Genomic DNA, 72,089 nt, shown 5'->3' on the forward strand with positions numbered 1-72,089 from the left:
AGGCTATCACTTTGCAGCATTTACATGCATGCATGTATGCAGTATGCATGAGATACATGTTTACATCATTTATGACTTTAGATGTAGGAACCTTGCAGCGCTGGTCACGTGACCCACACAGTACTCTGCTCGAGAGTGACAAGCTGGAGTTTTAAATATATTGTTTTCAACGAGAGCGGCGCAAATGTCAGCTATTTTAGGCATGTGTGACAAAGGATTGTACAGTGACAACTAAAGTCTCCGTAATGTTTATTTTATACTATTAGTACTAAACAACAATCTAAAATAAAGTTATCTCGGCAAGCACGGTCAGGACCTGGATGAATTAGCGACGTCTCTATTGGGGCCAGATCAAGTCAAACCAAGAAGACTAGTCAGATCTGGCCCAAAAATATCACCTGATTTCAACCAACATAAATTATGCCCAATGAGACGGATGTCCCTGGATGAATCAGAGAGAGTCCGATCGAGGCCCGATCAACCTAAGTCATATCATAACTAGTCAGATCTGGCCCAGAATAAGCTATATTATTTCAACTGGTGAAGACGTCCTGGAAATGACATAAAGATCATCCCCATATGGGCTGTGAGCCTAGTCCTGAGTGTCCTGAACGTCACCGGAGGACGTTGTCATAACGTCATCATGACGTCTTTTGGCTTGCTGGGATCATTAAAGCTGGGCTGTTGCGGCTCGGACCGGCTTAGTGGTCCGGGCATCTAGGCTGCTAATCCAGCCTGACAGGCAGCGCGTCGCGGGTTCGACTCCCGATCCCGACAACCTTTGCTGCGTGTCACTCCCAGGGGGGCAGTCAGACAGATATTTTGTGAAGCCACTAAGGAAATCGGGACTTCCTGAAAGTTCATTTAATGGCCTGTTGTGGCGCTGTCATTGGGCCCAAAAAAACCCATAGCTCCATAGAAGTCCATGTATTAAGGCCCAACTTCACCTAGACTGTATTACCTTAATAAACATGGTCATGAATACTTTTTGCTTCCAGTCACTAGTTTAAAGTCTCATTTCTCATGTCATAATATTCTTTTTGGAAAATTATAGTCCCATTTATATATATTTTTACCATAAAGTCGCGTATGTTCTGAGGGGCGTGGCTACCGTTACAGTTTATGATCGGGAGCCACCCCCCGTTCAGTCAAAATAAAAACCAACGAAGAAGAAGGGGGGAAGTCCTGCCTCGTTGTCTGGGCCAGCCAATGGCCAGCTGGGCCCAAACGGAGCCAGCCAATGGCCAGCTTACAGTTCAAGGACTTACAGGCTTAATCTTCCGTCCATATCAGACCCGGAAAACGCTATGTCCATATTTTTTTACAGTCTATGGTCACTCCCCATCTCTCCCCCCATTTCCTGTCAGCTTTACTGTACACTATCAAGCGTCTTAGCGTCGCGTCTCCATCACTGTCAGGGAATGTTCCCTTTTTAATCAATGATGGGTGGCTCCACTGCCCGCTTTGTGTTGCGTGACTGCATTAAAATTGCCCCGGTTCGTTTTTTTGACGCACACGACGGAGACACAACGCGCCTGGTGGAGCCCCGGTGTTATTGTGCTCTTTCGAGACGTCGTCAATATAATTAGATCATTTGCAAATCAGAAAACAAGGTTATTGTCTGAACTTAGCTGAGATAAGATCCAAAATGGAAACACGCACATCTCAAAAAGTTGATGGGTGCTGAACAAACAAATATACAGAAAACGAAGGTATTGAGCTAAAAGTATTGGTTATGCTATCCATTTTCCCTCTACTACGACATCATCAAGTTCAATGACGATATAGTTTACAATCGCAAGTGTGGATGGATTCATTTATTTTGTCACTGAACACAAGCGTAAAAGAACATTTCCAATCTGCTACTGCTTTAAAGGTTTCATGACATTCATTTTCATTCCTTTTAGGTTTTATTATTACCTCAATTACACCCACACACAACCTGAACTTTGAACATTCAGTGGATTTCCTGTGGTCTGGGGTTTACTCTCTGTGTTCTGACCTCCAGACCACGGAAAAATCAACTGAATGTTAAAAGTTTAGGTTTGTTGGGTGTAATTGAGCTCAGAATACCTAAAAAGAAAAAAACTTTTATGTCACGATCCCTTTAACCCTGTAAGACCCGGATATATTTCTATTTGCTAAAAAGAGATTTCAACCTTAATACTACTTCGTACTACTAGGACTTATGTTAAAAAAATATGTAAAAAAAAAAAAAAAAGGTTTGATGAAAATTGTATGCACATTTATAATAATTATATAATAATATAATACATTAATAATTTACATTTGGGGGATATCTTTCACAATAATGAATAAAACATGTTCTAGAAATTCTAATGATAACAAAAAAACATATATTACAATTATTTTACTTACTTTTATTGATGGTTAAAGGTCAACAAATTGTTCAAAACTTTTAATTTGTGTGAATTTCAGCCTCTGTGGGGGGTATTTATATGCAAATATCATGACCAATGGCATTGCAATGAACATCAATGATGACGTTTAGGTGAAAAAAGATCAGAAAAAAAAGTAATTAATTCATTAATTAAAATTAAAATGTTACTGAAAAGCAACGCTGGGTCGTACAGGGTTAATCATTTAGAATTTCACTTCAGCACACTTTCACCATAGCGTGTTTCCCCTTAGCTTGGAGTTTCACCGTGGTCCAATTGATGACGTTGCCCCTTTCGACGGCCCCGCTATCGGCGAGGGCGCTGACCCTGCGCTGGCTGACCACGTGGTCCCACATGTTGACGTCGGTGATCTCTCCGGCGAAGCTCTGGTGCCAGTCGAAGTCCCCCAGGAGTTTGTCCGCGTCCTGCCCGAGAATAACCCTGCCTCTGGCCTCCAGCGTGTAGCCCTCTTGGAGTTTGGTCATCATGGACCTAGTGTGGCAGTCGTGTAAAGTGACTAGTTACATTTATTTTAAAAGACCACTTCACCACTTTTCAACCTATCTTCATATAATTGGTCCTCACTAATGATCATGATGAAATACCACCCTTTTTTGTACTCAGTCTGTGTCTCATGGGAGGGCTGTGGGCAGTTCAGAAACCCGTCCACCAGTGACATCATCGATGGAGAATCCAAAGCTAATAGAAACTGCAGGCTTTCAATTTCTGAAAAGTTGCAATGCGGAAATGGAAGCCATCTTTCTTCACAATAATAAAAATCTAAATATCTTTTCCAAAAACTTTTGTTTAAAAAAAATCTGTCTAACGATATTATGATGTCACTGGTGGACAGATTTTTGAACTGTCCACAGCCCTCCTATGAGACACAGGCCAGGTAGAAAGGAAATTGGTGAGGACCAATTATATGAAGATGGTTGAAAAGTGGTGAAGTGTCCTATAGGCCTAGTACAATTATGAGGTATTTGCACTTTAGTTGAAGTATTTCAAATTTCCAGTATGTTTACTTCCACTCGGCTATACATGTCATAGGCATTTCATAGGTACTTTTACTCCACTACATTTATTTGAAAACTTTAGTTACTTTGTAGATTTTGATTCTTATTAGATTACAAAACTTACATTAACCACTTCAGCCCTATATACATTTCGACCATTTGAAAATAGCTGATCTACAAGCTCACAATGTGTCACAATTAAATGAACTGTGAGCTTGTAGATCTGCTCATTTCAAAAGATTTTTATACATTTGAAAACTTGAAATGAGACATTCTGCACAATGAGTAGCCTACTTTTACGTTTGCTGCTTTAAGTACATTTTTATACCAATACTTTTGTACTTTTAGTCAAGTACGTTTTGAATTCCGGATTTGACTTGTAACAGAGTATTTCTACATTGCAGTATTGATAGTTTTACTTAAAAGTAAAACATGCGAGTACTTTTCCCACCGTGCACTGACCTGTGTCCGTTCCAGTAGGTGTAAGTCAGGCCTGTGAGCGAGTCCCAGACGAAACACATGTGAGATAAGAGCGAAGTAATCTCAGGGAGTCTGAAGTAAGCAGCCTTGCCGCCGATATAAACTCCATATCTAGATTTGAAAAAGAGAAAATATAACGCTCGTTCAATATTTGCATTGGTTTTTGACAAAATTATATACATGCACATTACAAAGACAAAAAACAGGACACAATCAACAACAAGCCAGTAAATGGTGTAAAGTACATTTACTCAAGTACATATAGGCCTATACAGTTGAGGTATTTTGTTCCTTCTTTACTGGAGTATTTCCAATTTTCAGTAAATCTACTCTCTCTCTCTCTCTCCTCTACTTTTCCTACTCTACTATGTCTCAGAGTTAATTGTAAATTGTTTCGGAGGGAAATATTGTACTTTTACTCCACTGCAATCATTTTAAAACTTTAGTTACTACTTTGGGCTACCTCCATGAGGCGGTTTAGAGTCCCTAAATATAAGAAAAACAGACTAAAGAACACTTACTGTATGTACATCGATCAGTCTGTGCATGCTGCTTTTAAACCAAAATCGTTAAACCAGAGCATATGTTCTTGTTCCTGTCTGTTTCGGTGATCTTTGTCCAGTAATATCTATCGTTTTGTAATGTATTGTGTCTATTTGTTAATTGTTCGCCCCTAAAACATACCTAATTAAAGTGTACAGAACATGTTCCAAGTGTTCCATGTGTACACTCTCAAGAGTTTAAGGGGTCCTTAATTTGCAAATAAAACATTTGAGAACCACTGGACTCATAATGTGCCATACAGTGTCATAGTAAATCATTGTCATACATATTCTGAAGAAAACCTGGAGACTTGACATTCAGTAATTGGAAAAATAAGAACATTATAATGGTGTGTAAACGGACAGAATAAACTGATTTAAGGATGCTTTAAGGCCTATTCATATAGTCCAGATTTCGGTGAAGAGGTGACCACTGTTTCGGTTAGTAAAAACACAGGTAGAGATGTGTTGTGTGAGCGGTGACCACTGCGGTGTGCCGTGACGTCATGTTGTAGTTTTCGGTGGTCACCTCACCTATACAGTATATATATATATATATATATATATATATATATATAACCAGTACAACCACAGTCTTATACTGTTGGCCACTGCTTATGGCTGTCCATCGATTTCGATGATGACATTGCTCCAAGCATGGGTTATTGAGGGGGGTTGTGACGGTGCCATTGCATGCAGCTATGCAGGCCAATGTGTGTGGGGGGGTGCACCAGTCTCTTGGTGGCTGCCTAATGCCGGTCTTCGACACAGAATTTTCATTAGGGGTTTTCTCCTGTAGCCTATAACCAGAGGTTAACCGGTTAACTGGTCAATCGGATGGTGGTAGCCAGACTGAGCTATCCACCTCCGGGGGGGGGGGGGGGGGGGGGATCCCATGCTGTTTAGCCTGAGGTTGCAAAGCCACAGTTACCATGGACGGGGGTGCAGTACTTAGTTTATACAGTTTTTGGTTTAGACTAGTCATTGGTTCGACCAGTCATTAGTCCTACAACTACAACCTATGTCAAACGCTCACCCTAAACCTAACCACCCACGGGCAGCACACCTAAACCTAACCTTAACCCATGTCTAACCAATGACTAGTCTAAACTAAGTAGCCTATGCACCCCGGGGACTGCCACGAGGAGGCACAGCATGTACGGATCTTGGTGATGGATTACGTACTGGCGAGGAAAGACTGACGCATTCTGCTTTCCATCGCTTGGTTCTTAGATAGCCAGCGGCAGTTCCTGGAAGCGAGAGGCAGCAACCTTTTAAAAACTACACCGGGGGATAAGCGATCACCAAAAACTGGAGTTTGTATGAGCCTTAAGGCCACCGCTGCCCTTACCTCCCACTCTTCATACGCCAGATGGCGAGCTCATCGCGTTTCTTGGTGCGGTACTCAAAGAGGATGGTGTCCTTGAGGGGCAGCGCTGAGCCCAGCCGCATGCACAGAGTGAAGGCCTTCAGGGCCATTGTCTGCTGCGGGAACACTTCCACATAGCTGTAGTAATTCTGCTTGGGGATGATCACCGACCTGTCCCCTGCGTGGAAATGATTCAGCATAAAGTAGACATTTTAGCAGAAATTATAGCCCAAAACGTCCGGAGCGTGGATTCATAGAAAAAACGGTTTTAACATGACGCTTAATCAAGAAAGTGAATGACACGCACATACGAAAGAGGCCGGGCGGGGCTAAGCGAGGCGTTGCCTATAGCAACCGGGATTAGGTGTATGGTGATGCTCGTTTGAAGCATGGGTGGAGAGCTATTTCAACCAATCAGATTGCTTCCTTGGAACTACTGTTGTATAATATGGCTTCAGCTAGGGATTCATAACTTCTTGCTTTAGCTGTCAATGAATGAACGGGGGTGCGCGCACGCACACACACACACACACACACACACTCACACACACATGAACATGATGGAACATAATGGAATACTGTACCTGAGACGGAGTGAAGAGAGAGGCTGCTGAGGAACAGAACGGTCAGAAGAAGTTTCATTTTGTCTTGACAAACCTATAGGAGAGAACAAACACTCGTAGCGTGGGCAAAGTGTTTCCGGGTTTCTCCTCATAATGGGAGTGGGGTGTATTGAACTTGAAGCTGCTTGGCGCAAATGTCTGTTTATACACCTGACGTCTGTCCAGGCAAAAACAGGCTTCCATGCAAAGAGCAGTGGTGGAAAAAGTACTCACATTTTTCACTGAAGTAAAATCAATCAATACTGTGGTGTGGAAATACTCTGTTAAAGTAAAAGTCTAGCATTCAAAATGTACTCGAGTAAAAGTACCAGAGTATTGGCTTCAAAATGCCAATACTTTTGAAATAGCAGATCTACAAGCTCCCAATGCAACGTGCTGTGACACATTGTGTCACAGCTCACATTGTGAGCTTGTAGACCGGCTATTTTCAAATGGCCAAAATGTATAGGCTATAGGCCTGAAGTGGCCGGGTAATGTATGTTTTCTAATCATATTCCAAATCTACAGCTGTTAGTAACTAACGTTTTCAGATAATTATTTGCCACTAAGATGTTGTAGGAAAAGTGTTGGAATTACTCAAGTTAAATTACAAATAACTCAAAATTGTACTTAAGTACAGTACTTACATTTTTCCCCTTCATTGTATTGTATTGTTTTCCCTGGTGCTTACATTGTGCTTACAATATAATGGGCAACAGCTTCAATAAAACATTTCCCCACTATTTTAGCATGTTTAAACACACTCTTTGGCCACTCAGAATAGCCAAATGGCATTGATGACGCCTCCAGGTCTTAAGTTAAGTAATAAGACCTGGTACTTAAGACACGCAGAATACAGCCCATAGTCTCTGTGGTAAATGCACAGTACTGAACACTCATGTGATGAAATAAAGCTGTATACCAACCTTACCACGGCTCAATGTCTATGGAGCTGGAAAAGCAGTCAGTCTTGTGTGCAGATCGAGACCAAAAAGCCACCTTCTTTTTAATACCATCAAAACTCGCCTTCTGCTTTACGTCGAGGCTTCTTGATCAAATAAGCTCAAAACAAGCATAGTCAGAATGCAAATGCACAAACTAGATGACTAAACAAACACTCAGTAATGGGCGAAAAGTACTACATATTTTTAACCTATTGTAAAAGTATCAAATACTGCGTGTACTAGAAATACTCTGTTACAAGTAATAGTCCGGAATTCGGAGTGACCATGTATTGGCATCAAAATGTACATAACCCATTCTAGGCAGGAACCCCTTTTGGTGTTTTAAGCATTATGTTATGCTTTAGCTGTTGAAAAATAGCAGATCTACAAGCTCATAGCGCCGCACTATGAACTTGTAGGTCTGCTATTTTTGAAAAACCTGTGAAAATGTGGCGCAAATCATTGAATATATATTCAAACGTTTTTAACTCAAATCTTTGCTTCTGGGCGGGTCCCTAGCTGGAACAACATATTTTCAGATGGTGGTCCTCGGCCAAATACAGATAATTCTGGGGGTCCTTGACATGAAAAGGGTTGAATACCACTGACATAGAAACATAGGTTTTTCAGAAAACTTTTAGGATTTACAAGACATTTTTTAAGAATCGTCCTCAGGTCAAAATGTACTTAAAGTACAACAGTAAAATTACTCATTATGCAGAATAACGTCCCATGTCAAGTTTACTTGAGGTCTTGGAAATGCAACACGTTGCTGACAGCTAGGGGTCCCTCAGGACCGCAAGAATAAACAACATACTGATGGGGCCTCAAGCATAAACAACATCGTGAACAAGCAACCATCATGGCAAAGTTGCAATTAGTTTCCTCACAAAATGGATTTTTTTTTTTTTTATTATTATTATTCAGTCGTACAATTTGTCACACGTGACAGTGAAATTTGTTCTCCGCATTTGACCCATCTCCTGGAGCAGTGAGCCGCAGCCGTGCCGCGCTCGGGAATCATTTGATTAGTTGATTTGACCCCCCAATCCAACCCAATGAATTAACCCATTGATGCTGAGTGCCAAGCAGGGAGGCATTGGGTCCCATTTTTACAGTCTTTGGTATGACCCGGCTGGGCATCGAACCCCGACCTCCCAGTTTCAGGGTGGACACTCTAACCACAAGGCCACTGTCTGGTATTGGTTAGTATTGCTTTGTTTAATTTTTTAATAGTATTGGTTATGCCATTAATGTATGTGTACAAAGAAACCCGATTATTATTTTAGGAAAGGTACCGGCAAACATGCTTTTATGCAAAGTACAGAGCACACTACTAGAAAAGCTTATTTTGTTTTCAGTGGATTTAAGTAAACATTATTTGTATCACACCAACCAAGCGTTGAGGATAACTAGCGAACATCATCAATTTTAGATATTTTTAAATGTAGACAAGAAGTCTACACAATTAGATAATGTAGACGAATTGTTATTTTGATCACATTTTGATGTTTGCCAGTTAACTCTCCTATGATACCAACATCAATACAGCATGGACAAAAACGATAAAGTTTAGGATCTGAGAGGCTAAATGTCATCAAAATGGTGGTCCGTGGCTGACATGCAGAATAATTAATGGACCTTGATATGAAAAGAGTTAAAAACCACTGTTATAGATGGGTATTGGGTAAGCAAAATATCATGGGTGGCAGGTGCCAACATTGGCACAGGGAGGGTGATCACTGGCACACTGACTGGCATAAGTGTGACAGAGAGGTTTTTTCTTAAAAGGGGAGTCTGGGAGTCTATACTGATCATTACATCCTGGTGTGAAAGAAAATATGCTATGTATAGCCTATGGACAATCAAAATCAGTTGGACATTACATTTTGATGTGGTGCCATAATTAAACTTAGTTGATATGGCACACTGACTATCAGGAAAATGAAGGTTGCCGACCCTTGGGGGCCCACGGGCCACACTTTGAGGAAAAACTGGTCTAGCAATGTTTTATTTATGTATTTATTGATGTATTTATAGCCTGGCACTCAGTCTGAATTTTCATTTCGTTTTACTTTTCACTTTCACTAGCAATTCAGGGCTGGAGCCAGGCTATTTATGCATTCATGCATGCATGCATTTAACTTTTTGTAGCCAATAAGGCACACCATGACCATAGAGCAAGTCAAATACTGTAGCTCAAGACATTCAAAATATTCCCTTTCAAAGTGGGTTCCGGGGACCCCCAGGGTCCCTTGAGGAGGTTTCAGGGGGTCCCCAGCTAAATCAATATAGCCTCAAAATCTGTCTAACAGCTGTAGACCTATTAGCCTGGTTAATAAACCAGACCGAATCAGCCGTTGGCAAAAAATAATTTGCCTGCCGGCGGATTACGGTCTGGAGAGGCTCAATTGTACGCCCATTTCCTACACCAGAGAAATGGGGCAGCCAATCGGGACACGGTATGCATGGGCGGGCTTTGGTACAGTGACTTTCAATGCTTGAGACCTTTGACTGACAGTAGCTCTGACCAATTGCGTCGAAGAGAAAATGTTTCAACCCGCCCCCCCTGGAAATGAAATCCAAGCTGAGCCTCCCCAGACTAATATCCCGCGGTCCGTGCGATATTAGTCTGGTTCATTAACCAGGCTATAGACCTATATATAGCCTATACTTTAAAAATAGCTCCACAAGCTCAATGTGACATATCCTGAGCTTGTAGATCTGCTATATTCATAAACTCTTAAAGATATGAGACATTGTGAATGTATATATATATATATATACATACATACACATACATTATTTATTTATTAATCTTGTGGGGGGGTCACTCCGTTGTCAGCATTTTCAGATGAGGGTCCGTGGCCAAATACACATAGTGACCTAGCCTATAGTGAAATGAAGAATATGTTTGAGAAATTAAGCATGGCTTAAACTTAAACACACCCATCCCACCCCCCCCCCCTGTAAGGTTGGAGATGGTTCTTCGTCACAAGAGCGGGGGTGCTGACCTGGGTCACCTGGGTCTTGGCTATATCTTTACCTTAACGGACAAGTTAATAGAACTTAGACTGAAAGGCTTAGTTGAGGTTCTCAAGCAGACTAGATATAAAATGATAATCGGACAGAGAACTCAGCCCTGACACCCCCCCCCCCCCCTTCCCCACCACCACCACAGTCACAAACACACACACACACACACACCTACTGGTCTGTACCTGCAGCAGTGTGTAGTAGTGTCTCCAAACTCTCCATCTCTCTCTGGAAAAGGCCACACATGAACTGTGCGGCACTGAGGCGCTCCAACACAAACACTCTATATAATCATAGTAGCTGATGATTTTTCCCCTTTTTTGGGGGGGGGGGGGGAGGGGGGGTCATGGCACTCTTTGTATGCCAACTACGAGATAGATTTATATCAATTATGAAAGTTTCACCAAAAATCTACTTTTATCACTGGCCCGGTTGCTAGGAAACGCCTTGCATACCCCCAGCACCAGGATATGTCTGCGCACACCCCATAGGGTCCCATTGATTAAAAATAGGATCTTCTTTGGCTGTTATCTCAGAAAAATGTGGCGCTGTCTGCGGTGATGATGATCCATCTGAGGTTCAGATGTGATTTTATCACAAATTGCACCCGACATGTTAGCGAAAATAATCCGTTCCATACAATGGCGGTCTCCGAGCCGGGAAACCGGAAATGAAGGTTCCCTGGCAAGGCTTACCTATCCTTTATTATGCCACCGTGGATAGGTAAGCCCTGGCAGACAAAGAATGAATGAATATAATATAATTTTCACAAATATGGACAAGCTCATATTATTCTACCAGTAACCTAAGAGTTGCAGGTAAAAAAAGGATAAAAAACAAGCGATATTCCATCATATTTAGATTCAACTTTATTGTCAAAGTGTACATTTGTACTTGTACAAGTTCCATCATCTACAGTTTACATAAAGGATTAAAGAATAGATAAATTAACAGGTAAACCAAGTCAGTCAAAACATCAGCACGTTTAATTGTATAAATTCACATCGATTGACTTAAGAAATACTTTCCAAGAGTTATTCCTCTGCTTTAGTATAGATGACTTGTCATTGTCATCCTGGATTAGAGTGAATGAGCATATATTTTTCATGTCTCCACTCAGATGGCTTCTCAAACTGAAACCAAGGGCTCTATCGTTTGCCATGCCTTCCCCGCCAGCATTAACCACAATCCGTGAATTACGCATTTAGGCGCTTCCACTATCCGTAAAACGTATCTTGCCGACACCTTTATTTGTGGGTGGAGGTGTCTGTAGGACAATGGAAAGCGCCTCCTCAAACCACCCGCAATGCAAATTCTGTTTCATAAAAGAATGCGCTCCTGACCTGAGTTTGAACTGCCTCGAGAGGTCTCGTTTGGGTCCCCACAATTCTCCACAAATCTCTGATTGTAATTGAACTATAATCAACAAGTGTCAATTCCTTGTGTCCCATTGTGTTTATATAATTGTCTATTCAAAGAAGTTATTTGATTTATGCCGTTCATTGTGAGCGATTCCATTCGCTCATTCAGTTTCATCCATCCATTGTGCAGCAACTATTTAATGGATTACAATATAAAATTCCCCACAATCAGTAACAGGTAGATGATACTTGTGTCAAACAAATGTGGTTCCATTTAAAGGCAATTAAAGGCTAGATCTTAAGGAAGCAACAGGTGTCACATTTCCAATGTTATTTCACCTCAGTTCAGTGCAAGTCTCTTTAATTAATCAGATTTTCCAAACTTTCCTTTTCGCTCGATACCGTTTCAGAGACAATACAATCACAATCTATATACGAAACGAAAACTGGAACTTTATAGATTACGCTATTATAGAGTTATGGCTTAATGAAATGAGGAGTGTTCCTCCTGTTATTTATCCATATTGTTCTGTGTGCGGTGGGAAAAAGAAAAATCTAAACGGCACAGGTGGTGGCAGCACAAGTCCCTGCATTATTGCACGTGAGACATTGTTGGTCAAGGAGTGGATGATAGCTAGAGGAGCTACTCTGACACACAAAACTGTATCAAATATACATTTAATTCAAGACAGTGACGTGTCGCTCTTCCATGGGCCATAGTGTAAGGCAAGATATCACTGGGCATAATGAGCAATGGATTGCACAGTGTTCTCTTAAAGGCAATGGCATGTGGCACCGGTGATTGGTTTCATTGGAACACCCAAACCACATCAATGGATAGATAATGTAACGGGTAGCGGAGGTGTTTTATGGATTTAGACTGTGGCACAAGCAGGGGGGCAGTCAGCCAGATATTTCGTGAAGCCTCATTTGAAATCGGTAGTTCATATAATGGCCTGTTGTGGCGCTGGACTGGACCCAAAAAGCCCCATAGCTCCATAGAGGCCCATGTATTTTGGCCCAACTTCACCTAGACTGTATTACCTTAATAAACATGGTCATGAATACTTTCTTCTTCCAGTCACTAGTTTAAAGTCTCATTTCTAATGTCATAATATTCTTTTTGGAAAATTATGGTCCCATTAATTAAAAAAATGACCATAAAGAAAAAAAAACATCGCGTATGTTCTGAGGGGCGTGGCTACCGTTACAGTCTATGATCGGGATTCCCCTCCCACTCGAGTCAAAATAAAAACCAACAGAGAAGAAGGGGGGGAAGTCCCGCCTCGTTGTCTGGGCAGCCAATGGCCAGCTGGTCCAAAACGGAGCCAGCCAATGGCCAGCTGGTACCAAACGGATCTAGAAAGATGGCGATTTACAGTGCAGGAATAACAGGCTTCATTTTACGTCCATGTTAGACCCGGCGAATGCTTTGTCCATATTTTTTACAGTCTATGGGCACAAGATAGCATTTTCTCTTGCGCAATGCTAAATCCCCAAATTATGGATTTAGTGCCTCTGACACAAGATAGGGCCTTTATTTTCGTCCATGCTTAACCCTTTCTCCCTAAATTACTTTGGCATGGACACAAATAGAGGTCTATGAGTTTCCTCCCCCTTTATGAGTTCTCATGTGTCTTTTTAGATCACCCTTTTGACTACAGCCTTTGCCACAAACTGTACACGTATAGGGCTTTTCCCCTGTATGAGTCCTCATGTGTATCATTAGAGTGGCCTTTCGAATAAAGCCTTTGCCACAAAGACTACAGTTAACAGACTTTTCACCTGTATGACTCATCATGTGTCTTTTTGCATCGTCTGTTCGACTAAAGGCTTTGCCACAAACTGTACAAGTAAAGGGCTTTTCACCTGTATGAGTCCTCATGTGCTTTTTTAGAAAAGACGTTGAACTAGAGCGTCTGCCACAAACCATACAGGTAAAGGGCCTTTCCCCTGTATGAGTTCTCATGTGTGTTTTTAAAGTACTACTCTGTCTAAAGGATTTGCCACACACTGTACAAATACAGGGTTTTTCCCCTGTATGAGTTCTCATGTGTACATTTATATTTTGACTGGACCTAAAGACTTTGCCACACACTGTACACATAAACGTTTTTTCCCCTGTATCAGTCATGTGTGTCTTTCGGTCACGCTTACGACTACTGCTCTTTCCACAGATGTTTTTTGAGTGTCTTTTGAGATGATACATTTGAATAAAGCCTTTACCACATAAAGTACATGTAAAGGGTTTTTCCCCTGTATGAATCATGATGTGTCTCTTCAGACATGTCTTTTCATTAAACATTTTGCCACAATATGAACAAAGCAAGCTTTTCTTCTCTGTGGAACTACATGTGGAGGTTGTTCTCAGGTCTTCACAGGGCTTCCCCCCTGTATGAATCATCATGTGTCTTTTTAGATGATACATCCGATTAAAGCCTTTGCCACACACTGTACATTTACAGGTTTTTTCCCCTCTATGAATAGTTTTATGTATCTTCAGGCATCTCTTTTCATTAAATGTTTTGCCACAATATGAACAAAGGAAGCTTTCTTTCTCTGTGGAACTCGCCGTGGAGGTTGTTTTCATGTCTTCACAGGGCTTTCCCTCTTTATGAATCATCCTGTGTCTTGTTAGGTGATACATTCGAATAAAGCGTTTGCCACACACTGTACATTTACAGGGTTTTTTCCCTGCATGAGTCGCTTTATGTATGTTCAGACATCTCTTTTCATTAAACGTTTTGCCACAATATGAACAAGGAAAGCTTTTCTTCTCTGTGGAACTCTTTGTGGATGTTGTTTTCAGGTCTGTACAGGGCTTCCCCCCTGTATGAATCATCATGTGTCGTTTTAGATGATACATTCGATTAAAGCCTTTGCCACATACTGTACATGTACAGGGTTTTTCCCCTGTATGAGTCGCTTTATGCATGTTCAGACATTTCTTTTCATTAAATGTTTTGCCACAATATGAACAAAGAAAGCTTTTCTTCTCTGTGGAATTCTTTGTGGACGTTTTCAGGTCTGGACAGGGCTTTATACCTGTATGAATCATCATGTGTCTTTTTAGGTGATACATTCGAATAAAGCGTTTGCCACACACTGTACATGTACAGGGTCTTTCCCCTGTATGAATCATCATGTGTCTTTTTAGATTAACCTTTAGACTAAAGCCTCTGCCACACACTGTACATTTACAGGGTTTTTCTCCTGTATGAATCATTGTCATCATGCAGGTAGAATTCGGGTCTTTGGACATGTTGTCTCCTTCCACAGTGTGTGTCTCGTCTGAGTTTATAACTGACTGAACCTCCCTGGTCTCCTCCCAGTCATCACTGTCTTCAGCATCAGCTTGAGAACAGTATGGTTTCAGTGAGTTTAAAGCTGACTGACCTTCCCTGGTCTCTCTCCAGTCATCACTGTCTTCAGCATCAGCTTCAGAGGAGTCCTCTACATCAGCTTGTGTTTTCATACATTCAGCTGAGTTGCTAGATAGAGGCTCCCTCTCTCCGTTTTCATCATCACCTTCACTTTTCTCTTCAGTGTCAGATTCAGAACAGTGTGCAGAGAGTAGCTCTTCATCACTAGTCGGTTGTGATCGTACCCAGCCTGCTATATAAGCTTGCGTTTTCATGTGTTCAGTTGAGGTACCGGCTACAGGCTCCGTCTCTCTGTTTTCATCATCACCTCCACTTTTCTCTTCGGTGTCAGATTCAGAACAGTGTGAAGAGAGAGCCTGGTCATCATGAGTTGGTTGTGATGTTCTACAGTCCTCTACATCAGCTTGTGTTTTTATGTATCCAGTTGAGGTGCCGGCTACAGGTTCTGACTCTCTGTTGTCATCATCATGTACACTCTTTACTTCTAGTAATGTCAATGTTGAACCATCAGCCTCCTCTGGTCTCTCTTTAATCTGTGGAGGTTGTGGTTCCTCCTGGACCAGACTGGAGCTCCTCTCCTGCTGTTCAGCAGGAACCTCCTCTGTTGAGGCGAATAAGTCTAAGGGGGGGAAAAATGAAATGAGAAAAAAAAAGCTGAGATTATTTTATTGTCATTTTCTGTCTCTTTCTTCCAGTCGGTTGACATAGACTTATCAGTCGAGTCATTTAAAACACAACAGCTAGAACAAAGTGGTGGATGGAGATTTCACATTTTTATTAATGCAAGAGCAATGGCTTCCATAATAGAGCACCAAAGTCTGGTGTCAATATTGCTAGAGGGCAGGGACGTGCACAGGGATTTGGAGGGGCAAATTTGAAAAGGGCACTTGTGGCGTGCGTACACACCACATAATTTAGGTTTTATTTAGGGGTGCCAGACACCATTTTGCGGGGGGTGGGGACACAAGGTTATACTAACTATACTTGAGTCAATCAGTACAAATCTACACTCTCAGTATTGAGCAAGATATGAACATTGATAAGATGGCAAGATCCACATCGTGCATGGCCCCATGCAGCACAGCACAATGTGGATCTGTCATTTTATGGATAATGGAATGTGGAGCTTGTTGCCCCCCCCCCTTCTCTCTCTCTCTCTCTCTCTCTCTCTCTCTCTCTCTCTCTCTCTCTCTCTCTCTCTCTCTCTCTCTCTCTCTCTCTCTCTCTCTCTCTCTCTCTCTCTCTCTCTCTCTCTCTCTCTCTCTCTCTCTCTCTCTCTCTCTCTCTCTCTCTCTCTCGTTAGAGAGACGCTTCGTTCAGCCTTGAGTCATTAGCCAGATTGAGCACAGAAGGTGAGATTATCAGGCCAGCGCAATGTGCGCAGCCATTTATTCAAGCCAGGCACGCACACGCACACACACACACACACCATGCAAATTGGAGATTGATTAAAAACAGTAAGAAAACATGTTCAAATGTGTTTATGTTAAATAAGCACCCACCATGCCCCCACAGACCTAATGGAATGTGAACATCGACTGAGAGGTTGTCAGTCGACTGAGGCCCGTTCCGATCGATTAGTCGACTATTCGAGGTCAGCCCTAGTAAGAACACACTTGCTTACAGACCAGGGTAAATATGTGTTTAAATCTTTTTTTGTGTGTTTATTATATTATCCTTATGTCAACAGTGGTGTGTTGTTCTTAAGCAACGTAACGGCAATGCACGTTGGACGGGATTGAGGGGGCCCACGACGGTCGCTTCTTCCTCCCGTCACTGATGGGTGGAAGAAGCGAAGCCTGCCTGTCGTAGGCCCCCTAAAAACTACTACTTTTACTATTGGGAGGACAAATCCACTGGTGCGTAGTTTGCGTAGTGGGGCAGCAAGCGATAGGGGAATTATTTCAACATATAATGCTACATTTCAGTTCAGGACGGAGAGGACACTTTTCTCAGACGGTCAAAACGGCAGGGGCTAGGGCCCGCTTTCATGTATTGCAGTGCACGTCCCTGCTAAAGGGCGCCAATTCCACGGTTCGTGTATTTTCTGAGGGGCGCTAGCCCCTCCTATGTCCAGCTTTGAGGGTAATGTTTGTGTAAACACAAACATTATCCTAACACAAACATTGAATGCCATTGACAATGAATGGCCAGTTTTGAGTGTGTTTTCAAACATTGAAGACAAAAGTGAGGCCGGAATGGGATGATGTACAGTATGATATGAGCGCCCCTCACTTTACACAGGTGTGATTGTTTTATTTGTATTATAATCCTCATAGGGGGATCTTAGATCGCCTCATATAAGAACTGTGTTTGAAAAATAAACAAATCATCCCGACCGTTTCACTCATATGGATATGAAGAATCAACTGACTGTGAGAGCGAGAAAACGCTAAGGCCAAAAAAAAAAAAACGTTGGTTTCCGGTTGCCGACCGACTCTATTAAATATGCGCGACCCATATTATTTTATTGGCATTTGGTGAAAAAAAAAAAAAAAAAAAAAAGAAAGCTCAGAATACGACCGAGTCAAGACCAAAAAGGTCTTTGATCATTAAAATTCTCTTTGATGAGACCATCGGGACACGCGACCTCATCCTACGTTATAAAAAATAAAATACGTAGGAATAGTTGTAGAACCACTATCGTTTGTAACAACACTGTCAACACAGCGCGCTGTGCGCCGCCATGTTGCTCAGCTCTGACCGCGGAGCGGAGCGTAGCCTCTCACTAGAGCTGTTTAAAGACAGAGAGTGACGACAATGAACTGATCAATGACGCATGCAGCCCCACGAATAAGCAGTGAACGGAGATGTCGCAACTCTCTCAACTAAACCGCGCTGCCTCCGACAGAAATATTTAGGGGAACATGTTTTAACGTGACATGCAGACCCGGTTCAATGGGAAACACAAACACGCATTGAATAACACACGCCGATATTGTTGTGTTTCTGTTGCGTGTGTGTTGTGGTGCCACTGCCACCGCACATTAAAATGCCACCAAAATAATTGCCAAAGCCAACCGCAGGGCAGCAGAAAATATCAGCAACCCTATTTTCTAAACCTGCTGCCTCTACTCCAGGTATGTCACTGTGTAATGAAAACAATGTAAAGTTGTATTAACCATTAAAACTGCCACAGTTATTTCACATAGCCAAAATATGAAATATGTAGAAGCCTATATCCATCATTGCCGTAGGATCTTTTTTTTAAATCCTTGCTACCCATCCTTCCCATGAAAAAAATAAATAAAAGAAAATAATAAGTTCCTTGATACCCATCCTTCCCACGAAAATAAAATAAAATAAAATAAAATAAATTCCTTGCTACCCATCCTTCCCACGAAAAAATAAAATAAAAAATAAAATAAAATAAATTCCCTACCTACTCAGCCCAAAAATGACAGCCAATCAGAAACCAAAGTTGTTTTTTTTTAGGCCTAATGTTACTGCTGCTGAATTAGTTACATTTTCACTAGAAACAGACCAAATATCAATCAAATATGAGTGACTGACTGTCGTAAACGATACAGACACCTCCCCGACAATATCGCGGAGACAGTTTGTTTTTGGACCACAATTCTTAAATGGGATGATTTAAAGATGACCTCTTATCTCCATTTCCCTGTTAATAGAAGAGTTCATCTGACTGAGACATTAAATAGTCCCTGTTGATTCAAGTAGCAGCGCTCTGTCACAGAGGCTCAGTCTCACCAATCAACACAGCTGAGCTGTCAAACCCCAGTTGCTTTTGCGTGTGGTTTAGGGTTAGGTTCGATTTGGGGTAGGGTTCAGTGTTGATTTCGTAGACTAAAACTAAGACAAAAAATGTTCGTCGACTACCTTTTTTCACGAAAAAAACAAACAAACTAAGATTAAATATACTAGCAATTTCGTCAACAAATAAACTAGACTAAAATGTTCGGAAGGGACTAGTGCACACTTGGTTGCATGCTGAAAATAGCAGATCTACAAGCTCACAACGCGTCGTGCTGCGACCCGTTGTGAGCTTGTAGATCTGCTATTTTCAGCAAGTGTAAAATCAGTCATTTCGACAGCATCAAGGTTTTAGTTGACTAAATCAACTGTAGATTTAGTCAACTAAAATCTTGACATTTAGTCGACTAACACTAAAACATTCCAGGTGACTAAAATGTGACTGAAACTAAATGAAAACTATTGAAGAGACTATGACTAAAACTAAAATCTAAATCTGCTGCCAAAAACAACACAGACCTTGTATTGAACAGTGCTTTCGTCAAACTGTACGTGCTTACTCTACAAACTGTTAATACAATTAAATCAATCACACAAATGTGCATGGGAGGAATTCATTGGCATAATGACTAAATTGGGAGGAAAAAGGGGCAACCTCATCAGATTCTATTGTAAAAGCATGTCAGCAATGTACTGAATCAAAACATTCAGTACATTCACACCAACTTCTGCTAAATTACGATAACAAATGCAGGTATTTAATTCACTTTTTAAAATCAATCTATGCCAAACCCGCAAAATCTCAGGTTTCTTTCATGTAATTTAATCCAGCTTTAAAAACATGTTTTTACCTTTTTTTTAAGAATTCCATGGACCCCATACTACTCCCATGGTAGAATATGATAATCCTCGGTGCACACTCGCGAGCACACCATTACTGGTTTGTATTGCTCAGAATGGGATGAGTACAGTACCATGTTGCGAGCTTAATAAAACATTCATTCGAGCCTGGGCCGTGGCTCAGCGGTCCAGGCACCTTGGCTGGTAATCCAGTCTAGCAGTGTGCTGCAGGTTCGACTAACGATCCCGACGGCCTTTACTGCATGTCACCCCCCCTTCTCTCTCCCCATTTCCTGTCAGCCTACTGTCTGTCCCTCCATAAAAAAATAAAGGCGAAAGCCACAAAAAAACATTTAAAAAAACAAAAACATTAATTCGTGTTAAGCACAATAATAGTCCGGTCGTCGCCACAAATCCTTGAGCGAGACTGGCTCGGCAATGATTTTTTCGGTCGGCCAGATGAGGGCTCTTCTTCTTTGCTTATGTCACGCATTTCAATGGCACTGGCCTCACATTACCGCCTATGGTAACATGAGTTGGGCGTGTTATAATGAAGTAGACTCTAGAAAAGCTCGGCATGCTTTGCCCAGTTTGCCGCTACTAGCAGCCACCAACACGAGTAGACGAAAAGAAAAGGATTACTTTAATTTGTTTTGGGCACTGGGCACGTGCATGTACAAATGCACTGCAGTCACACTTCTGATTGGTTAGAATAGAGCACAGCACAGAAGTGTCGTAAACACTGACTGGATCAGACTCGCTCTGGTTGAATATTACTAGAATCTCAACCGGCCTTTGGCGTTGGCTCCCTTGCGATGTTGTCACCCTTGTGATGTTGTCACTGCTAATTGTAGTGAGCAAGGAAGGTGTTGTGAATAATGAATGTGATTGATGCACATGAAGAATAGGGTGTAAATGCAGACGGGAAGTAGATGGAAATAAGATAGTTTTTTTTGGATATGACAGTATGTAGTATGAACATGAACAGTGAAACAGTAATGAGGAGCAAATGTTATACTGTGGCATTCTGTACTGTACCATACGGTACTGTAACATACTGTGCTGTACCATACAGTACTGTGCCATACTGTACTGTAGCATGCTGTACTGTACAGTACCATACTGTAGCATACTGTGCCATAGTGTACTGTGCCATACTGTACTGTAATGCACCATACTGTGCTGTACTGTTACATACTGCACTGACTGTGCTGTAGTGTACCATACTGTACTGAACCATACTGTTCTGTCCCTGCTGTGCATGCACTGCTCTGTAGCCTGGCATGTGTGTGTATGCGCACTGTACAGAATGTGAAGATGTTGCGGATGAAAAGTCGTAACTTATCAATGGTGGTGGAAAGTGTGGAGGCATTTGAACGTGCATGGGCTGAGAGTAGTGGGGTCAAAGCTGCAGCTGTCCATGGAGTGGGGTGTCTATTGTTGTAGCGAGATGATGATTAAGTAAATAAATAATTGTGGCCGTTGCGATTCGCATGTTTTCAAATCGCAATTTCGGTTTGAAAGCGATTAATCGTTCAGCCTTACCCCGGGGGCACTTCTAGATAATTTAGATTTATTTTCCGATCTACAAGTTCACAACGTGTCGCCACCGCGATGTGTTGTAACTTGTAGCTTGTAGATCAGTTATTTTGGCTATACAACACGGGTCGTACGACAGAGCATATCTTGAATTCCTCCCACTGCACCGGGTCGGCTTTGACAGCTCAGCTTGAGTGATGCTTGCGGAACTCGACTACGTCTAGTTCCTGACCGCATCACTGTCGTGCCGTTAATCACGGTAAAGCACACGCTCTCGTGTACTACTGCTTAATTGAGGCACAACATCTTCAGGTGAAACAATTAAAATTGTATTGTTTTTTTAGCAACAATATTCACACATGTATAATACAGATACTAATGTTTTTTCTTTCTCACCCGTCTTCTTCTTTCCTTTGGGCCTTCTCTTTATTTCTTTTTCTTTCTTCTTTTTTTCGACAATTCCTCCACCTATACATTCACCAAAACAAAAACAAAAGAACAAACTTGTTGCAATGTAAAGTTATTGATCCCAGCCAACATAAGGACTAGTCTACTTGAGAATGTAAAATGAAACCAAATGGACCCTTATGGTCGATTTGGTTCCATTTTACACTCTCAAGACTTCAATAATTGTTGAGCATCGACAGTGGCTAGCTGCCCGTCCCTACGTTCCTGCCTCTGCTCTGCTCTGCTCTGTCACAGCTAGCCACTGTCGTGCGGGAGGCGGTACAATGTGATGTCAATAAGGAAGTCAAGGAAGGAAGGAAGAGAGAATTTCAGAGCTGTCAAAACAGTCAAACACAGATTAAAATCACACCTGTGTGAACTGAGTGGTGCAACTACACATTTATTGTTATAGTTACTGTACTGTAGACTCTTTTTTAAAACATCTTGAAGTGCTTGGAAATTACGAACTACTTTGAGAACTACCGATTTCTGAAGGTATTTGTAAAATTAGCCTTTATTGCCAAGTCTACTTACAGGACATATTTCACATTGCATTCTTTCATACTTTGGATGAAAAACACAATTGTAAGGAATACATCCAGCCACACGCACGCTCGCACGCACGTGCGCCGCGTTCATGCACGCACGCCGCAGGCTGCACGAACTGATCCCAGGGCAGTACAAGACAACTCAATGTCCACTATAGTTTAACCAACTGATCCCAGTGCAGCCTAACATTACTAACTAAACTCCTGGTTAGAACACACTGACCCAGTCTCACACACACACACGTGCGTGCACGCGCACACATACCGCGGTCATGCACACACACGCACCGCGTTCATGCACGCACGCAGCATTGATGCGTGTTGCTACGACGCAGCATTGTGTTGCTACGTGCTAGGCAGTAGGCACTACACACACACACGTGCGATACCGCACGCACGCAGCATTGACGTGTGTTGCTACGACGCAGCATTATGTTGCTACGTGCTAGGCACTACACACACACACACACAATACGACGCAGCATTGTTGCTTCTCTGTATCGCTCCAGTTTCTTCTCTGTATCCAGTCTCACACACACACGTACCGCGGTAGGTGCGCAGCATTAATGTGTGCTAACGTGACGTTACTACACACACACACAGGTGCGTGCACGCACACGCACACCACTCGTGCTTTCATGCACGGCACTACACACCAATTTCTTCCGTTCCAATTTCACGCATGCGCACACCACTCGTGCTCATGACTACACACAGGTACACAGGTACACGGACATTGCTGGTTGTAGGAGTGGTTGCACCACTCAAAAATACTTAACGGCTTCTGCGTCAAAGGACAATTCTCAGACGTTCTCCTATATGCTTCTTTTGAAATATCTAACCCCCATCAAGAATGCGCAACATGGACGTTTCCGAAGTTATGTATGTCTGTGTACCATTTAGCCGGTGTTCGATGGCACGGGACCCTACGGGGTAAAGTCATCCAAATGTCAGAAACTTTACGTACTGAGCGGGGCTAACTGACTGGCAGAAGTGTGAGAGTCAGAGAGGTTTTTTCTTTAAAAAAAATCAATATATACATTCGTTCAAACTGATAACTGTGACTGGGGAGGGAGTCTGGGAATCTAATGATCATTACATCCTGGTGTGAAGGAAAATAAAGGTTATGTATAGCCTGTGAACAATCAAAATCAGTTGGAAATATTTAATGTCAATGTGGTGTCATAATTAAACTTGTCAAAAAAGGTTGCCGACCCCCTTTACAGATGGTTGAACCCCTGGGGGTCCGCGGGCCACACTTTGAGAAACACTGGTCTAGCATATTTTTATTTCACATTGTGTGGCCAAGGCACACCATGAGCAAGTCAAATATCTCAGGACATGTATGTCCAATATTCCCTATAACAGTGGGTTTCAAAGTGTATGATGAATTCCTGTTCTGTTCTTTAGCTACATAGAAATGTCTATTTGTATGTCTCTAAATGTTTGTATGTCTCTAAATGTTTGAACAATGTTGAACAATGTGGACCCTGTTGTAAACAAGTCTACAAACTGTTAATAAATATTTCAATCAATAAATCAATGGTACAGGGACACCCAGGGGCCCTTGAGGAGGTTCTGGGGGGTCCCCAGCTAAATCAATATAGCATCAAATCAGTTCAGAATCATTCATTTCAATAATTTGACATGGAAATGTTTGTGAAATTAAGCATGTCTTAAACAGTTGCGTGCGCCGCACGCACGCACACACATACCTGCAGCAGCGTGTAGTGTCTCCATCTCTCTCTGAAAAAGGCCGCACATGAACTGTGCGACCGCACTGAGGCGCTCCAACACAAACACTCTGACCCGACAAACATCACCGCTTGTGTGTTTCTCCAAAACACACAATATTTGCTCTCCCACCGACGTCATGTGTCCGTTTATCTCCAGCCGTACAGACTCCATTTGACTAGTTTTACCTCCCCTGTGAGACATTTTACCTCCTTTATGAAACATTTTCCCTCCTTTAAGAGACATTTTAACTGCTTTTATGAGACATTTGACCTCCTCTGTTGTGAGACCGTCTTTGTTCAGGAGCAACCTCGCGTCAACAGGAAGTACACGAACTTCTACTTCCTGGTCAATGTGCGTCAAGCATGCGCAACACACGGCAACACAGGATCCAGGGCATTAATGTCTTTTGACCCCTTGTGGACGAGGTGTGTAACTGTCACTGATAGATTTAGAGAGATCAGACAATGACTGCGGAGAGAATGTGAAGAACTCATGTGAAATGTTGAAATAAAGCCATCGATAGAAACATATAGTATGTATATCGTTGCTGTCGGGTGGAAACTTTATATGTCAAAAACTGTTCCTTATATTTTAATAAGCCAGTTGGCAGTTGCCATATTAATTTACGAAAAAACACTAATAGTTTGAATTTGGACATAGGTTTCTGGCCGACAGCGACGATATACGACACTATGGCCAAAGATGTGAATTAATGTTAACACTTTGGTTGCTACACAATCCAGCCATTGTCCGGTGCTATGGGGTTAACATTGAAGGAAGGACCTTTTCCGGGGCCCATAGCAAAATGTTCTCTTATAGCGAGAATCACACCGCATACATCAAAAGAAAGCTTAACTTGTCCACTCCAATTTAAAAAAAAATGATTTCACCATCTTCCATTCTGGAGATAGACCTTTTTGTAACACCTGCTTTTGCCTGAAAGTGATTATCTTGAACAGAAAGCAGAGTTACGGAAGGTTTAAAGTCACAGACATTGAGAGGCAGATATAAAAATGAACACAACAAATATCCTGTATACATCCTATACACCAATTGAAAGCCCTGAATGTGTACTTTCACGAGAAAAACCCTACACAATGATTCCATCTACAGTTTGTCAGTAATTGGCTATTAGAAAGCAGCTTGCGCCCCCCAGAGAGAACTTTAGAGAAGGCATGGACCTGAACAACTAAATATTCACAAAATAAGGCCTATAGCGACATATACATACTATATACCGAATGAAAGAACAGACTCTCTGCTTTCATAAGAAAAAATAATTACATTTATCCCATCTACCGTTCACCAGTTAATTGACTGTTGATGTACAGTAAGTAAGTTCAGTACATCTTGAACGACTGAGGCAGAAAATCATGTATCATTTTTTTATTTCAGTTTGGTCTGTGGTGCCCACATTATCAGTGGCTTTTACTGCAGTAATCATACTATTACAGTGATATATCAGAGTTTTTACTGTATTAAGCATACACTAGCTGCTGGCCCTGGGCCAGAAGCTAGTAGGGGCTCAAATTGGTAGGGCAGCGGTGGACCTGTTGCCCCACCACTAACGCGTTGATTCTGGGGTGCTAAATGATCCTTCTGTGCTAACCGAGGCTGCGGTTCCGACAGTGTGTGTGTGTGTGTGTGTGTGAGTGAGAGAGAGACTGTGTGTGTGTGTGTGTGTGTGTGTGTGTGTGTGTGTGTGTGTGTGTTTGTTTGAGAGAGATGGATCAGGGGACGAGCGTGGTGGGTGTGTCTGTGGGTATCTTGCTTGTTGTCACTCCGCTCCAGTCCATTGTTTCTTGAACGGATCAACCCAGCAGTCTAGCCGAAGAGTGTGCCTCACATAACGGGTGGAGAAAATAAAGTGCCTGGATACTATCTCTGACGGCTTGTTTATATAATGACTGGCTGTAAATTAGCCCTAGAACGGCTCTTGTTGTTACATACAGTATGTACAGTATTTCACATACAGAGCCATAGAACAGAGCCATGATTTGTGGTAGACCGTTACCATGTGCGGCATGAATGTGATAAATGCTCCGTTTGTACTCACCCATTAAATTATTCCAAAGACGTGGAGTGAAAAATGGTCCTCTAGTTTTATATCCATGTGAAAGTTCTGGCACAAAACGTGTATTTAGTGAATTATCTCCACTTTTTCAAGAGATGCACACGGACATCTTTCTCTCCGCGCGAGGGGGGGCACTGGAATATCGACGAACCGATTTTAGATACTTCCTGTTGTCATCACAAATTGACCGGAGAAACACAAAAGTTTGGGTCACACAATTGGCAGGTGCTTTGCGATAGGTGCTGGGTAATTAATCACACCACCTGCCAATTGTGTGACCGCAAACTTTTGTGTTTCTCCGGTCAATTTGTGATGACAACAGGAAGTATCTAAAATCGTCCCCTCGCCGGAGAGAAAGGCGTCTGTGTGCATCTCTTGAAAAAGTGGAGATAATTCGCTAAATACTCGTTTTGTGCCAGAACTTTCACATGGATATAAAACTAGAGGACCATTTTTCACTCCACGTCTTTGGAATAATTTAATGGGTGAGTACAAACGGAGCATTTATCACATTCATGCCGCACATGGTAACGGTCTACCACAAATCATGGCTCTGTTCTATGGCTCTGTATGTGAAATACTGTACATACTGTATGTAACAACAAGAGCCGTTCTAGGGCTAGCTGTAAATATGACATGAATTTGCAGAATCTGTATTTTTGAAAAAGTGGCAAAAGTGGCGCTGTTGTGCCAGAAACAGAGACAGAGAGATAGTGTTGCACTGTTGCCTGTTAATGACAGAGAGAGAGAGAGAGAGAGAGAGAGAGGCATAGACGAAATATATTTATTTTATTGTACAATTTTGAGAGAGAGAGAGAGAGAGAGAGGAATAGATTGTACAATTTTGAGAGAGAGAGGAATAGACCAAATATATTTGAACGCGACTGTAGTAGCAAAAAAAAGTAACGTTAGCCTAGCACATAGCAGCAACACACATGAATGCTGCGTGCGTGCATGAACGCGGTACATGTGTGCGTGCACGTGTGTGTGCATGAACGCGGTATGTGTGCGCGTGCGTGCACGCACGTGTGTGTGTGTGTGTGTGTGTGTGAGACTGGGTCAGTGTGTTCTAACCAGGAGTTTAGTAATGTTAGGCTGCACTGGGATCAGTTGGTTAAACTATAGTGGACAACTGGACATTGAGTTGTCTTGTACTGTACTGCTGGGATCAGTTTGTGCAGCCTGTGGCGTGCATGCGTGCGCCTGTGTGTGTGTGCGTGTGTGTGTGTGTGTGTGTGTGTGTGGAGTTCTCTTTTTTGAGTGGTGCAACCACTCCAAGGACAGCAATGTCCGTGTTAACCTATGTGATGTTAATGTGACTATGTGACTATGAGTACCAGTAGGGGCGCTGTTGTGCCAGAAACAGAGAGAGATAGTGCTGTACTGTTGCCTGCTAATGAGAGAGAGAGAGGAGGAGGGGGGAGAGAGAGGGGAGTTGCACCACTCAGTTCACACTGGTGTGATTTTTTTTATACCTACACCACTTAGTTTTACACATTTTCGAGGCGGACAGCTTTCTGTAGTAGATTCAGAATTTAATATGCACATTCGACTCCGCCCCCTCCCCCAGAACCACACCTACATTTCAGGTTTGTTTTCGTTTGTCAATTCTGAGCAAAAAAAAAGAGGGGGGGTGTGTCCTAAACCTTTAATAAGCTTTGAGCTTCGGCCTATGCCTTTTCGATCAACCTATAAGAAATAGTGGATGTAATATTTAATGTAATCATTTGTTACACTGTTGACTTGATTGAAATAAACTAAACTAAACATCTGAAACGTGCTCCTCCATTATTATTATTATTAATTAGTTCATACAAACCCTCAAAGCTGCACATAATAGGGGCTAGCGCCCCTCAATAATAACAATATAAATGTAATTAAAGGTGAACACACGGCTGAAAACTCTGCTGCAGCGACAACATAAACAACAATCAAGAAAAAAGAATGCCTGGCCCTACTAACCTGACAAGACAGACAGATAGCTTCAACCAGGTCCCTTGAACTTGCCATGTCACTCAGTGGGGTCCCGCCAGGAGCTCCATCTGCATCCATTGTGTTGCCATCACTGTCGGAGTCGAGGAAGAGTTCATTGGCTACTTTCAGGTGAAACTCTTCGGCGCAGGTCTTTGCCAATTCGCGTTGTTTCCTAATAGCGTGGCCATGCGATGTTGTTATGCCTAATTTGCTGAGCCTTTCAAAAACTGCCTTCTTTGCACCTCCGTAGAGCAACACATTGTTCACATAATATGCAAAGGCTGATAAGCGGGGTTCCCTTCCTCTGAGAGCTATTGCTGCAGCAGCACAGGTTACATTGGGAGACTGTTTGCTGATTCGATGAAATATGGAAAATAGGAATGGTGACGTACACTGGAGATCTGACATCAAGTTTGCTAATGAAAAAACCTTCAAATCATCTGGTGATGACCGCCACAGCATACAATTCTTGTATGGATTACATAGTGTCTTGCTCTCATCCTCTATTACTTTTAGGACATTTTCCTTAACTTCTCCAAACAGTTTGTCGTGTCTGACTATCAGATGGGCTGCTGTTGTCCAATTTTCCCTGGTGATGTGTTCAACGATCCCTGCTGTGTTGTTGTCACACACTGTTGTTCTCCCCCTGATGGTAACCTGAAACACAAACAAAGGAGTTGTTAATCATAACTGTGCTGCTGCATAAAAAAAAATCATGATCTGATTTAGCCCCTCTCGGTACCCTCCGTAAAGTTTGTTTACTTTACGTAGGGTCCCTATGCATTTATCCCACGTGATATGCTACAGACATACCCTCAGGAAAGGCCGTGCTGCGGCCTTTTGGTGGTGTTGATGTTTCAAAAGAAGCATATATCGGCTGTAGGAGACAACGGAAACGTCAGAGAATTTTCATTTGGCGCAGAAGCCGTTAAGTATTTTTAATCTTGACCGTTTTGGCTGCTCTGAAATTATCTCTTCCTTCCTTCCTTGACTTCCTTATTGACTTCCCATTGTACCGCCTCCTGCACCGGAACTGGCTAGCTGAGACAGAGCAGATCAGAGGCAGGAATGTAGGGACGCGCAGCTAGCCAATCCCGGTGCTGGAGGCGGTACAATGGGAAGTCAATAAGGAAGTCAAGGAAGGAAGGAAGAGAGAATTTCAGAGCATGCAGCCAAAACGGTCAAACAATAAAAATACTTAACGGCTTCGGCGCCAAATGAGAATTCTCTGCCGTTTCCGCTGTCTCCTATAGCCGATATATGCTTCTTTTGAAACATCTCACCACCACCAAAAGGCCGCAGCACAGCCTTTCCCAAGGGTATGTACGTCTGTATACCATATCGTGTGGGATAAATGCATATGGACTCTCCATAAAGACTCTCCATAAAGTAACATCGAAACTTTACGGAGGGTGCCGAGAGGGGCTAGATCTGATTCAACTTTATTTGCCAAATATGTAATCACATAAAAGGAACTTTACTCCATCTTATTTTGATAATGAGTCTCAAGGCACTGAGACAGAAAACTGCTACAAACCATGACAACAAAGCTGAACAGAGGCAAACAAAAATGTGTTATGCACACAAGAGGTTATAAGTCCCACTATACATTAGAATAAGATTTAGTAGGTACCATTTTTTTTGTATAACAGCCTAGGTTTATTTGACATGGATCGTTGATGACACCATCACACATCTAAATTTGAACAAAGCAATCCATTGAGGACTGGAGTTTAGGCTTTTTATCTGGAACCCATCCCCCAAGTCAGCATGCCCCGTTTTATCTCCCCCTCTCTCTTTGTGTAGGACTAGATAGTCTATCTAGTCCTACACAGAGAGAGAGGGGGAGATAAAAATAGAGGATAGAGTTTGTCTGAGAGTAATTCTATATTGTTTTATTTATACTAGTACTTTTGTGGCCCTGGCAACCAACAATCAGCAACCAATCTTAAATCATACGTGTCATCCAGCTGGTGTTGGTAATTGGTCAAGAAAAGCACTAAACTATACAAAGAAATATTTATTTGTTTCTAACACAACAAATGAGTTGCCACCTGCCCTGTTTGTCTCCTGTAGTGTAGGAATGTAGTTGGAGGATGGGCTGTGAGATCTAAATTAGGGAAGATACCCTACCAAAATACCCAGATAGATTAAATTACATTATCAATTACCAGCCAAATAATATCACAAACTATGACAGATTGTGATAATTCTCATATAGGGAATAATATCTAATGCCAGCCTGCCTAGTCACATTTAATTTGATATATATAGCTGGCAAGGCAGCTGGATTAGCGTGAATTGGCAGCATTAATATAGGTTAGCCCCTCTCGGAACCCTACATAAAGCTTTTCTGAAATTTTGATGAGTTTTATGTAGGGTCCCTGTTCATGACTATATTTCCGTATGGGAATTCTGGAACGCGGATGATAAACATGCTCTCTAAGTTCGAATCTGCGGCGTTTGACGGCCTTTTTTTGTTTGCGTTATTCTGAATTCGGGAACTTTAAGTACCTATACATTCCGCTGCGAATATCTCCTGTGGCGCGGAAGCCGTTAAGTATTTTTAATCTTTGTTTGACCGATTTGGTCGCTTTATTTATTTTTGTTTGTTTACCGTTTATTGTACCGCCTCCCGGTGTGCGGTTGGCTTGTGCGGCTACGTCCCTGCCTCTGATCTGCTCTGTCATAGCTATAGCGCCACTAGCTAGCCAGATAGGCAGTACAATGAGGTGTCAATAAACAAGGAAGGAAGAGAAGAATCTGTTATGTTCTAATAATATGGACACTGTGTTATATAATGGTTGAGATGCCTTTAAGAGACTGGTTATTATGGGATGCTACGTAATACACAGCGCGGGAAATAACAAGGAAGTCTGTTCTGTACTGAGACATGAGACTAAGTAAAGCAGTGTTGTTTCTGGTTCAATCGTGTGTGCGTGTCACTCTTTTACACACAACAAAGCGACCAAATCGGTCAAACAAAGATTAAAAATACTTAATAATTAAAAACGGCTTCCGCGCCACAGGAGATATTCGCAGCGGCATGTATGGGTACTTATACTTCACATATTCAGAAACCCTCACATGAAAAAATGTCGTCAAAGAGCGCAGACAGGCGTTATCCACGTTGTTTATGTTTTATGAATGTCCGCCTACCAGGTGGCAGGATACTGATGCAACAGGACCCAATGGTCTGTGTCATCAAAAAGTCAGAAACTTCAGTACCATTGGGTTCTGCTTGGAGGGCTAAATATAGGTTAGACAGAGTTTATAAATATTTTCACAACTATTTACCTCCAAAAGACTCTGACGCGCAGGCATCACCGTTGTTGGTTTAGAGAACCGCCTACGGGTTGCCGTTGGAGATGGAGAAGTAGTGTCACTGTGTACTGGTGTCACAGGTTTCGGACGCTGTTTTTTTGTTTGTCGTGGTGTCTTGGAAGGTGTCGGTTCCCGATCACGTTTATCTGTCCTTGAGGAACAAGCTGATTCACTGTCGTCAGGGGACAACCGTCCAGAAACAACTACAGGCACTTCTACAGTCGCGTTAGCCGTGTCTCCTTTGTTTTCCTCTTTGTCCTTGTCCTCTTTCTCCCAGCGCCGTAAAGTGGAAATATCATCTTCCATTCTTCTCAGTTGGCGAAAGCATGTCTTACACATTCGATACGATATCAAGGGGCTTCTAAAAAGTGTTAAACCTAATGCTATCAGCCGTTCGTAAACACTTTTTTCGTTTGAATGCTTCTTGTCGAATATTTTAACGGTACCCCCTAAAGTGCCTTTTATGCGCATATTCACGTGACAAAAACGGCAAAAATCCATAACATCCATAATAACTTATTCTGGTTGTTGTAGTCCTGTTAGATTGTGTATACAACTATACATGTGTGTGAGCTGTGTCGCAGCTGCAATACGTCATCAGTCCTGCCTTGATCCCGCCTCTAGCTGCCGCTGATTGTCCAGACCGTTTGGTGGCCGAGAGTTCCCAGATGGGAGCAGGAGGAGGGAACCCTGTGTACTCTCTGCTGCCCCATCTGGCGGAGTCAGGTTAGGACAGCTGCTGAAAGTTGGGGTACCAAGGAGGGTGTAGAGACAGCTCAGCTGTCTTGTGAAGTAACGCCCGGAGTGCATCTGATGTGCCTGGCTGCTCTTGTGGTCAAGTTTTGGATATAACATGCAGACCTTTTAAATAGAGTTCATTGTAGTAGGCCAGGCATAATATAACTGGCCTGTCTGGCCAGCCTGTATATTTTGAGCTAAGTCAGTAAAATATAATTGCAGTGTTTCAGATCAAGCTAGTTTTCTGTACCTGTTTCTGTTTCTTGGGGAAAGGGGGGAAAAAATTATTTGGTCAACTCGTTCTTGCCTCCCGCGTCGGTCCCCGGGTCAGGTGTTCAGGTGTGTGGTGCTAAGGTGAAAAACAGGTAGGCCTATACAGTACTTAATTAACTGGTGGGTGTGGCTGTGGCCATATAAAAACATAATTTTAACACTTTCTGTAAACCATTTTGAATAAATACATGAATACATCTTCCTCCTAGTTAATCATAGTAGGCCTACCTGATGATAATGTTTAATTGTAAATTTATTTATTTGGGCATGTCACGGCACTCCATCTTTTAAGAAGGTTCAGTTAAAGTGGAAAATATTTTATTCCATAAGAAAGTTTACAAATCACACCTGTGTGAAGTGAGGGGCGCTCTTCAGTGCAGGAAAAAAGCCCCAAAAGTTGACTATACCCCTCCCCGAAGTAGAACAAAACGGGACATAGTTTTTTCATATCTTTAGGATGTCCCCTTCATGAAATGAATTGTCCCGAGATTTACTTTTACTGCAAAGGTCATGAAATTGATCTATGAAGTTCCAAGAAAATCCTTTGCCATTTTCTACCTGTTGGTTGTTTTTACATCATACTTGCATAGATGTTCTACAGGCACTATGCCTACATCCCAGAACGATCAGAATGCAAATATGTTGTTCCATGTTGAATCAGCAGCCTTTTATATAAGGACTTTCTATAGGCGGAAATTACATATCTGAGGAATGTTCCCTTGTAATCCTGGTGATACTCTTCTAAAATGGGGTAGTACAAAACCTGACTGTGTTTTTTCATAACTTTGACTTGTCCTCTTCATGAAATGGATGGTCAGTAGTTTTACTTTTACTGCGAAAGTCATGAAAGTCATCCACAAAGTGACCATCACTGCAAAAAATGCCTACCCTGAAAGACGGTCAATCATGTTCTACCGTAACCTGCTGGTTGATTTTACATCATATGCAGGCATGCGGCATGCGCAAAGGGGGGGTTGGTGGTTGGTGCTTGGGTACCTGCCCTTTTGCCTCAAAGTCCCCAAATAAATATATATATTTTTTTGATATTCAGCTATAGTGTAGATTTTCGTCTTACATATTGACAATGGGTGGAGAAGTTCCATAGACGAGCAAATCGGCTATTTTTGTTCTACAAAAAGAATGGATGATGGATGATGTACAATGATAACAGCGCCCTCACTTCAGTTCACACGGGTGTGATTTTTATGTATACATGGTAATGAGAATGTATTGCTTATTTTACTAAGCAAGGATACGGGCCTAGTTATTGTGGAACATAGGTCTGCTATAGTTGGTTATTTCTGATGTGAAATGGCACAAGGAATGCCCAAAAAAGACCACCCCAAAATCGGTGCACACTACACATGCACACATGTGCCCTTTTCTGGGCTTTGGGTAGCTGCCCCCTCAGTGCCCTCTGCCCCTAAAGCAACCAGGATGCCAATATTTGGTTATATTGTGAATCAGCAACCTTTTATATAAGGCTTTATTATAGTCGGAAATAGCTAAACGTGGACTTTTCTTAGAAATATTCTCCTTTAATACTGATCCTACTATCTGTCAGTGGTAGAACAAAACTTAAACTTGTTCTTCCATTAACTTTGACTTGTCCGCTTCATGAAATGGATGGTCATAAGTTCTACTTTCACCTCAAAAGTCATGAAATGTATCCATGAGATTTTCAAATAAAAATGCAGAAAAGTCCCCTGCTCCATTGTCCACCTATACCTATAGGCCTACTGTTTGGATTTAATTACATCATATTTGCACATATTATTGTCTACAGGTAGGACCCCAAGATATGTCAAAATACAGTGTGCTGTAATGTGAATCAGCAGGCTTTTGTAGGCTCCAAGCTGCCTTGTCCTGATATAATACTGTAATATGCCTACAAACAAAATGACCGCTTAATCACAGGAAATACATTTTGATACCATGTTTTTTACCCACTTCATATTCATGTGGAATCTAAGGGTGTTTCTCAGGTAGACGGTGTAGGCCTAATATCTCTATGCCTCAAAACATCTGGAATGACAAAATATTGTTCTATAAGTCTTCTATGGTAACCATAGTAGCCAATACTATCCATCAGCAGCTTATTCTCTATTTCAGATATTTATTTACTTTTTTGAGCAGTGTGTTTCCATAAGCTGCTGATTGATGATTATCATTGAGAATGGCACACAAAAAGCAGTGTATTCTACAGCATGTACTTGCCATACTGCATTTAGATTGTATGGGCCTATAGAATACAATAACAATATGTACTTAAGCCATACTGCATTTAGACTGTATGGGCCTATAGAATACAATAACAACATGTAGGCTACTTAAGCCATACTGCATTTAGACTGTATGGGCCTATATAATACAATAACAACATGTATTTAAGCCATACTGCATTTAGACTGTATGGACCTATAGAATACAATAACAACATGTATTTAAGCCATACTGCATTTAGACTGTATGGACCTATAGAATACAATAACAATATGTACTTAAGCCATACTGCATTTAGACTGTATGGGCCTATAGAATACAATAGCATATGTACTTAAGCCATACTGCATTTAGACTGTATGGGCCTATAGAATAGAATACAATAACAATATGTGTCATTCCTGATGCTTTGAGGTGTAGAGATATTAGGCCTACCTGATAATCATAGATTCTATATGAATATGAAGTGTGGCTGGTTAAAACATGTTATCAAATTGTATTCCTTTCTACGCCAGGCCGAAAGGCATCGCTGAGACTATCAGGTCGATTTTGAAGGTGCGGTTTACCAGGTCGTGATACATAAATTGGCCTCGCTCTGCGCACATTCGTATTATGAAAGGCATATCGGTTGAACGCACTCGGCCCGTGTTGAACGCACACACATTTGGCATACCGCGTCCCTGAATATTTTAGCATTGTGGGAGTGTCCATATGTTAATTATTCTCGCTTTGCGCAATTTGCTATTAAGCCCCTTGACCTAAAGACACTCAGCGCATAACGATTAGACGTGGGTCTGACCACCTCATAAACGCAAAAAGCACTGTTTGATTTGACACTTGAGCGGCTCTGGGAAGCTGGTAGAGTGTTGCCATGTCTGTTTATTATAAGCGGCTTATTTTTCTGTAAAGTTGCTTTCTGTGTAGTTGTTTTTCTTGTTTCTAAAGTGGTTATTTGGGCTTTTCTCCTAATGTTGTTTAAACCAGTGATCCTCACACAGCACATTCCGATGTCAATGATCCCCAGATGAATGCATTTGCCCAACTAAGGACAGCTAATCCAAAAATTAAATAAAAAGATTACTTTTGAAAATAGCAGATCTATACCAGCTCACAATGCATCACATTCATTCATTAAAACTATGAACTCTGACTGCAGGGGGATATATAATGATCATTATAACAATGTGCAAGAACATATTTAAAAAGAAGGAAGAACTTTATATTTGTGGACAATCAAAATATGTTTTTTTATTTTAATGTGGTGTCATTCAAATTAATCTGGATATGGCAGACTCACTATTTAGAAAATAAAAACATGGCACTTCATTTAAAATAGGTTACAGACCCCTGTTATATGCGCTTATTTTTATAGACCTATTTACTTGTTTCTATGAGACATGGCAGTTTTGCGTCTTTTTAAAAAAAATGTTGAGATTAGAAACGGCCATAATTCTTTCATTTCTCAACCTTAAAAATAAATAAAAACATCTCCATAATCCGTGGGAAATGTGCTTTCATATGCTGTATCACACCCGATTCAAGTCTCCTTCAATAAAATGCTACGAGCGAACTCAGCGAAGACCATACCATCGGGGCCACAGCATTACGCAGCACGCATTCAACTCATTCCTTCGTCGTGACTTGAATGAAATAAAATATAATAAACGTTATTTTACTGGTGTTTTTCAATAGAAACAAATAAAGAGCGTGTGTAGGCTACTGTGTGCAAGTGCAACAGTGCATATACATGCATGCACTAGGCTATATTTCTTCTGTGTCGGGATGGTGATTGAGCTCTTCAAGTTCACAGCCCGTTTGGTCTTTCATAAAAAAACGTTGATATTAGCCTATAAACACTCATGGTTCTCTCATTTCTCAACCGTTTTATTAAATGTAAAAATCTCCATATTCCTTAGGAATCTTGCTTTCATTCGCTGTATGGTACATGGTTCTATCGTTATCGAATTAATAAATTAATTGCCAATTTGCCAATATGCTGCTATCTACTCGCAATTCCATTCCGATCTGAAAGATGGGTCTGTTCTTTTGAGGCATAAAGGTGACAGCATGCAGTGCAATAGGAATAATTAACCCAAATGTGACAAAGGCATGTCATGTCTTCTATGGTGCCAGCCTGAAGAAATGTCATACCACGATCCCCAAAGTGCGCATTCCGTATGTGACATCAGCTGACTGGTAAAGAGAATAGTACGGACATGTTGATTGGGTACGTCTCAAACACGCCTTAAACACACCCATGACTAATTCAAGGCCGTTTTGCGCACTCCGCGGGGTGTCAAAAGCGCTTCTTAACATGCCCAAAATTGCAATATGACATACTACACGCCCCCAGATCATAATACTGTAATTAGATTAGTAATATAGAAGTAAGTAAAATAGAAGTCCTAAATCGACCCCTATATGTTTTGCACCCTGTCCATTCATCCGTGTGCAGATTGTCCAGATTTCATCCTGATTGGCTAGAATTGGCTTCCAGACCACTCTGTAATTGATCTGGCGGAGACCTGTACTCCGAGTGTAATACCTAGGATTCTAACCCGGAGAGCCAACATCTTAACCACTTAACCAAAGGGATTTGATTTCCCAGTGATTCAGGGGAGATATTTGTGGTTTGTTGTGAGCCACTCTGCCGAGCACTTTTTGTACGCCTAGTGTAGCAGCAGTCACTTTGTTGTAGGAATTTTACAGTATTAATATCAGGATTAGAAGTGACCTGGAAAAAAATACTTGATAAAGTCAAAGTCGTACGATTTGTCACACATGTTACTGCAGTGAAATTTGTTCTCCGCATTTGACCCATCTCTTGGAGCGGTGAGGCACAGCTGTGCCACGCTCAGGAATCATTTAATTACTGTAGTATATTTGACCCCCCAATCCAACCCATTGATGCTGAGTGCCAACTGCCAAGCAAGGAGGCATTGGGACCCATTTTTAGTCTTTGGTATGACCCGGCCGGGGATCGAACCCCGACCTCCCAGTTCCAGGACAGACACTCCACACTACAACCACAAGGCCATTGTCTGGCCTTGTTAAACGCAGAAATATTAGACCTAATAAAACTTGGCTGATTCACAATGCAAGCATATTTTTAAATATTTGTCTGGTTGCTTTGGGGTGTAGGGTACCTGTAGACACTGGGAACATCTCTGCACTTTTTTGATGTGGAAAGTTTATTAAAGAATTGCATGCCTTTTGCAGTTTGTTGCGTTTTGCTATTTCTGACTCTAAAAAGGACTTATATTAAAGGTTCACTATAGAACCAAATATTGGCATTTCATGACTTCCACAGTAAAACTAAAACTTCTGACCATCCATTTTATAAAGAGGACATCTTAAAGATTTGGAAAAAACAATGTCACATTTTATTCTACCCCTGATAAGTGAATATTGCTCAGTAAAGTAAACTTTGTGCTATTTCCGCCTATTTAAGGCCTTATATAAAAGGCTACTGATTCACAATAAAACCAAATATTGGCATTCTGATTCTTCTGGGATACTACCTGTAGGCCATCTGTGCAAGTATGATATCAAAACAATCAGCAGGTAGAAAATGGCAGTGGATTTTCTTGGAACTTCATGGATCAATTTCATGACCTTTGCAGTAAAAGTAAAACTTGGGACAATACATTTCATGAAGGGGACATCCTAAAGATATGAAAAAACTATGTCCCATTTTGTTCTACCCCTAATAAAGAGTAGGACAAGTGAATATTGCTCAGAAAACTAAACATTTTGCTATTTTTTAAGGCCTTATATAAAAGGGTGCTGATTCACAATAGAACCAAATATTGGCATTCTGATTGTTCTGGGATGTAGGCACACTACCCGTAGACCATCTGTGCAAGTATGATGTAAAAACAACCAACAGGTAGAAAATGAGTATTTACTTGGAACTCCCACTTTTAAGATTTTTTGTGCCTGTGGTGAGTAACTTCATGGACCAATTTCATGACCTTTGCAGTAAAAGTAAATCTCGGGACAATTCATTTCATGAAGGGAACATCCTAAAGATATGAAAAAACTATGTCCCGTTTTGTTCTACCTCGGGAAGGGGTACCTCGAAAACTAAGCCTCTTTTTTAGGGTTTTTTCCTGCACTACTTATCATCATCGTCCTCAGTTTTCCATCCTCACTTTTGAATTCAGTTTGAATTCCGTTTGCACAAATATGGAAAGCTGGACATAGGAGGGGCAAGCGCCGCTCAAACAATGCAGGTGAGGGTGACAACACGTTTTGGCCAGAGGCCTTCATCAGGGTCCACAGTAATGACACACACGTCACACATTATAAAATAGAGCCTACAACCATCAAAAATGGGAACCACAGTAGGCTACATAATATAGGATCAAAATAGCATCAATAGAAATTAAGACACATTGGCTGGGGAGAAGTCAATGGGAATGTTGTCGCTCTGAGCATGATTATGCAAAATGTTTATCTTTGGAGAAGCTGTTTGAGCCTGTCATCCCCTCTTACAGACCTGGGAATGACCTCCATAACCATGAGTTTTTAATTATTCTGACTTGCTGCCCTGCAGTGTTCTGCTGTTTTGTTTATTCATTGTATTATTTTATCAACCTAATACAATATAACAACCTGTATACTCTGTCTCCCTGCTCTTCTAGGAAACATTTAGATCTTGTGGTCTGGCATTGTAATTTGTACTTTTAAATAGCCTACATAGGTGTTTTTTAAAACTAATTCACCGTCCGTCCGTAATTGTAACACTTTATTATTAATTATTTCTAGAGTAAACCTACAGTACATTTCAGACTGCTACTCCTCCCACAGTTCTGACGGTAGGCTACGCACTTGAGCCATATCTCAAATTGACCGGCTTCAGAGCGGGAATGGTGTGCTTGTATTTTGCTAGGAGAAATGTTGTATAGTTTAATTGATATTCATTTTTTTGTGAATTAAATTTCCCCATTGACATGAATGGGAAAATGCAAAAAATCACTTTCAAGTATTTTTTCCTCGGAGACCGTAAGGACTATAGTTACAAAACTTGGAGGGTAGGTTCATAATATTTACTAAAATGAATTAACTTATGTTATTGGTCAACCTCATGGTGGCGCTATAACAGCCCACTTGAAAATCATTGAAAAGCTGCTATTAGGGGTGGCAATAGAGCGTCGCAGTCCCTCCCCCTTTCAGAACAACGAGTGGCCCAGGAAATGAATCCCAATGCATTTTTCCCATAGGCAGGAAAATATTTATTTAAAGACCTTTTAAGCGTTGTACGAAGCCAACTCTTGTCGTGACAAATCATGACAACACACAATATTTTGGACCAAACAAATTATTACAAAGAAGAAAAACAACAAAAAAAGTGTTGTAACCTGCTGTTTTTTTCTACTTTCTAATTATTTGTTTGGCCCGAAAAATTGTGTTTGTTTCATGATTTGTCACGACAAGAGTTGGCTTCGTACGACGCTTAAAAGGTCTTTAAATAAATACTTTCTGAAATGCCTATGGGAAAAATGCATTGGGATTCATTTCCTGGGCCACTGGTTGTTCTGAAAGGGGGAGGGACTGCAACGCTCTATAAGAGGGTTAAAGGGAAATAAACAGGCTTTCCAAATGTACTGTAATGTTTGAAACATCCAACAGTATACTATAAACTGTTAATGCCTAAAACTTTGTTACAATTGAGACATAATCAACCAAAGACAACCGTCCACCCTTTTTGTGCCATGTTTATATAAGTTGAAGTGTCTGGTGCTGGGAATCTGGTGCGACGCACAAGTCCTGGGTGCACCTGGTGAGACGTAGGAGGTGCCCGGCCAGGAGTCAACCCACAGTGCCTAGTCCCTCCAGGAAAAATAAGTCAAAAGTGACATGGTTGCATTTTTAAATATGCAAAGGAGTCCACGACCACTGAGCCACGTTATGCAAAGTTGGCACCAATATAGAGAAGAGGATTCTATCCATCCCTGATTCCTTGCCACTACAACCCCTTCGGAGCGCATCTTCTCCAAAGCGGGATTTATTGTCTCTTTTCTGCACTAATATAAGTACGGTAACTAACTATAATATTGCATTGGTAGGCTATAGGCTTCTTTGATGGGAATGCGAAGCGATTAAGAACACCTGCCTGGGTGCTGTGCGAACAATGAATAATTATATAGTTTCTTACCTTGATCGTGGCTCGTGCTGGTTTGAAGAAAGAAGAATCATAGGCCTAATCCAATAATTATAATCCAAGGTTTGTTTGTCTGGAGAAAGGAGATCCAACACTATGTCATATTATTAAAGTAAGTAAAGAGCTGGTCATTGTGCTGCAGAGTGAGAAGCTGCTCCGCTCTGCTAATTGATCTGACCTATATATATTTGCGCAACTGACTGGCATGAGGTAGCCTAGTAATTTTACTTATTTGGCAGCACCTGCAATTCAGTAACCTATACACATTTCAAAAGGCTTTCATATGCTATTCATATTTTTTCTAATAAGGTTTGTCCTTAGATAGAAATGTGATCATTTTTGTATAGTTTTGGATATTAACAAATGAATTATTAAAGCACAGGACCTCGCATTTCTCCCAGGCAGCTATGATTGCGAGCCATGCGTGCGCCTCACAGCAAGCACTCGTCTCGCTGCTGTCATAAAGCCTCGATTACACTTGTGCCGTTTCCACGAAGCCTCTGAGTTTATTTCAGTTATAAATGCACACGACAGCCTGTGCTGCTTCGGATTATATACAGTATATATAAAAAATATTATATGAATAATTTATTACAGTTTGTTTTAGCTCCCAGACTTGGCCTGACAGCTGATTAATTTATGGGAGTTCTCAGCCACAGCACGTCTGTTACAATGACATGATGGTAGAACACCACATGTTGTACCAAAACCTCTGAGTTGCTTTAAAAAAATAAAGGATAAAACAAGCATTTGATATTCTATCATCAGATTCAACTTTATTGTCAAAGTAGGTGCAATTCAGGCCCAGGCCGTAGCGTAACGGTCTGGGCACCGGACTGGTAATCCAGTCGCAGTGTGCCGCGGGTTCGACTCCCGGACCCGACACGGCCTTTACTGCATGTCATCCCCCCATCTCTCTCCCGTTTCCTGTCAGCCTACTGTCTGTCCCTTCAAAAATCAATAAAAGGCGTAAGCCGCAAAAAAAAATATCTTAAAAAAAAAAAAAGTAGGTGCAATTCGTACATCAATCATTTGCAGTTTACAGAAAAGGTTAGAGAAAGAACAAAACAAGTAAACCAAGTCAGAGTCAAAACATCACGTATTAATTCAAATCCATTGACTAAAATATGAGTGATTCTTCTGCTTTAGTAGCCTATCTATGATTTGTCATCGTCACCCTGGATTAGAATTAATGATCATACATTAGTCATGTGTCAACTCAGATGGCTTCTTTGCAAATAGAACAATCATTTATTACTGGCAAATGACCCTACAGCAGCTGTGTCCAAAGTGCGGCCCGCGGGCCAAATGCGGCACTGGGCGACTTTTATACAGCCCGCAGCTTCATACCTGAATCGTATTTTGAACGGCCCACCTAACCGTATGGAGTAGGCCTATGACATTTCCCAGAGTATAATTGTCAGTGTTCCTTGTATTTTTTTTGTTTTGTTTTTTTTTACCTTTTCTTGCTTGGTTACATTTGGTAATGTGACATAAGGCTGAGACACACTTTTTGTTCACAGCACACACCTGACAAAAGACCATTGATATTAAATATTGATGATGATAGTTAAATATAATAGTGTAAATCCAAAGGTACATTATGTAGTTGGCCCTTGGGCGTTTTTATATTTTCTAATATGGCCCCCTTTGACACCCCTGCCCTACAGAGAACGAGACGTAGTGACGAGACATAATGACGTGTTGTAGAGCCCACTTTTGGCATCATGCAAACGTCAAGCAGGCAGCAAGCAACTAACTTGGACAATGTACACTATCTTCCATCTCTATTCTATCAGTTGAGCAAGCAACTAACTTGGACAGTGTACACGATCTTCCATCTCTATTCTATCTCTGTTGAGCAAGGAATTAACTACTTGGACAGTGTACACCATCTTCCATCTCTATTCTATCTCTGTTGAGCAAGCAATTAACTACTTGGACAGTGTGCACAATCTTCCATCTCTCTACTATCTTTGGCGCAGATCTGTGCAACTTTCTAGTAGCTAGTGTGCTATTAGCTGTTAGCCAGTGTCTGTGTGTCGGAGATATCGAATACACGCTGTATGGCTTGGGTGTCAGCCGACGAAATAACTTAACAACATCCCCAAACTCTACCTGTGCTCAAATGAGCATGACGGCACACAATCAAAGTATAGGTTATTTTGAGAGAAATGTCCCGCAATATGAATACATTTGGTTTCATTTTGATGGTAACGTTGTATAATCGCAATATTGCAATCGGGAGGATGGCCTGCTTTATCATATTACCGACACTGTGCTTCCTTATCTACCGGTACTTTAAATGTAGTTATTAGGTAACTGTACTTTAAATGTAGTTACTGTAGTCATAACAAACATGGCGGCTGGAATACGTCCTAGACTCTTGATCTAGACAAACGCATTTGCCACAAAGTGAAACTAATTGGTTTTCCCCCCTGCATGAGTTCTCAAGTGTTTTTTTAGATCACACTTTTGACTACAGCTTTTGCCACACACTGTACAAGTAAATGGCTTTTCCCCCGTATGAGTCCTCATGTGTCTTTTTATGTGCTTTTGACTACTAAGGCCTTTGCCACAGACGTCACAGGTAAAGGACTGTTCCCCTGTATGAGTCCTCATGTGACTTTTTAGATCAGACGATGTATTAGAGCCTTTGCCACACACTGCACACGTAAAGGGCCTTTCCCCTGTATGAGTTATTATGTGAGATTTTAAAGTACCACTCTGACTAAAGCCTTTGCCACAAACACTACAGGTAAAGGGCTTTTCACCCGTATGAATCCTCATGTGCCTTTTTAGATCAGATGATGTATTACAGCCTTTGCCACACATTGTACAAGTAAAGGGCATTTCCCCTGTATGAGTTATCATGTGAGATTTTAAACTACCACTCTGATTAAAGCCTTTGCCACACACAGTACAAATACAAGGTTTTTCCCCTGTATGAATCCTCATGTGTGTTTTTAGAGCCCACGGTTTACGAAATTCTTTGCCACAAACTTTACAAATAAAGGACTCTCCACTTTTATGAGTCCTCATGTGTGATTTTTTATCACACTTTTGAGTATTGCTGTTTTCACAACTGTGTCTTTTTAGAACATACATTTGACTAAAGCCTTTGCCACACACTGCACAGGTAAAGGGTTTTTCCCCTGTATGAATCATTGTGTGTCTTTTCAGAAGTCCCTTTTGATTAAACATTTTGCCACAAACTTTACAACAAAAGCTTTTCTTTCCCGTGCAACTGCTCATGGAGGTATCTTTCAGAGAGTTTAAAGCTGACTGACCTTCCTTGGCCTCCACCCAGTCATCACTGTCTTCAGCATCATATTCAGCACAGTCTGAAGAGAGGAGCTGGTCATCACAAGGCTGTGATGTTCCACAGTCCTCTACATCAGCTTGTGTTTTCATGTATCCTGTTGAGGTACCAGCTATAGGCTCTGTCTCTCTGTTCTCATCATCAAGTTCACTCTTTACTGCTAGTAATGTCAATGGTGAACCAATGTTAATCTGTGGAGGATCTGGTTCCTCTTGGACTTGTTGTGGCTCCTCTTGGTCCAGACTGGGTCTCCTCTCCTGCTGTTCAGCAGGAACCTCCTCTGTATGCACAGCGAGGAAGTCTAGAAAAATGAAATGAGAGAATAGCATAGCATAGTGTTTTTACATATTCGGTTTCTCTTTCCAAGTTGTCTGTGTTCCACTCAGATGCCATAGCATAGACTCTAACAGATGTTTAGTTATTTCTAACAAAGTGGTCCACGGCAGCAGACAGGGGCTCTTGAGCATTATTCACACGTTCACTCAACCAACTAGCCCATCTTTTAAGATTAATAATCAGTTAGATAAATATGATTCGAAGTGGAATGTGTTCCTCACGTCATGGTCCTTGATGTGATCCATGGTCAGGCAATGCCCGTTTGATCGTTTACTGTCTTAGTATACATATGCTACGGTTGATGATGCTGCGTGTTTGATCGTGTAAAAATATTATTTATTTGCATTTGTTTATCTTGTCTATTCTTGTTTTATATTATGTTTTTGTGCTCATACATAAATGTCCATGCATATGTATTCTGTTGTTGTTGCTTGCGTTTGTTTTTTTCTGTTTATTTGTAAAACAAAATCCAAATAAAGTACTGATCACTCAACCAACCAGCCCATCGGGAGTCTTGCTCAACGACACGTTGACATAAAGCCAGGAGGAGCCTGGGATCAAACCGGGAACCTTCTGATACCAAGTCGGCCACTCTACCTCCTGAACTACTGCTTTACGACTATCGACCCAGCCTGATTCACTACACTACATTTAAAATGGAACCAAATGGACCCGTATGGGTCTGTAACTCTGAGAGGGCAAGAATGTAACAAAATGGACCCCAATGGGTCTGGTACAATGAGAGTGTTAGTACAAATGGAATTAAATGGACCTGCGAGGGTCTATTTTGTTTCATGTGTACACTCTCAGAGTTACACTGACTGAGGATTGCACATGGGGGTACGTGGCCTAATGTATATCAAACTGGGTATCTTTGAAAATGACTGAACCCCTAATTGCTCCTGATGTGCTGGTTGGTGCCTTGTATGGTTTCCGCCGCCATCGGTGTATGAATGTGTGTGTGAATGGGTGAATGTAATGCACAATCTATGTAAAGCGCCTTGGATAAAGGCACTATATAAATGCACCATTTAGAATAGGCTACTTATTAACATAACATAATACAATAAGAATGAAAATGCAACTGTGCAAACTGTCCGGGCTTGGTTTACAATATAAAATATATTGAATCTAAATCTAAATGTAAACATTTCACTTCACGAGGCTAGAAGTGGAGTGAGATGATTGCTACAGTTAACTCAAAGACAAGTGAATCATTGTGCAACTTTCCACAGTACTCTTTGGACAGTTTGAATTCATACCTGGAGTCCAGCAATTTAATCTGTCTTCATTGACGTAAATGTTTTCAATGTAAGTAGAGTCACATACTAAGGTTCTGTGACCATCCTCTGGCAAGGATGTTTTGGTGATTGATTTGACCTCTATGGACCCTTTATAAAAGATTTTGCCCCGAGGTCCCTCGCAAAAAATCACAGCATTTGCTTTACTAGAGGCCCAAATTCAAAATAGTCAAAAATGAACTTTTGATCCAGATGACCTAGAATCATGCATGAAGAGGAGTCAACCATGAGGATTCCAAATCTGACACCATTTTAATCATAAGACCTCGTTTTTTGTAATGGGTCCCGGAACCCAGGGGTGTTTTTTTAGATGGGTCCCGACTCCCAGGGACATTTTATGAGTCCTACTTCAACGTTAGACTACAGTACTGAGTACAGTACAGACCTGTTATGACATTCCATATGTTGATCTGACAATCAAATCCTTTACACCCAAGACAAGCTCCATATACGGCCAGTACAGAATTAATTCAATATGTGGATCTGGCAGCGCTCGCAGTCTGCCGTCACCCAGGCGGAAGCGTCCGCGCGACCTCGCCTTTTAGGGCGAGGTCGCTTCTTGCCCTCAGGGCGTCTTACTGTTTAGTGGTTACTATTATTATGACCAACTCTATGGTCTCTACCTGCTCTAGAACGTCATCCTCTGGCGTTGTTCTTCTAACTTTATCTTTAACTATCGGCTCCTTCAACTCTCTTCTCTCTTAAACAGCCGAGTTATTGTTTGTTGAATTGACATTTTGCTTAAATTATTTGTTAGATTAGATTTGTTATTCTGACTTGTCATTGCCTGTAGCCTATTCATTTCCGGTGTTGTTTTTCTCCTTTTTTTCTCGTTCTAAACCAGGCGTTCCCAAACCTTTTTGGCCGAAGCTCGAAGCATTTGCAGCTGGCTGGTGTTGTTAATTACCTGGCTTGTACACCCTGTGGATTTTACTTTGCAAAGCATGTACAAATAATGGACAGACAATGTGAGTTGGCTTCATGTCTTGAGTTGAAACTGTGACGCTGGATGTGTGAGGGAACTTAGAAAGGGGGGGGGGGGGGGGGGGGTTGTGGGGAGGAATGTCACTACACAGAGAGAGAGAGAGCTGCTGCTCTCCCGTCTCGAGTCACGCAGCTCTATACAAAAACGGTGTTTTACCGGATTTTGACGTTTGTGTTAAATAACACTATAAACCGTCCGCCATTACCCTTTTCATGTCACACACCCCCTGCAGATCGTCCATGCACCACTAGCGGTGCGCGGACCACAGTTTTGGAAAGCCTGTTCTAAACCAATCAGAACTAAGTATTGCAATGTGTAAGGCAAGCCAACCAGAAACATGTTTTGAATGTTGATGGAATTTAATTCGGCATAGAGCCCACCTACTCTATACTGGATTTCTAACCTGCAACGTGAACTGGGTGCTGCACACAAGCATGCGCACAGCCTGACGCGAGCCTGGAACAATTCAGAATCACTTCATTAGAAAACTCAACTAATAACACGTGTGTGTTAATCTGACATTAGTAGATTATGTTTTCTTCTTGGACATGCATGTGTGGCACAGTGGCAGGTTATTTACTATAGGATTTTGACAGCTGTCGTCCCCGTTTCTTAACGGAGCGGGGCTCCGGCACAGAACCTTTTTGCATAGCCCCGCTCCGGGGCTATCCTCTTAGCATACATTGTATTAAAAGTGCTTTCCTCAAACTGTGCTTAAACTTCAATTAAATAAACAAACAATCACACAAATGTGTGTGAGGAGATATTGCTTGATATAACCCAGATCAATTATTGAGGCACTCCATCTTCAGGTGCAACAATTAAGAATGTATTGTTTATTTAGCAACAATATAGAGGATATGCGTGTCATTATCATCATACCCAGAAGTAACGCCTACTGAGTGGCAAAAAAAAACTTTCTGGCCTTGACAGCCCATACATCCAAACAGAAAGGCCCTATCCGATTGTATTAAACATGTTAAACTCACTTTGCCACTCGAATTGCCACTCACTTAATGCATGTGCTTACCCTCTATTCACGTATGTTTTTCTTTCTCACCTGTCTTCTTCTTTCCTTTGGACCTTTTCTTTATTTCTATTTCTTTCTTATTTTTTCCGCCAATCCCTCCACCTATACGTTCACCAATACAAGAACAAACGGAAAAAAAACTTGATGCAATGTAAAGTTATTGATCCCAGCAAAAATAAGGACTAGTCCACTTGAGTGTAAAATGAAACCAAATGGACCCTTATGGTCGATTTGGTTCCATTTTACACTCAAGAATTACAATTACAAAATTGTTAAACATCTGCATTACAATAAGTCTACACAACTAGATAATGTAGAAGAATTAATATGTTATTTTGATCAATGTTTTTGCTGAACGATAACGAGTACATTCTAAGTTTGGGGTCTGAGAGGCTAAATGTCCACAAATGGCGGTCCGTGGTTCAAATGCAGAATAAATAATGGAGCTTGATAAGATTTGAAAAGGGTTGAAAACCACTATTTAGATAGATCAAGGGTAAGCAAAGTAGCACAGGTGCCAACATTGCCACAGGGGAGGGTGATCACTGGCACACTGTGAGTCTAACGAATGATCTTTACATCCTGGTGTGAAATCAAATATATCTAAGGCAGACAAAGAAAAACAAAGGTTGTTCATGTAGGCTATACAGCATGTGGACAATTATCAAAATCAGTTGGAAATATTACATGTTGATGTGGTGTCATAATTAAACTTAGTGTTGATATGGAACACGTACTGACTATCAGGAAAATGAAAACATGGCACCTTATCAAAAAGGTTGTCGACCCCTGTTATAAATGACGAAAGCCCTGTCCGGGGAGGGGTCCTTGAGGGGGTTCCGGGGGGTCCCCAGCAAAAATCAATATAGCATCGAAATCAGTTTAACCACTTTAATCTTATTTAGGCCTACTTTGCTGAAAATAGCTTATCCACAATGTGACGCATTGTGAGCTTGTAGATCTGCTATTTCCCACACATTGACACATTTTTTACTACATTTTAAAAGGATTAACAATCACAAATGATCTTGAATGGGGGTCCATCTGTGTCACGACATATTATTTTCAGAAGGGGGTCCGTGGGCCAAATAAATTATTAACTTGACATGATAATGTTTGAGAATGTAAGCATGTCTGAAACACACGCGCGCGCACACACACACACACACACACACACACACACACACACCATAGGCCTACCTGCACGGACGGCAAGCCCAATGGACTGACTTCTATGACTTCTAATGATGTAAACCAAGATATAGCCAGCCCCCCAGTCACAATGTTCTGGACCCGTCGCTACCTACCTGCAGTGTGTAGTTCGGTGTTGTGCTGTAGTGTCTCCAAACTCTCCATCTCTCTCTGGAAAAGGCCACACATGAACTGTGCGGACGCACTGAGGCGCTCCAACACAAACACTCTGACCCGACAAACATCACCGCTTGTGTGTTTCTCCAAAACACACAATATCTGCTCTCCCACCGACGTCATGTGTCCGTTGATCTCCAGCCGTACAGACTCCATTTGACTCGTGCTACCTCCTCTATGAGACATTTTAACTCCTTTAAGAGACATTTTAACTGCTTTAACGAGACATTTTGGCCTCCTTTGTTGTGAGACCGTCTTCGTTTAGGAGAAACCTCGCGTCAACGTCAACAGGAAGAAGGCAGCGTCTAGTGAGCTAATCTAGTGAGCTAATTTAAGACTTCCGGTGGACGATCTCTTCAAAATAAGAGTACCCTCTAGAGTATTGAAAAAAAGTTTAATTTGCACATTAAAACTACAAATTAAGCATTTAAATGATGCTATATGATGCTATAAGACACACATTATGTTTCTGTGTAAGAATAAGTAATTAAATCCTTATAATAATAATAATAAAGTTATCTAAATGGATAAATGCTATTCACTGGAGTGCATGGACTTTATAAAGTGGACACTGGACAAAAGACGGCTCCGCAAGGCAACTATCTGGACATACCCACGCGTTCGGGGAGATGTCCTATACCACACCCCACTCTCCGCTAAGCGGGAGAGGTGTAAAATTCACAGTAGCAGACCTTCTACTGGGGTCAAGGCTGACAAAAAGTACCGTTTCCGGACCCAGAATGGACACTGGACAAAAGACGGCTCCGCGAGGCAACTATCTGGACATACCCACGCGTTCGGGGAGATGTCCTGTACCACACCCCACTCTCCGCTAAGCGGGAGAGGTGTAAAATTCACAGCAGCAGACCTTCTACTGTGGTCAACGCTGAAAAAAGTACCGTTTCCGGACCCAGAATGGACACTGGACAAAGAGGCCTCCGCGAGGCAACTATCTGGACATACCCACACGTTCGGGGAGATGTCCTCTACCACACCACACTCTCCGCTAAGCGGGAGAGGTGTAAAATTCACAGCAGCAGACCTTCTACTGGGGTCAATGCTGACAAAAAGTACCGTTTCCGGACCCAGAATGGACACTGGACAAAGAGGCCTCCGCGAGGCAACTATCTGGACATACCCACACGTTCGGGGAGATGTCCTCTACCACACCACACTCTCCGCTAAGCGGGAGAGGTGTAAAATTCACAGCAGCAGACCTTCTACTGGGGTCAAGGCTGACAAAAAGTACCGTTTCCGGACCCAGAATGGACACTGGACAAAAGACGGCTCCGCGAGGCAACTATCTGGACATACCCACACGTTCGGGGAGATGTCCTGTACCATACCCCACTCTCCGCTAAGCGGGAGAGGTGTAAAATTCACAGCAGCAGACCTTCTACTGGGGTCAATGCTGACAAAAAGTACCGTTTCCGGACCCAGAATGGACACTGGACAAAGAGGCCTCCGCGAGGCAACTATCTGGACATACCCACACGTTCGGGGAGATGTCCTCTACCACACCACACTCTCCGCTAAGCGGGAGAGGTGTAAAATTCACAGCAGCAGACCTTCTACTGGGGTCAAGGCTGACAAAAAGTACCGTTTCCGGACCCAGAATGGACACTGGACAAAAGACGGCTCCGCGAGGCAACTATCTGGACATACCCACGCGTTCGGGGAGATGTCCTGTACCACACCCCACTCTCCGCTAAGCGGGAGAGGTGTAAAATTCACAGCAGCAGACCTTCTACTGTGGTCAACGCTGAAAAAAGTACCGTTTCCGGACCCAGAATGGACACTGGACAAAGAGGCCTCCGCGAGGCAACTATCTGGACATACCCACGCGTTCGGGGAGATGTCCTCTACCACACCACACTCTCCGCTAAGCGGGAGAGGTGTAAAATTCACAGCAGCAGACCTTCTACTGGGGTCAATGCTGACAAAAAGTACCGTTTCCGGACCCAGAATGGACACTGGACAAAGAGGCCTCCGCGAGGCAACTATCTGGACATACCCACGTGTTCGGGGAGATGTCCTCTACCACACCCCACTCTCCGCTAAGCGAGAGAGGTGTAAAATTCACAGCAGCAGACCTTCTACTGGGGTCAACGCTCAAAAAAGTGCTGTGCCTTGGGGCATTGACATGAAATCACTTTCTCTACGCAAGCTAAGTCAGGTCAAGGAGTTACCTCTAGCTTTGGAATGGGTGTCACTTGTGTGCGTTGATTGCATCTGACTGTGCATTTATGCATTTGTTTGTCCTGACGAAACTTGATTATTTCTCGACTGTTTATTTTCTCGTATGACACGACATAGAAACTACTTGTGACTACTGTCTTTGTGTGCTGTCGAGCGGATGTTCTTTGCATCAGCTCAAAGGTATAGCCTGCTGTGTCATTCGATTCATTTGTCCAGATATGCCATTTATGATCTTTAAGGATGTACAATGACGCATATGGTGGCCTGTCGAAAAATACACACATACTGGTCAAAGCATACTCATTTTGGTGGTACAGACAGGATAAATTGAACGTTTTTGGAATTTTTGTGCCAGCTCTTAACAGGAGAAGTAAGGTCTGTGGGCTGTTAATTACTTCATATGTTGATAAGCTCTTTTCCTGCTGACATGTTTCACATTGTTCAGATTGAGCAGGTAATATTTGTGCAATAGTGTCTAAGATGCCTTTTTGTGACACGTCAAGTGGCTGCACTATGAATTGTGACATGTTCTTTGTAGATGGTAAGGCCTTGTCACCACATTGAGTACAACTATACAGACTAAGACTTTTCAGGCAAAGCAGGTCATCTCCAAGGAAAGGAGACCGAAGTGTGTATTCTACAAATCTATTTAATATGGTGCATACTTCTGTCCTAGAACATTTCTGAGACACTAATGACACTGATGTGTTGGCTAGATTGAATTTCTCAAGTTTCCGTCTAAATGTTGAGTCCTGCGCTGCTGCTTCTTCAAGCTGTGTGTGACATTTTTTGATAGCAGATGTCTGTTGTAGAAATGTTAGAATTGGTAATGGTATAGCTTCACACATATTGTCATTTAGACTTTCATTGCATAAAACCACATCATCATCATCTTCTTCCAAATTGTCCTCCGTTATTGTTCTGTTAATTGCTTTCAACTGTCCAGGCACAGAATGTACAGATGTCTGTATGTTTTGCTTGAACAACTGTGTGGACACCACACATACTCAACCAAACTACTAGTTTGTGTATAAAATCTAATGGGTCATTGTGCATTCCTAAGGCCAAGTAAGATGCTATTCACTAGTTGTTGAGTGACACCACAGATTGTTTTGCAATCAAATGTGTGACCTGGATTTTGAAAAAACGCTTGAATGAGAGCTGCTAAATTCCCCGGCATAGATGACAACTGAACCATCGAAGTAGGTGTCAATGGTTTCAATTTATCTTGTACTACTTGTAGATGCAATATACCCACGCGTTCGGGGAGATGTCCTGTACCACACCCCACTCTCCGCTAAGTGGGAGAGGTGTAAAATTCACGGCAGCAGACCTTCTACTGAGGTCAACGCTCAAAAAAGTGCTGTGCCTTGGGGCATTGACAATTATTTAATTAACGAATTAAATAACATTATTTTATTCTGAAGGCAACCGGATGTCTTAAATTAGCTAGCTCTCAGACAGGAAATTCTAAATTAGCTCATAAGACGGAGCCAAATATCTGTCTGAGAGTGGAGCCTGCCTGGCAAATGACATGGGGGGTCCTTTTTGTGGGCTTGGCCGAAAGTGGGCGTTACCAAAAGGTGGGCGTGGCCATGGCCGCCAGAAGTCTGTCAGATTTTGACAGCTTCAAATTAGTGTTAAACATAATATAACCCAATTGACTCCAGTCCTCTCTGTTTAATATATCTATAATGAAACTATATAAACTATGCATATACCATGAAGTGCTATGACTACTAGCTCTGGTCCATAGCTCTAATGCGTTTCATTTAGAGCTATGTTACTCTAAACTTCCCCGCTCGCATGAATGCAGACCAGCCTCTACTCTTTGGCGTAAATAAAAATAACGTTTTTGCTACACATAAAAACAAAGGCGAGTTGTGTCATTAGAAAGCCTACTTTGGTAATTGGTTCTAGTTCTAGTGAACAGAAATAATAAATAAATAGACTTGGTAACCTAACTGTAGGGAGTGCAAACACATTAAAGAACCTGGGGGTTATCATCTATGAAAAGGCAACACAATGAGCAGAAAATAAAAATGAACCATGTAAATACAACAAATTGAGCAGAGCACTGCAGGGAGTTGAACCCCATTCCGGTAAACCAGAAGTACCACAACCAGTGCCTTGGTTTTTGTTTTGTTTTACGAGGTCCATTCGTTGAAATGTAAATTTTGCATTGCAACGGTAAAGTAATTTCACAATTGACATTGTAGGCAATAATTAATAACGGTATGGCACCAGGCCAAAGCCATGGGGATAGAGTATGTTTTGCACTCTGAGTGAGTGTGTGTGTGTGTGTGTGTCCGTCAGTTTGTTAACAGCTAATCTCCAGCACCATTAACCCGGTCGATGCCAAATTTTGCACACACACTCCCTGGATGCCAACGATGAACCTCTGTCCCAAATTTTCCAGAACGGCCTGTATAGCACCACACATTTTTGTATGCCCTCCGAGACTATGGACTATAGCCTTTCGCTTTTCCGCGATTTAACCTTTTTTCAAATCGTGAACAATGATGAAGAATCGCGCACTATAGCATGCCACTTAATGACCTTGGGGTCATCAAGGTCATTGATATTGATCAATAACCTTGAGCAGTATAAATGACCTTCAATAAGACTAGTAAATGACCTTGACCAGTATAAATGACCTTGACAAGTACAAATGACCTTGACCAGTATAAATGACCGTGACCAGTATATGACTGACCAGTATAAATTACCTTCATGAGACTAGTAAATGACCTTGACCAGTATAAATGACCTTTAGAAGACTAGTAAATGATCTTCACCAGTATAAATGACCTTTAGAAGACTAGTAAATGATCTTCACCAGTATAAATGACCTTGACCAGTATGCGGTCCGTGACCATGGACTATAGCCTTTTGCTTTTCCTTGATTTTCACCTTTAAAAAATCCTCAACAATGATGAAGAATCGCACACTATAGCGCGCCGCTCAATGACCTGAGACCATGGACCAATGAATGAAATACAACACATTGAGCAGGGCACTGCATGGAGTTGAACCCCGTTCCGGTAAACCAGAAGTCCGACACCAGTGCCTTAGTTTTTGTGTTGTTGTTCATTTAAAGGTCCAGGTGTGCATACGCATGTGCCCCTGTGTGTGTAGGTGCATGTGTGCATGTGTGTGCACGCTTCAATGACCACTGTTGGACCCAATGGCGATCAAGGACCTCAGGGAGCCACCCATAATTCACAACGGTCACAGCGAACTCTGTTGCATCACAACTGGTGGCCAACAGTCGTAACCAACACCGCCACGACCCACAGGAGAATACCATCGCACAGCGGTATCAGACCAACCACAATCAGCCAGCCCTCAAACCAAACCCTTCGACCTAGAAGAACTCAAAACTGCAATGGGAAAGTTGAAACCCGGAAAAGCAGCAGGGATTGATGACATACTGGCAGAAATTATACAGCACCTGGAACCTAACGCAAAGACCTGGCTCGTGGGGATGCTGAACACATGCATGGCACAGAAAACCATCCCTTCTGTCTGGAGAAAAGCCAAAGTGGTTGCAATCCCCAAACCTGGCAAAGACCCATCATCCTCAAAGAGCTACCGACCCATTTCCCTCCTCTGCATCACCTACAAGAGAGGCTGCTACTCCAACGCCTCATACCACTCATAGACACCAAGCTGACTAAAGACCAAGCTGGTTTCCGTCCCGTCCTGTGCTGGACAGAGCTCAACCTCACCCAACACATTGAGGATGGGTTTGAGGGGAAACAAATAACTGGAGCAGCAACTGGAGGGCGAAGCAAGCACGCAGGCAGCTTGTGCCTGCCTGCGTGCCTGCCTGCCTTCCTCATGTGGAAGCTGCATAGTTGAGTTTGTGTGTGTGTTTCTTTTTCTGTCTTTCTTTCTTAGGACGAAGATCAAGGTAGACGCCGTTGGAAGGCTCAACACAAGCCGATGCCCCTAGAGATCCATCCCAAAGCTTCCCTCAGGGAGTCCAGCAAGCCAGCTAGCCAGCAAGCCCGCCCAGTCAGCCAACGCAGCCAGCCAGCTCCGCCAGTCAGCCAGTGTAGAAAGTCAGGCTGCCAAGCCAGCGCACATCAGCCCTTGCAGTCAACCATTGTAGCCATACCAGCCTTGCTCAGTCAGCTCAGCCAGGCCTCTCTCGAGGCCTGGCTCTCTGTCTGCCTGGCCCGGTCTGCCCCACCCTGCCTTGCAGCAACAGAACCAGCCTTGCTGGCAAGCCAGCCAGCTCAGAATACGAGCTCAGCAAGCCAGCGCAGCTGGCAAGCACGCAGTTAGTCTAAACCAGTTTCAGACTGGCAGGCCAAGGCAGACAGACAGGAAGACCGAGGCGCCTAGGCAGGCAGACAGGCCAGGAAGGCAACAAAGTGCAGGCAGGGGGACTGTCCGGCCTAAGGCTGCGCTGCAAGGGTTGGAGCCTGGCCAGCTCCTGCTGGTCTAGACTGAGTGGCTGTGGCTGCACAGTAAGGCTGCGGTAACCTAGTCTGGGCTTGCTGCTGCACTGGCTTGCTCAGCTCGCATTCTGAGCTGGCTGGCTTTCCAGAAAGGCTGGTTCTGTTGCTGCAAGGCAGGGCAGGGCAGACCGGGCCAGGCAGACAGAGAGCCAGGCCTCAAGAGAGGCCTGGCTGAGCTGACTGAGCAAGGCTGGTATGGCTGCAATGGCTGACTGCAAGGGCTGATATGCTCTGGCTTGGCAGCCTGACTTTCTACACTGGCTGACTGGCGGAGCTGACTGGCTGCGTTGGCTGACTGGGCAGGCTTGCTGGCTAGCTGGCTTGCTGTGCTCCCTGAGGGAAGCTTTGGGATGGATCTCTAGGGGCATCGGCTAGTGTTGAGCCTTCCTATGGCGTCTACCTTGATCTCCGTCCTAAGAAAGAAAGACAGAAAAAGAAAGACACACAAACCCAACTATGCAGCTTCCACCTGAGGAACCGAGACGCGAGAAAAGAACTGAGCGTCACTTGGGATGGTCACAAACTCTCCAACCATACCCACCCCATGTATCTTGGAGTTACACTGGACAGGACACTCTTCTTCAAAAAAACACCTGGAGAACACAAAAGCCACGGTCAACACCCACAATAACATCCTGTGAAAACTAGTGAACTCCCAAGTGGGGCGCAGACCCACAAACAATCCGTGCAACTGCCATGGCCCTGTCTTTCTCTACAGCAGAGTATTCCTGCTCAAGCTGGAGCCGATCACGTCACACCAAATTGGTCGACACAGCCCTAAATGACACCTGTCGCATCATCACGGGATGGGTCAAGAAAACACCTGTCCCGTCCGTGCCTTTATGCGCTAGCCGGCACCTCCCCCCGCACATCAGACGACTGTGTAACGCTCAAGATGAATGGAAAACACAGGAGATAGACAGTGAAGTCTGGAATGAAATGATAGAGAACACCTCACACACACAGTTTCCTTTCGTGGCTGTTTACATTCGAGGGTCGCCGGTCCTCTCAAACGGAACAGTTTAACGTCATGCCCAGGACGAAAAGATATAGAGAACACCATAATGACAAATGACAAATAACAGCAGGAAGGCATGGGCCACAATCCACCGTCTTGGCAAAGACCACACCACCCATAATTCACAACGGTCACAGCAAATTCTGTTGCATCACAACTAGTGTAGGTATTGGATGGAGCCCGCACACCACAGGTATAAGAAAGACGTGATGCAGAGGAGGGAAATGGGTCGGTAGCTCTTCGGGGATAATGGGTCTTTGCCAGGTTTAGGGATTGCAACCACTTTGGCCTTTTTCCAGACAGAAGGGGTGGTTTTCTGTGCTGTGCATGTGTTCAGCATCCCCACAAGCCAGGGCCTTGAGTTAGGTCCCAGGTGCTGTATCATTTCTGCCAGTAGGTCATCAATCCCTGCTGCTTTTCCGGGTTTCAACTTTCCCATTGCAGTTTCAAGTTCTTCTAGGTCGAAGGGTTTGGTTTGAGTGATGGCTGATTATGGTTGGTCTGATACCACTGTGCGATGGTATTCTATGTGGGTCGGTGGCGGTGTTGGTTACAACTGTTGGCCACCAGTTGTGACCAAGACCGCCACCAACCCACAGGAGAATACCATCGCACAGTGGTATCAGACCAACCACAATCAGCCAGCCTTCAAACCAAACCCTTCGACCTAGAAGAACGTGAAACTGCAATGGGAAAGTTGAAACCCGGAAAAGCAGCAGGGATTGATGACCTACTAGCAGAAATGATACAGCACCTGGGACCTAACGGAAAGACCTGGCTTGTGGGGATGCTGAACACATGCATAGCACAGAAAACCATCCCTTCTGTCTGGAAAAAGGCCAAAGTGGTTGCAATCCCTAAACCTGGCAAAGACCCATTATCCCCAAAGAGCTACCGACCCATTTCCCTCCTCTGCATCACCTACAAGCCTATCCCGTCACACCAAATTGGTCGACACAGCCCTAAATGACACCTGTGGCATCATCATAGGATGCATCAAGACAACACCTGACCCTGTCCCAACACCTGTTTACATTCGAGGGTCGCCGGTCCTCTCGAACGGAACAGTTTAACGTCATGCCCAGGACGAAAAGATATAGAGAACACCAACATGACAAATAACAGCAGGAAGGCATGGGCCACAATCCACCGTCTTGGCAAAGACCACACCACCCATAATTCACAACGGTCACAGCAAACTCTATTGCATCACAACTGGTGTAGTTATTGGATGGAGCCCGCACACCACCAAAAAAAAGAAAAACAACATACTATAGTATGCCCTCCGTGACCATGGACTTTAGCCTTTCGCTTTTCTGCAATTTAACCTTTTTTCAAATCCTCAACAATGATGAAGAATCGCGCACTATAGCGTGCCACTTAATGACCTTGACCAATATCAATGACCTTGAGCAGTATAAATTACCTTCAATAAGACTAGTAAATGACCTTGACCAGTATAAATGACCTTGACAAGTACAAATGACCTTGACCAGTATAAATGACCTTCACCAGTAGAAATGACCGTGACCAGTATATGACTGTGACCAGTATAAATTACCTTCATGAGACTAGTAATTGACCTTGACCAGTATAAATGACCTTTAGAAGACTAGTAAATGATCTTCACCAGTATAAATGACCTTTAGAAGACTAGTAAATGATCTTCACCAGTATAAATGACCTTGACCAGTATGCGGTCCGTGACCATGGACTATAGCCTTTTGCTTTTCCTTGATTTTCACCTTTAAAAAATCCTCAACAATGATGAAGAATCGCACACTATAGCGCGCCGCTCAATGACCTGAGACCATGGACCAATGAATGAAATACAACACATTGAGCAGGGCACTGCAGGGAGTTGAACCCCGTTCCGGTAAACCAGAAGTCCGACACCAGTGCCTTAGTTTTTGTGTTGTTGTTCATTTAAAGGTCCAGGTGTGCATACGCATGTGCCCCTGTGTGTGTAGGTGCATGTGTGCATGTGTGTGCACGCTTCAATGACCACTGTTGGACCCAATGGCGATCAAGGACCTCAGGGAGCCACCCATAATTCACAACGGTCACAGCGAACTCTGTTGCATCACAACTGGTGGCCAACAGTCGTAACCAACACCGCCACGACCCACAGGAGAATACCATCGCACAGTGGTATCAGACCAACCACAATCAGCCAGCCCTCAAACCAAACCCTTCGACCTAGAAGAACTCAAAACTGCAATGGGAAAGTTGAAACCCGGAAAAGCAGCAGGGATTGATGACATACTGGCAGAAATTATACAGCACCTGGAACCTAACGCAAAGACCTGGCTCGTGGGGATGCTGAACACATGCATGGCACAGAAAACCATCCCTTCTGTCTGGAGAAAAGCCAAAGTGGTTGCAATCCCCAAACCTGGCAAAGACCCATCATCCTCAAAGAGCTACCGACCCATTTCCCTCCTCTGCATCACCTACAAGAGAGGCTGCTACTCCAACGCCTCATACCACTCATAGACACCAAGCTGACTAAAGACCAAGATGGTTTCCGTCCCGTCCTGTGCTGGACAGAGCTCAACCTCACCCAACACATTGAGGATGGGTTTGAGGGAAAACAAATAACTGGAGCAGCAACTGGAGGGCGAAGCAAGCACGCAGGCAGCTTGTGCCTGCCTGCGTGCCTGCCTGCCTTCCTCATGTGGAAGCTGCATAGTTGAGTTTGTGTGTGTGTTTCTTTTTCTGTCTTTCTTTCTTAGGACGAAGATCAAGGTAGACGCCGTTGGAAGGCTCAACACAAGCCGATGCCCCTAGAGATCCATCCCAAAGCTTCCCTCAGGGAGTCCAGCAAGCCAGCTAGCCAGCAAGCCCGCCCAGTCAGCCAACGCAGCCAGCCAGCTCCGCCAGTCAGCCAGTGTAGAAAGTCAGGCTGCCAAGCCAGCGCACATCAGCCCTTGCAGTCAACCATTGTAGCCATACCAGCCTTGCTCAGTCAGCTCAGCCAGGCCTCTCTCGAGGCCTGGCTCTCTGTCTGCCTGGCCCGGTCTGCCCCGCCCTGCCTTGCAGCAACAGAACCAGCCTTGCTGGCAAGCCAGCCAGCTCAGAATACGAGCTCAGCAAGCCAGCGCAGCTGGCAAGCACGCAGTTAGTCTAAACCAGTTTCAGACTGGCAGGCCAAGGCAGACAGACAGGAAGACCGAGGCGCCTAGGCAGGCAGACAGGCCAGGAAGGCAACAAAGTGCAGGCAGGGGGACTGTCCGGCCTAAGGCTGCGCTGCAAGGGTTGGAGCCTGGCCAGCTCCTGCTGGTCTAGACTGAGTGGCTGTGGCTGCACAGTAAGGCTGCGGTAACCTAGTCTGGGCTTGCTGCTGCACTGGCTTGCTCAGCTCGCATTCTGAGCTGGCTGGCTTTCCAGAAAGGCTGGTTCTGTTGCTGCAAGGCAGGGCAGGGCAGACCGGGCCAGGCAGACAGAGAGCCAGGCCTCAAGAGAGGCCTGGCTGAGCTGACTGAGCAAGGCTGGTATGGCTGCAATGGCTGACTGCAAGGGCTGATATGCTCTGGCTTGGCAGCCTGACTTTCTACACTGGCTGACTGGCGGAGCTGACTGGCTGCGTTGGCTGACTGGGCAGGCTTGCTGGCTAGCTGGCTTGCTGTGCTCCCTGAGGGAAGCTTTGGGATGGATCTCTAGGGGCATCGGCTAGTGTTGAGCCTTCCTATGGCGTCTACCTTGATCTCCGTCCTAAGAAAGAAAGACAGAAAAAGAAAGACACACAAACCCAACTATGCAGCTTCCACCTGAGGAACCGAGACGCGAGAAAAGAACTGAGCGTCACTTGGGATGGTCACAAACTCTCCAACCATACCCACCCCATGTATCTTGGAGTTACACTGGACAGGACACTCTTCTTCAAAAAAACACCTGGAGAACACAAAAGCCACGGTCAACACCCACAATAACATCCTGTGAAAACTAGTGAACTCCCAAGTGGGGCGCAGACCCACAAACAATCCGTGCAACTGCCATGGCCCTGTCTTTCTCTACAGCAGAGTATGCCTGCTCAAGCTGGAGCCGATCACGTCACACCAAATTGATCGACACAGCCCTAAATGACACCTGTCGCATCATCACGGGATGGGTCAAGACAACACCTGTCCCGTCCGTGCCTTTATGCGCTAGCCGGCACCTCCCCCCGCACATCAGACGACTGTGTAACGCTCAAGATGAATGGAAAACACAGGAAATAGACAGTGAAGTCTGGAATGAAATGATAGAGAACACCTCACACACACAGTTTCCTTTCGTGGCCGTTTACATTCGAGGGTCGCCGGTCCTCTCGAACGGAACAGTTTAACGTCATGCCCAGGACGAAAAGATATAGAGAACACCATAATGACAAATAACAGCAGGAAGGCATGGGCCACAATCCACCGTCTTGGCAAAGACCACACCACCCATAATTCACAACGGTCACAGCAAACTCTGTTGCATCACAACTGGTGTAGGTATTGGATGGAGCCCGCACACCACAGGTATAAGAAAGACGTGATGCAGAGGAGGGAAATGGGTCGGTAGCTCTTCGGGGATAATGGGTCTTTGCCAGGTTTAGGGATTGCAACTACTCCAGCCTTTTTCCAAACAGAAGGGATGGTTTTCTGTGCTATGCATGTGTTCAGCATCCCCACAAGCCAGGTCCTTGCGATAGGTCCCAGGTGCTGTATCATTTCTGCAAGTATGCCATCAATCCCTGCTGCTTTTCCGGGTTTCAACTTTCCCATTGCAGTTTCACGTTCTTCTAAGTCGAAGGGTTTGGTTTGAGGGCTGGCTGATTGTGGTTGGTCTGATACCACTGTGCGATGGTATTCTATGTGGGTCGGTGGCGGTGTTGGTTACAACTGTTGGCCACCAGTTGTGACCAAGACCGCCACCGACCCACAGGAGAATACCATCGCACAGTGGTATCAGACCAACCACAATCAGCCAGCCCTCAAACCAAACCCTTCGACCTAGAAGAACTTGAAACTGCAATGGGAAAGTTGAAACCCGGAAAAGCAGCAGGGATTGATGACCTACTGGCAGAAATGTTACAGCACCTGGGACCCAACGCAAAGACCTGGCTTGTGGGGATGCTGAACACATGCATAGCACAGAAAACCATCCCTTCTGTCTGGGAAAAGGCCAAAGTGGTTGCAATCCCTAAACCTGGCAAAGACCCATTATCCACAAAGAGCTACCGACCCATTTCCCTCTGCATCACCTACAAGGCTATATGAGAAGCTGCTACTCCAACGCCTTGTTGCCACTCATAGATACCAAGCTGACTAAAGACCAAGCTGGTTTCCGTCCCAGCCGCTCCTGTGCTGGACAGAGCTCAACCTCACCCAACACATTGAGGATGGGTTTGAGGGGAAACAAATAACTGGAGCAGCATTCAGAGATCTCTCTGCTGCCTACGACACTGTCCAACACCGCACAATGGTCAGGAAAAGCCTCCTCAACAACAGGCGCTTCTATGTCCAGTTAAATGACCAGAGGAGTAAATGGAAAGCCCAAAAGAACGGCCTCCAACAAGGTAGCGTGCTCGCCCCCCTCCTTTTCAATATCTACACAAACGACCAGCCACTACCCAATGCCTAATGCCAGCGTTTCATCTACGCCGACAACCTCTGCATTACGACCCAACAAGCAGACTGCCAGAAGATTGAGTCTGTCCTTGAAAGTGCCCTCCAAGAAATGTCAAGCTACTACAATACAACCACCTGAAACCCAACCTATAGAGAACACCTCACACACACATAATTTCCTTTCGTGGCCGTTTACATTCGAGGGTCGCTGGTCCTCTCGAACGGAACAGTTTAACGTCATGCCCAGGACGAAAAGATATAGAGAACACCAACATGTCAAATAACAGCAGGAAGGCATGGGCCACAATCCACCGTCTTGGCAAAAACCACACCACCCATAATTCACAACGGTCACAGCAAACTCTGTTGCATCACAACTGGTGTAGGTATTGGATGGAGCCCGCACACCACAGGTATAAGAAAGACGTTCTTTGTTGAAATACTGACAGCGTTTCGATCCATTTGATCTTCATCAGGTCATGTGTACACAAAACATACACTTTTATACTAAGGGAGTGCCCCCATTAAACAATCAAAATACCACATTTTGGTGCCCCTCCCATCACTGCAGGTGTGACACGTCAACCCTGAGTGAGTAGGTGGGGACCCAGACATATTGATGTAAATATAGTCTGTTCAGAAATTGTAGTGCCTCTCATAGAGCTTGTAGGTGATGCAGAGGAGGGAAATGGGTCGGTAGCTCTTCGGGGATAATGGGTCTTTGCCAGGTTTAGGGATTGCAACTACTCCAGCCTTTTTCCAAACAGAAGGGATGGTTTTCTGTGCTATGCATGTGTTCAGCATCCCCACAAGCCAGGTCCTTGCGATAGGTCCCAGGTGCTGTATCATTTCTGCCAGTATGCCATCAATCCCTGCTGCTTTTCCGGGTTTCAACTTTCCCATTGCAGTTTCACGTTCTTCTAAGTCGAAGGGTTTGGTTTGAGGGCTGGCTGATTGTGGTTGGTCTGATACCACTGTGCGATGGTATTCTATGTGGGTCGGTGGCGGTGTTGGTTACAACTGTTGGCCACCAGTTGTGACCAAGACCGCCACCGACCCACAGGAGAATACCATCGCACAGTGGTATCAGACCAACCACAATCAGCCAGCCCTCAAACCAAACCCTTCGACCTAGAAGAACTTGAAACTGCAATGGGAAAGTTGAAACCCGGAAAAGCAGCAGGGATTGATGACCTACTGGCAGAAATGTTACAGCACCTGGGACCCAACGCAAAGACCTGGCTTGTGGGGATGCTGAACACATGCATAGCACAGAAAACCATCCCTTCTGTCTGGGAAAAGGCCAAAGTGGTTGCAATCCCTAAACCTGGCAAAGACCCATTATCCACAAAGAGCTACCGACCCATTTCCCTCTGCATCACCTACAAGGCTATATGAGAAGCTGCTACTCCAACGCCTTGTTGCCACTCATAGATACCAAGCTGACTAAAGACCAAGCTGGTTTCCGTCCCAGCCGCTCCTGTGCTGGACAGAGCTCAACCTCACCCAACACATTGAGGATGGGTTTGAGGGGAAACAAATAACTGGAGCAGCATTCAGAGATCTCTCTGCTGCCTACGACACTGTCCAACACCGCACAATGGTCAGGAAAAGCCTCCTCAACAACAGGCGCTTCTATGTCCAGTTAAATGACCAGAGGAGTAAATGGAAAGCCCAAAAGAACGGCCTCCAACAAGGTAGCGTGCTCGCCCCCCTCCTTTTCAATATCTACACAAACGACCAGCCACTACCCAATGCCTAATGCCAGCGTTTCATCTACGCCGACAACCTCTGCATTACGACCCAACAAGCAGACTGCCAGAAGATTGAGTCTGTCCTTGAAAGTGCCCTCCAAGAAATGTCAAGCTACTACAATACAACCACCTGAAACCCAACCTATAGAGAACACCTCACACACACATAATTTCCTTTCGTGGCCGTTTACATTCGAGGGTCGCTGGTCCTCTCGAACGGAACAGTTTAACGTCATGCCCAGGACGAAAAGATATAGAGAACACCAACATGTCAAATAACAGCAGGAAGGCATGGGCCACAATCCACCGTCTTGGCAAAAACCACACCACCCATAATTCACAACGGTCACAGCAAACTCTGTTGCATCACAACTGGTGTAGGTATTGGATGGAGCCCGCACACCACAGGTATAAGAAAGACGTTCTTTGTTGAAATACTGACAGCGTTTCGATCCATTTGATCTTCATCAGGTCATGTGTACACAAAACATACACTTTTATACTAAGGGAGTGCCCCCATTAAACAATCAAAATACCACATTTTGGTGCCCCTCCCATCACTGCAGGTGTGACACGTCAACCCTGAGTGAGTAGGTGGGGACCCAGACATATTGATGTAAATATAGTCTGTTCAGAAATTGTAGTGCCTCTCATAGAGCTTGTAGGTGATGCAGAGGAGGGAAATGGGTCGGTAGCTCTTCGGGGATAATGGGTCTTTGCCAGGTTTAGGGATTGCAACTACTCCAGCCTTTTTCCAAACAGAAGGGATGGTTTTCTGTGCTATGCATGTGTTCAGCATCCCCACAAGCCAGGTCCTTGCGATAGGTCCCAGGTGCTGTATCATTTCTGCCAGTATGCCATCAATCCCTGCTGCTTTTCCGGGTTTCAACTTTCCCATTGCAGTTTCACGTTCTTCTAAGTCGAAGGGTTTGGTTTGAGGGCTGGCTGATTGTGGTTGGTCTGATACCACTGTGCGATGGTATTCTATGTGGGTCGGTGGCGGTGTTGGTTACAACTGTTGGCCACCAGTTGTGACCAAGACCGCCACCGACCCACAGGAGAATACCATCGCACAGTGGTATCAGACCAACCACAATCAGCCAGCCCTCAAACCAAACCCTTCGACCTAGAAGAACTTGAAACTGCAATGGGAAAGTTGAAACCCGGAAAAGCAGCAGGGATTGATGACCTACTGGCAGAAATGTTACAGCACCTGGGACCCAACGCAAAGACCTGGCTTGTGGGGATGCTGAACACATGCATAGCACAGAAAACCATCCCTTCTGTCTGGGAAAAGGCCAACGTGGTTGCAATCCCTAAACCTGGCATAGACCCATTATCCACAAAGAGCTACCGACCCATTTCCCTCTGCATCACCTACAAGGCTATATGAGAAGCTGCTACTCCAACGCCTTGTTGCCACTCATAGATACCAAGCTGACTAAAGACCAAGCTGGTTTCCGTCCCAGCCGCTCCTGTGCTGGACAGAGCTCAACCTCACCCAACACATTGAGGATGGGTTTGAGGGGAAACAAATAACTGGAGCAGCATTCAGAGATCTCTCTGCTGCCTACGACACTGTCCAACACCGCACAATGGTCAGGAAAAGCCTCCTCAACAACAGGCGCTTCTATGTTCAGTTAAATGACCAGAGGAGTAAATGGAAAGCCGAAAAGAACGGCCTCCCACAAGGTAGCGCGCTCGCCCCCCTCCTTTTCAATATCTAAACAAACGACCAGCCACTTGAAACCCAACCCATCAAAAACCCAACTATGCAGCTTCCACCTGAGGAACCGAGACGCAAAAAAAGAACTGAGCATCACAAACTCTCAAACCATACCCACCCCATGTAACTTGGAGTTACACTGGACAGTTTAACGTCATGCCCAGGACGAAAAGTTATAGAGAACACCAACATGACAAACCCTACACTTAAACCCTCTATATTTAAAAAAAAACAATTCTGGACAGGAATCCTGTATTGCAGGGGTGCCCAAAAGGTACATCGTGATCTACCAGTAATCACAAAGGCTGTGCAGGTAGACCATATGGCATGCCCCTGTATATAATCTATCACTTGAATTAAGGTGACTTGACACCAGCTCAAATGTTGCACACAAACATCAGTAGCAAAAGTACAAAGTTATTGTGACAGTAATAATTGCTATAGTGTGTGTTCAGTAACAGGAATATTCCTGTCTCTCCAGCTCTTTAATAAATAGAAAAGGGTTTAATCAGGAGTTGTAGTAGCCACAGGATAATCTAAGCGGTGGATATTGCTCTTTTCTTCATGTCTTTATGTATGTAAATTGTCTTGTTGTTTGTGTTATGTCAAATGCGTGTATATGTGTTCTGCATATACTTGGCTGCTGTGTTGCAAGTTACTGAACACACACTATAGCAATGATTACTGTCACACTATAGAGCTATTTAACACTGTTACTGAACACACTATAGCAATGATTACTGTCACAATATAGAGCTATTTAACACTGTTACTGAACACACACACTATAGCAATGATTACTGTCACAATATAGAGCTATTTAACACTGTTACTGAACACACACACTATAGCAATGATTACTGTCACAATATAGAGCTATTTAACACTGTTACTGAACACACACTATAGCAATGATTACTGTCACACTATAGAGCTATTTAACACTGTTACTGAACACACACTATAGCAATGATTACTGTCACAATACAGAGCAATTTAATTTAGGTAACCAAATTGACCCCAATAGTAGATCTTTACACTCTCAATAGTTCAATTGTTGTTAAGCATCTGCTTAATTTCCAAAAAAACTACACAATTAGAGAATGTAGAAGATTGCTACTTTTGATCCTTTGATTATATAATGCTGATTGTAGCATAGTGGTTAGTGACTGAGCTTTGTTAACATGAGTGCCCGGGATCGTTTCCCACCAATTTCAAAGAATGTTTGTTGCTTCGTGCCAATTTTCACAGAACGTTTGTCCTTTTACCTACCAAACAATACTATTTTCACCTCTAGTCGATTATTTATTCAGCCTTTGAGCCACGGACCACCATTTGAGGCCATCTAGTCTCTCAGACCCATTTGAGCCACTGACCACCATTGTGAGAGTCTATTAATGTGAAATGGTGGTCCGTGGCTCAAACATGTTATCACTTTTGAAGTTACTTGTTGTGTTTAGATATGTAAATACTACTCTTTAAAGCCGTGTTTCGGTAGTCGAGTGGGTACTGTCGACGGTTAGTAAACATTGAGGCCGGGCATAGTTGTTTATAAACCTTCGACACTAACCATTCGGCTACTGAAACACTGTTTTACAGTTTCGTACAAACATCATATATAAACATCATAACAAGTAACTTCAAGTGATAGACGTTTGAACACACAAACAACAACAGCGTTAAGTATTAAATAACATTTAATCACTTACTTGCTCCGAAGACGGACCCGCGATGGTGACGTGGCACGTTCCAAACAAACACTGACCAAACCTACCTCCACGCGTCTCTTCCGTATTTGAGGGCGGCGGCACTTCCTTCCGGTGTGAGGCCACGCCCGCGAGTCATATTGTAGTCCTCTTACGTTACATCCGGGTCCCTTGGTCCCATCCGCTTCTAATGCAAAATAGCTACATATGAACGTGTGAATCTTTTTTTTTTTTTACAATAACGTTATTTGTCAGAAAGGAAGCCATTGAGGGTTAAAATGGGTCTTAATGCTTCCAACTCATATAACTGTCACCAACAACACTTTTAATGATATTACATGAAGCAGACAGCCCTGTGATGAAACCTTTAGCATTACACTGTGGTTAATAGGTTTTTATTCACAATGGAATGTTATTGTACTCTTAATATATCATGGTGTAGCACAGCACAGTAGATTCATATTTCAATCGATCTGGGATGTTAAAATTGTGCAAAACTCTGTTCAATGAATGGCCTCTTCTGCTACATTAAACATTACTATACATTAAACGTTACTTATACCTGTTATTGAGACTCCTATAGAGCATGTTGACATGGATAGCTTGGTTAGTAGTATCTCTGTTAGTTAATGCAGTTTGATTGATTAAATTAATAGCCTATTTTATTAGACAAAAATGTAGAACAGTATATGTCATAGAGTGGAAAATGCCATTTGGTTTAATGTCACAGAATGCAGTGCCACGTAGAGCAGCATGATAAATGGTTAACTTGATTGATTGATTGATTGATTGAAATATTTATTAACAGTTTGTAGAATTTACAGTACATTTTAAGCACAAACTCAATACAAAGACTGTCAACTGTGAGTGGACGACCCAATTAAGCATTACACTTGTTTACAACAGGGTCCACATTGTTCAATTCATCAAACTTTATAGTGTGTTCAAAAATGGCAGATCTGCAAGTTCAGTGTCTTGAATGAGATGTGCTGTGAGTTTGCATATCTGCTATTGTCCAGCATAGGACCGTTGCACAGTGAAGTATAAACAAGGCTTTAGGATTTATAAGTCGTTTTTAGAATATAATAGAATATTCACTCCAGTGAATAGCATTTATCCATTTAGATAACTTTTTGATGTTATTTAATTACTTATTTTTACACAGAAACATAATGTGTGTCTTTACAATAACTGTAATGTAATAATAATACTAATAATGTAATGTAATAATTATTAATTAAATAACCTTATTTTATTCTGAAGGCAACCGGATGTCTTAAATTAGCTAGCTCTCAGACAGGAAGTTCTAAATTAGCTCAAAAGACGGAGCCCAGGAAGAACTACACGACCTTCTACTTCCTGGTCGTCAACGTACGCCAGTGATGCAGGGCACTGTTCTCTTAATGCCTTTCGCCCCCTGGTGGAGGAGGTGTGGAATTGTCACTGATAGATGTAGAAAGATCAGACATTAATGACTGCGGAAAGAATGTGAAGAACTCATGTGAAATGTTAAAATAAAGCCATCGATAGAAACATAGTCTTTGTATATCGTTGCTGTCGGGTGGAAACATTATAGGCCTATGTCCAAAACTGCTCCTTTCTTATTAATATTATATTTCATCCATCCATGCATCTTCATCCGTAGTCGGGTCGCGGGGGCAACAGCTCCACCTGCTAGTGGAGGAGTTATAATGCTCCAGACTTCCCTCTCCAGAGAAACTGGAAATTAGTCACTTCCTCCTGGGGGACCCCGAGACGTTCAAAGGCCAGTGAGTCGATGTGTTTCTGCTGCGGGGTCTCCTCCCAATATAATGATATGTGAAAATAACAGATCTACAAGCTCACAACATGTCGTGATGTACTGTGAGCTTGCAGATCTGCTAATTTCACTACTTTTGTGTGACACTCTCTTGTATATGATGAACAATTACAATTTACAATTTAGGCATTTAGCAGACGCTCTTAATCCAGAGCGATTTACATTAAAGGGTAAGACCACTTTTTTTGAGGTTTGGGTTGTGTAGTTACTTTGCCATGATGCAACTCCAAATGTGGACAATAAATAAATAAATACTGCTCCAGTGATTAGAAATTGATAATTCAAAATATGCTCCTCATTGACTTACATTGTAGCTAAAACAGCTCTCAAAGTCACTATTTTAGTACGTAAACAAACACAAACAAAGTTGATTCAGACAATATAGAGCATCACCAAAACTCATGTGGTTTTATTTTTTCATAAAAATGTTAGATTCCTGTTGATTTTACTATTTGAAGATCTGGGTCCGGATCCACGGATCCAGTCCGGGTGTTCTTCCCAATAAAATGGACAAATCAACAGGAGCAGTTTCTAATCACTGGAGCAGTTATTTTTTATTTCTTGTCCACATTTGGAGTTGCATCATGGCAAAGTAACTAAACCCTAACCCAAACCTCAAAAAAAGTGGTCTTACCCTTTAAGCAAGAACAAAAAAGCATCATAGCCTACATCACATAAAATCACATAAAAAGCATTTATCATGAAACATACGTAAGATAAGAACGTAACAGTGGAATATCTATATAATGAATGAAGTAGAGCTTTCATTTACAGGGGGGTGGGGGGGGGTGGTAATCTGAAACATGGAGATACAAGGATTACAACATAGGCCAATTTTTTGATTGATTGATTGATTGAAATATGTATTAACAGTTTGCATAATTACAGTACATGTCCAGCACAACTCAATACAAAGACTGTTAAGAACAGTTTAAGTGCCATAAATGTCAAGACGTCTAATTGGCAATTAAGTACCGGACGTCTTCCCTTGGGATTTATTTTTTATTTTTAATATATATATATATTTTCATCCATATTTAGAAAATTCCTCTAATCTGGTGTATCAGGTGATGACATGCACATTACATGCATAATAGAATTACAAATTATTTCTTTCTTTATAATGGGAGAATTGGCACTCGATTCCGAATTTACGGGGGTCAGTTTCAAATTGCAGCCGTCCGTAGGTGCACTTTGAGAGCGGTTTTGAAGGAGTCCATGGATTTGCATGTCTTAATGACTGTTGGTAGGGCGTTCCACATTTTGGTGGCATAGGAGTGAAAATAATTTAGTCCCTTGTTTGTGCCGAATCTGGGTTGTACATGTTGCACTCCCTCTGGTGTGTGGACTTCGTTAAAGGAGAATTCCATACTAAAAGGCTTTCTTACCTTTCTTTGTAGTTGTTACGTCCCCACCAAAGAGGTCCAGGTGTTATTTTGTGCAAAAGCTCCTTATTGGCTATTTCCCCTACCATAACATAAGCCCTAAATAAATTGCATTGAATTGAATGGGAATTGAATGGGGCTATGGGGTATTGTGCTAATTTGCTTATTTCCATCGCTGAAAATTATAATTTCTTTGTATATATCCTCTCTTCATAATGTAAATAATATCCCAAGCGGCACACTTTACTACTTCTTTCGATGGAAATAAGTGAAATAGCATAACACCCCATAGCCCCATTAAATTCCCATTCAATGCAATGCAATTCATTGAGGGCTTATGGTAGGGAAAATACCCAGTAAGGAGTTTTTGCACAACAAAACACCTGGACCTCTTTGGTGGGGACGTAACAACTACAAAGAAAGGTAAGAAAGATAAGAAAGCATTCTAGCATGGAATTCTCCTTTAACATTAAGGAAGAATTTAGACAGGTACATGGGTATCTTGGTGGTGTATCGAATCTTGTGGACCAGACCCATTGCAAGATGCTGTACTCTGTCCTCGACCCTAAGCCATTCCAGCCTGTCAAAGTGGGCAGGGGTGAGGTGCATGGGTTCGGGGGGTGAGGCCAAGTAGGAGCCTGACCAGTTTGTTTTGTGAAGTCTGGAGCCTTGTTTTAAGGGCCTTTGAGGTGATGTGGTATCAAGAGGTGCATGCATAGTCAAAGAAACCTTGTACGAGGGCTCCTGTTAGGGTCTTCAAGGTGTTTTTGTTGACCAGTGAGGAGATCCTGTAAAGGAATCTTGTTTTTTTTATTACTTTGGTGGCCATTTTGGATTCAATGGATTCAGTTTTCCCCAGGTGTAAGGATAGTTTGTTATCAGCGAGCCAGGTGCAGACTCTATCGAGTTCAGAGCTGAGGGCCTTTTCAACCTGCAGTTTGTTCCTGTCCGAGACCAGCAGTGCTGAGTCATCTGCGAACAGGAACAAGTTGCAATCACAAGCTGATGTAATTTATGGAATTCCAAAAAAATCATAATCACAAGTGCAAGAAGTCTTTCTTTTTCTCTTTCCCCCTCCCCCCTCCGTAAAACATCTGAAATGTGCTCCACCATTAGTGGCCAAATGTGACTGAGGGGATGCCATTGGATTTTTTTTTTAATTTTCGTTTTTTTCATGTCATATGAAAGCAGGGAATCATAGCTTCAAATTGACATATTGGTTGTTCAGTTCGACCCACCAGTTTTGGAGATATGGCTTATAGAGTAATGCCTTGCAGAGAACAGCAAGTTGAGAAAACAAGCTTGAAAGGTTTACTTCTGTGGTCTCTAACATATACTGTAACAT

General features: G+C 42.9%; 1 protein-coding gene and 1 long non-coding RNA gene across 3 annotated transcripts; both read right to left on the reverse strand.

Annotated features, from left to right (window-relative positions):
• Positions 1-2,602: 2,602 nt before the first annotated feature.
• LOC310868214 (C-reactive protein-like) lies at positions 2,603-49,333 on the reverse strand. Its single transcript, XM_083778520.1, has 6 exons — positions 49,097-49,333; positions 10,574-10,647; positions 6,391-6,463; positions 5,789-5,984; positions 3,878-4,006; positions 2,603-2,891 (listed from the first exon to the last, which is right to left on the reverse strand). Exons 1-6 carry the CDS (start codon positions 49,137-49,139, stop codon positions 2,618-2,620), a joined length of 789 nt encoding a protein of 262 aa, XP_083634646.1. The 5' UTR covers positions 49,140-49,333; the 3' UTR covers positions 2,603-2,617.
• On the reverse strand, positions 13,177-28,073 carry LOC310868215. 2 transcript variants are annotated; one of them, XR_014570064.1, is made up of 3 exons: positions 27,994-28,073; positions 21,622-21,693; positions 13,177-15,751 (listed from the first exon to the last, which is right to left on the reverse strand). It is a non-coding gene; the product is annotated as an uncharacterized lncRNA (long non-coding RNA). The 2 variants fall into 2 exon arrangements; XR_014570065.1 differs by lacking the exon at positions 27,994-28,073 and adding an exon at positions 23,936-24,195.
• Positions 49,334-72,089: the final 22,756 nt, after the last annotated feature.

Source organism: Protomyctophum parallelum (assembly GCF_964188405.1).
Source record: "Protomyctophum parallelum genome assembly, chromosome: 12".
NCBI lineage: Eukaryota > Metazoa > Chordata > Actinopteri > Myctophiformes > Myctophidae > Protomyctophum > Protomyctophum parallelum.

Coding starts and splice junctions, on each gene's coding strand:
- LOC310868214 (XM_083778520.1), bottom strand. CDS start 49,139: ATGTTTGTCGGGTCAGAGTGTTTGTGTTGGAGCGCCTCAGTGC. Junction 10,648..49,096: donor GTGTTGGAGCGCCTCAGTGC/GTCCGCACAGTT, acceptor GGAGCGCCTCAG/TGCCGCACAGTTCATGTGTG. Junction 5,985..6,390: donor CTCTCTTCACTCCGTCTCAG/GTACAGTATTCC, acceptor ATTTCCACGCAG/GGGACAGGTCGGTGATCATC.